Raw genomic sequence first — 72,089 nt, 5'->3', positions numbered from 1 at the left:
CCGTACCCACGATGCTGCGATGACTTGCATTGCAGAGTGCCTTTGTATGTGGTTTGGAAAATATTGTGTCTTTGCTCATCTCAAAGTGGACCTTGAGTTTCAGTCTCTTTGTTTTTAACCTCTTCACATGCTTTGTCCTGAAAATGGAAAGAACAATTATAAATATGGCATTATTTTAACATTGTAAAAGATGAAACAAGAATAACACGATCCAACGCATGAATAACCCCAGCTGATGATGTAGCATGTCGAATGCACATCATTGAATAACTATAGAATATCAAAAGTCAGTGTACTCACATAAACATCATGTGACTCTGTGTTAGACCATGTTCCATTCTTTGTGTGGGTGAGTTCCCACAGAGTAATACAATCTGGCTCTTCTCCAGTTTCCGGGTTTCTCTGCAAGTGATATAACAATGAGAAGATTGAAACATGAAACCATGTTTAGCAACGAGGTATAAATAATTAGTTAGACTCATACCTTCTCAAAACTTACTTGCGAGTAAGATTTTGATCCAATTCTGTGTTTTGTCTTCTGTTTCTTACGGTTATCGATGTTCTTTTGGCTGCGTTCCTATCAATTCATGAAAACCAAATATAACGAGTCAAACAAGCAATTTCATCTTAACACATAGTAGACAAATTGTGTTCTTAGAGATAACCTGGAATTTTAAATCAGTGCCAAAGTACTCAATCATCCATTCCCATTCTTCTGGTTGCAAATCTTCCGGTAGATTAGCCAATCTAGCTGCATCTGTTTTGTATGCCTTGTAAGTGGAGCTTAGAGTTGATCGCCAGCCTTTGTACCGCTCTTTCGCAATTGTGAGTACCTTTTCTTCTGTGTCAGGTGTATCTTCCAGATCCCATCTATCATGTAAAGCATACAACAAATGAACATACATAAGCACTACATTATAGATAGTAAAGTAAGATAACACATGTGAAAAAGATTGTACGCACTATCATATCTTCAACAACGAGTCGATGTTTGGTAGGGTGAATGTCCGACCACCTCCTTCCTCCAATGAGTGGTAACTTTCTTTTCATTATGACTACCACGTCATCCTTGAATGAACGATAGTTCATTCCTACTGTACCACCCAATTTTTCATAGAATGCGATATTTAGCTTTGCAGATCCATTGGCAAAACGCTTCTTAGATGCTTTAAAACCTTTTAGAACACCTCGCCCTTTCTTCTTCTGTCCACCAGCTTCTACATCCCACATCATACAAGAAGTATTGTATTACTGGGTAGTAGATTGTAAGAAATGATGACACAAATATAAACTAAAGTAAGTACCATCCTGTAGTTGCGCACGGTTGCGGCGAGCATGGGATGGCCATTCGTCTAGTGCACACATGTCCTTAGCAGACACTGGAGTGTCAGATTGGTCTTGAGTTCCTGTATAATGTTTAATATTTTTCAAGATTAAGCAATCCAGGATTTTCTGCATTGTAGCAAATGTTACAGATAGCTTAAATGCCATAAACTTTTTTACCGGATTTCCGCTGTCCATGTTGGTTTTTATAAGTTGTTCTACTTTCCATCCTTGTTAGCAAAACAGATCCTTTTTTCATTGAACACAAAAAAAGGACTTAGCATCAATGTGCACCATTCAGATAAGTGATTAAGAATTAAAGATGCCGCGTACCTTGCAGAAAGGAGTCATGTGCATCATCTCTTTCCTCTGAAGTGTGAACATTACCTGACGCATCCCTTACTGCATGTTAATCCAAAATGTTAATTACCTACTCTGATATGGCATAAATTGAAGTGAATATAAATGTTATTACCAAGTTGTCGTTGTATTGTACTCGATCTCCTATCAGCAGGATCTTGTGTTGAATTCATCATTGTGTCATTCTGTAAGCAATATCATAATTTAAAAAAATATCGAAAGAAACACAATACTTAAAGTAGGCATAAAAAATGACCAAAAAATATCTATGATTGTCTTCTTTTGATCCTAGATGCTAGCTTGCGTAATCTACAAAGCAATCCACATTGACGCTACGTTCGCCTGATTAAGATGTACTACAAACAATCCTTTTGTTTCGTGTATATAAATATCTATACTTCTAGAGTCTACACTAGTCGATGCCTTTTCCGCTATCTTCCAGAACAATCCTGGCATTGTGCCTGTGCCAAATGGTCTCCCAGAGCAGTGCAGCCGCATGCTACTTTTAGTCAGCAAGATGCGGCTTCGTGTACGTAAAAATTTCTGCTGGTTTTGTCATTGTAATAAGTTTTCTTTAATAACTAAGGATCATGTTTTTTAAAAGCTGAGCACGGAGCATATCATGAGTTAGCAAATTGAGTACATTCTCACATGCGAAGGATGTACCATTTGCTAGTATATAAATAGGTTCATCGACGTGCTGCTGCAGCTGGGAAACAAATATAAATAGGTTCATCGATTTGCTAGTAATTAAAGCATGAAGCACCACAATCCTGCTATTGCTATATTGTAGATAGTCTATAACAAATCCCGTCAGGGATATTCATCAAAGAACCAAGTCACCAGAAATGGAGAGGAAAGCAACTGAAAGCACAGGAAAAAACAGAAGAAAGCATCAGAACGCCTCTGTCAACAGGTCCAAGTAGTCATCGCCCTCAACACCACGCACCAGAACATCCATTCTCAAGCTGCGTGCTCACCATCTCTCCCGTGACTGCCGACCACTGGATTCAGCGGTTGACGAGGGCCGCGACGGCTGGAGCTAGGAAGGTGGCCGCCCACGTGCAGCCTAGAAGGAAACTTCGCCGGCACCGACACCAGACTCCATCGCTGCCGCCGGCAGCATGGACGAGGACACGGCACGAGCACACGACACGAGCACCGAGACGCAGCCACACAAAAACCGCGACCGAGCTAGCCGAACCTCCGCTCCAACTCCAAGCCCAAGCCGCCGCTGTTGCTTCCGGTTCGCCACCACTCGCTCGGTCGCTCCGCGTGCCGCACCTGCACTGCATCTCCCCTCCTTCCCCATGGCCGCCTCGCCCTCCCTTTAGGCCCCCGCCTCCTCCCGCTCCTGCCGAACCCCGCCCGGAGCCTTGCCGGGCCCCGGCGCTGGCCGCGGAGGCGCCTCGCGACGGCGAAGGCGCAGGCGGTGCCGCCGTCGCGGAACGGCAGCTCGGCGGGGACGGATTGGTGCCCCGTGCCCCCGGAGCAGCGGCCCGTGAATGATTACGAGGCGCTGGCCGCGTCACTGCCCTTCTCCTGGGCGGCGCGGGACCTGGTGCTATACTGCTCCCACCTCGCCTTCACGGAGGCCGCCTTCGCGCTCTTCGTCGGCCTCCCCGTCGCGGTCTTCGGCGGCCGCGGGGGCGCCGGCGGCGACACCCTGCACCTCGCGCTCGGGGCCACTGGCTCCGGCATCCTCGCCGTCACGCTCGCCGTCGTGCGGATGTACCTCGGCTGGGCCTACATCGGGAACCGCACGCGCTGGCTGTCGCTGGTGGTGGAGGCGGAGACAGAGGTGATTGGATTCTTCCTCGTCGACGGCAACCGCACGCGCTGGCTGTCGCTGGGCGACGCACAATAGATTTTTGTTCTAGAATGGGAAGAGATCGGGTGAAAGAACAACCTGAGAGTTTACGACGGTGATCCAGTTTGTGGCAATACACGATTTCTATTGCAACAAAACAGAGTACCTAGAGCGACAAAACTGAAAAGTGGCAATATGTAGGGCATATTACCACGAACTGAAAGTTTGTGGTAATATAGCATTTTATTGCCACGAAAGATTGTTGTAAAAATAAATTTTGTTGCAATAGACCGCATTCCTTGTAGTGTAAGCCTCTAGTTGACTAACCAGTTGATCTAGGATGGTTAAGGTTTTCTGACCATACGCAAGTGTTGTCACTTGATAAATGGATCACATCATTAGAAGAATGATGTGATGAACAAGACCCAAACTATGAACATAGCATGTGATCGTGTCATTTTGTTGCTATTGTTTTCTGCGTGTCAATTATTCATTCCTATGACCATGACATCATGTAACTCACTGACACCGGAGGAATACCTTGTGTGTATCAAACGTCGCAACATTACTGGGTGACTATAAAGGTGCTCTACAGGTATCTCCGAAGGTGTCCGTTGAGTTAGCATGGATCAAGACTGGGATTTGTCACTCCATGTGACGGAGAGGTATCTCGGGGCCCACTCGGTAATACAACATCACATATAAGCCTTGCAAGCAATGTGCCTAAAGTGTTAGTCACGGGATCTTGTATTACAGAACGAGTAAAGAGACTTTCCGGTAACGAGATTGAAATAGGTATAGAGATACCGACGATCAAATCTCGGGCAAGTAACATACCGAAGGACAAAGGGAATGGTATACGGGATTATATGAATCCTTGGCACACAGGTTCAACCGATAAGATCTTCGTAGAATATGTAGGATCCAATATGGACATCCAGGTCCCGCTATTGGATATTGGCCGGGGAGTGTCTCAGGTCATGTCTAAATAGTACTCGAACCCGCAGGGTCTGCACACTTAAGGTTCGGTGACGTTTCGGTATAGTTGAGTTATAGGTGTTGGTGACCGAAGGTTGTTCGGAGTCCCGGATGAGATCACGGACATCATGAGGTTTTCCGAAATGGTCCTGAAACGAATATTGATATATAGGATGGTTTAATTTTGTCACTGAAAAGATTTCGGGCATTACCGATAGTGTACCAGGAGTGACGAATGGGTTCCGGGTTTTCACCGGGAGGGGCCCACCCACCCGGGAGTGAGCCCAATAGTCCTAGGGTGGCGCACCAGCCCTTAGTGGGCTGGTGAGGCCAGCCCAAGTGGGCTATGGCGCCAAAAGAAGAAAACCAAAGAAAAGAAAAAAAAGAGGGAGGTGGGAAGGAAGAGGAGGACTCCTCCTTCCCAAACCGAATTGGAGTTGGAGTCCTCCTCCTCCTTTTGGTCGGCGCCCTTGGGGCTCTCTTGAGCCCCAAGGATAACCCCTCCCCTCCTCCTATATATACTAGAGGTTTTAGGGCTTTTGAGACATAACTTTGCCACGTGCAACTCAAACCTATACCTCGTAGTTCTACCTCTAGATTGAATTTCTGCGGAACTCGGATGGAGCCCTGCAGGAATAGATCATCACCATAATCGGTGCACACCGTCACGCTGTCGGAGAACTCATCTACTTCCACGTCTCTCTTGTTGGACCAAGAAGGTGGAGATCGTCATCGAGCTATACGTGTGCTCAACGCGGAGGTGCCATCCGTTCGGTACTAGATTGGGACGGATTGTGGGACGGATCGTGGGACGACTGTGATTTGAATCACGAAGATGTACCACTACATCAACCGCGTTTCTTAACGCTTCCCGCTGAGCGATCTACAAGGGTATGTGGATCCGATCTCCCTCTCGTAGATGAACATCACCATGATAGGTCTTCGTGTGCGTAGGAATTTTTTTGTTTCCCATGCAACGTTCCCCTACAGCCGTAACTCCCCTTGGATGGAACCAAAGGTCTTGCCACCCCAACGCTGCAAGCAGCCGGCTACTGTAGATAGTTTGGACGCCAAATCATCCATGGTCTGAACTCGACGTGCCGATCTCCATGCATCCTGGATCACGTCACCGAAGCGGGGGTCCCTCTCCCACATGCATTCGTACCTGAAGGGTTGCTGGCTCGATGATACGTCTCCATCGTATCTACTTTTCCAAACTCTTTTGCCCTTGTTTTGGACTCTAATTTGCATGATTTGAATGGAACTAACCCGGACTAACGTTGTTTTCAGCAGAATTGCCGTGGTGTTGTTTTTGCGCAGAAATAAAAGTTCTCGGAATGACCTGGAAATTTACAAGGATTTTTTGTGGAATATATAAAAAATACTGGCGCGAGAATTACCTGGAGGGACGGAGCGAGGAGCCCACAAACCCAGGAGGCGCCCCCTGGCCGCGCCTGGCAGGCTTGTGAGGCCCTCGTGGCTCCGCGGCCTCCAACTCCAGCTCTATATAGTCTGTGTCGCCCAGAAAAATTAAGAGAGAAGAGTTCATCGTGTTTTACGACACGGAGCCGCCCCCACCACCTGTTCTTCCTCTGGAGGGCGGAACTGGAGTCCGTTCTGGGCTCCGTAGAGGGGAGATCGACACCGTGTTTGATACGTCTCAAACGTATCTATAACTTTTGATGGTTTCATGCTGTTATCTTGTCAACTTTGGATGTTTTATATACCTTTTATATCTTTTTTGGGACTAACTTATTTATTCAGTGCCAAGTGCCAATTCCTGTTTTTTCCTGTGTTTTTGACTCTTTTCAGATCTGATTTTGGAATGGAGTCCAAACGGAATAAAATCCCCGAAATAATTTTTTCCAGAACAGAAGAAGATCGGGGGACTTGAGGGCCAAGGCAGGAGGCCCACAGGGAGCCCACAAGCCGTGACGCCGCGGCCAGGGGGGCCCACGGCGACCAGGCTTGTGGCCTCCCTGGCGCTCCCCTGCCCTAGCTCTTTCGCCTATATATTCCCTAAAATCCTAGAAAAAATAAGGGCATCCACGAAACCACTTTTTCGCCGCCGCAAGCTTCCGTTTCTGCGAGATCTCATTTGGAGACCCTTCCCGGTGCCCTGCCGGAGGGGACATTGGAGCTGGAGGGCTTCTACACCAACATCAACAATAGAAAGATCCACAATCAAATTACTCAGTATGGATCCAAAGTGGGAATGGTTTTGAAAAATTGAAGGGAGAAGGAACCTATAGTTAATGATTCCTCTAGAATTGGCTAACTAGAAGATGTCATAACCAACTTGGGTTCCGCTTTTGCCGCTGTGCAAAATACTGCAAATCTCACTCTCAAAAAGACCACCAAGTATGTTTTTGTTCCTAAAGCTAGTGGGGAGTCATGCAATAAAGATGAAGATCTTAAGATGATAAATGATCACACTACTTATGGTTTGAGCACCAAAGATGAGTATACGTGATTCCATCACCTTATGCCTAGCTAAGGGCATTAAATAATAGCGCTTGTTGGGAGGCAACCCAACGAATCTATCCTTTTTCTTTTTGTTTTGTGTTTTCCACACTTTCGTAATTCTGTTATGATTGTGTTTTTTGTGTTTATTTTGCGTTTGTGCCAAGCAAAATCGTTATAATTAGTCTTGGGGATGATCGTTTGGTCATGCTGGAAAAGACAGAAACTTTCTGCTCACGAAAAGAATTTTCATGTTTTTTCTGTAAGAGCTTTTGAGTTGATTTTTTTCTACTGATTGCTACGCAAATTCTTCAGACAGTCGTAATTGTTCATAAGTTTTGAAGTACCATAAGTATACGAAGTATACAGATTGCTACACACTGGTCTGCTGTTAACAGATTCTGTTTTTGTTGAGTTGGTTGCTTATTTTGATGAAACTATGGATAGTATCGGGTAGTATTAGCCATGGAAGATTGAAAATACGGTAACCCAACATCAACATAAGTATAATTTAAGTTTTCTATAGTACCTAAGGAAGTGGTGGTTTGCTTTCTTATACTAATATTTTCACGAGTTTCTGTTTATGTTTCGTGTTGTGAAGTTTTCAAGTTTTGGGTGAAGTTCTTATGGACAAAGAGATAAAGAGTGGCAAGAGCTCAAGCTTGGGGATGCCCAAGGCACCCCAAGTTGTTTCAAGGATGCCGAAAAATCCTAAGCTTGGGGATGCCCCGGGAAGGCATCCCCTCTTTCATCTTCAATCCATCGGTAACGTTACTTGGGGCTATATTTTTATTCACCACATGTTATGTGTTTTGCTTGGAGCGTCTTGTATCGTAGGAGTCTTTTATTTTTGTTGTGTCACAATCTTCCTCGCTGCACACCTAGAGAGAGAGAGAGAGACATGCACTCACCGTGATTTTGTCGAGCTTCACTTATATCCTTTGGTTAGACAATTCAGCTCACATGTGTTTCACTTATATCTTTAGAGCTAGTTGATTTTTTCTCTATGTGCTTCACTTATATCTTTTAGAGCACAGCGGTGCGTGGCTTGGTAGTTGGCTTATTCTATGAAAGTAGTCTCAAAAGGGGTAGTTATCCAAAGGGATATGAAAACTTCCACCTTCATGTGCATTGAGTAGTTAGAGAAGTTTGATTCATCTCAATTAGTTTTGAGTTGTGGTAATATTGGAGTTATATTAGTAAGGTGTTGTGGATCTAGAAATACTTGTGTTGAAGTTAGTGATTCCCGTAGCATGCACGTATGGTGAACCGCTATGTGATGAAGTCTGAGCATGATTAGTTTATTGATTGTCATCCTTTGTGTAGCGACCGGGATCGCGCGATGGTTTATACCTACCAACCCTTCCCCTAGGATTATGCGTTGAATGCTTTGTTTCGATTACTACTAAAACTTTTGCAACAAGTATATGAGTTCTTCATGACTAATGTTGAGTCCATGGTTTAGATGCACTTTTACCTTCCACCATCACTATCTTCGTTAGTGCCGTGCAACTTTCGCCGGTGCATAAAACCCACCATTAGCCTCCCTCAAAACAGCCACCATACCTACCTACTATGGCTTTTTCAAAGCCATTCCAAGATATATTGCCATGCAACTACCACCATGACATGTTCCACCACTTCTACATTGCCATTGCATGATCATAAGATAGTTAGCATGATGTTTCCATTGATGTCTATGCCATGCTAGATCATTGTCACGGTACACTTCCGAAGACATTCCATATAGAGCATCATTGCTCTAAGTTTTGAGTTGTAAGTGTGATGATAATCATTGATGGAGCATTGTCCCATGTGAGGAAATAAAAGAGGCCAAAGATGCCCACCAAAAATAAAATAAAATAAAAATAAAAAAAGAGGCCAAAGAGCCCACCAAAAAAATGAGAGAAAAAGAGAGAAGGGACAGTGCTACTATCTTTCCACACTTGTGCTTATTAAGCACCATGATCTTCATGATTGAGAGTCTCTCGTTTTGTCACCACCATATAGCTAGTGGGAAATTTTCATTATATAACTTGGCTTGTATATTCCAATGATAGGCTTCCTCAAAATTGCCTTAGATCTTCGGGAGCAAGCAAGTTGGATGCACACCCACTAGTTTTCTTTAAGAGCTTTAACATACTCTTAGCTCTAGTGCATCATTTGTATGGCAGTCCCTACTCATTCACGTTGGTATCTATTGATGAGCATCTCCATAGCTCGTTGATATGCCTAGTCAATGTGACCATCTTCTCCTTGTTTGCCTTGCAACCTCCACCACACTCCATTCCACTTATAGTGCTAAAACCATGGCTCACGCTCATGTATTGCGTGAGAGTTGAAAAGGTTTGGGAAAGTAAAGGTGTGAAAACAATTACTTGGCCAATATCGAGGTTGTGCATGATTTAAATTCGTTGTGTAAGGATGATAGAGCATAGCCAGACTATATGATTTTTTAGGGATAACTTTATTTTGGCCTTGTTATTTTGAAAGTTCATGATTACCTTGCTAGTTAGCTTGAAGTATTATTGTCTCCACGTCAATAGCAGACTATTGTTTTGAATCTAATGGATCTGAACATTCACGTCACTTGAGAGGAGTTACAAAGGACATCTATGCTAGGTAGCATGAAAGCATAAAAAATTCATTCTTTATCACTTCCCTACTCGAGGACGAGCAGGAGTTAAGCTTGGGGATGCTTGATACGTCTCAAACGTATCTATAATTTTTGATGGTTTCATGGTGTTATCTTGTCAACTTTGGATGTTTTATATACCTTTTATATCTTTTTTGGGACTAACTTATTAATTCAGTGCCAAGTGCCAGTTCCTGTTTTTTCTGTGTTTTTGACTCTTTTCAGATATGATTTTGGAATGGAGTCCAAACGGAATAAAATCCCCGAAATAAATTTTTCCAGAATAGAAGAAGATCGGGGGACTTGAGGGCCAAGGCAGGGGCCCCACAGGGGGCCCACAAGCCCTAACACCGCGGCCAAGGGGGGGGGAGGCGACCAGGCTTGTGGCCTCCCTGGCGCCCCCTGCCCTAGCTCATTCGCCTATATATTCCCTAAAATCCCAAAAAAAAGGGCGTCCACGAAACCACTTTTCCGCCGCCGCAAGCTTCCGTTTCCGCGAGATAACATCTGGAGACCCTTCCCGGTGCCCTGCCGGAGGGGACTTTGGAGCTGGAGGGCTTCTACATCAACATCATCGCCTCTCCAATGACTCGTGAGTAGTCCACTTTAGACCTACGGGTCCGTAGTTAGTAGCTAGATGGCTTCTTCTCTCTCTTGGATCTTCAATACAAAGTTCTCCATGATCTTCATAGAGATCTATCCGATGTAATCCTCTTTGGCGGTGTGTTTGTCGAGATCCGATGAATTGTGGATTTGTGATCAGATTATCTATGATTTATATTTGAGTCTTTGCTGATTTCTTATATGCATGATTTGATATCCTTGTAAGTCTCTCCACGTCTTGGGTTTTGTTTGGCCAACTAGATCTATGATTCTTGCAATGGGAGAAGTGCTTGGTTTTGGGTTCATACCGTGCGGTGACCTTTCCCAGTGACAGAAGGGGCAGCAAGGCACGCATCATGTTGTTGCAATCAAGGGTAACAAGATGGGCTTTCATCATAGATTTGAGATTGTCCATCTACATCAAGTCATCTTGCTTAAGGCATTACTCTGTTCTTATGAACTCAATACACTAGATGCATGCTGGATAGCGGTCGACGTGTGAAGTAATAGTAGTAGATGCAGAAAGTATCGGTCTACTTGTTTTGGACGTGATGCCTATAGATATGATCATTGCCATAGATAGTGTCATGACTTTGCGCAGTTCTATCAATTGCCCGACAGTAATTCGTTCACCCACCGTCTACTTGCTTTCATGAGAGAAGCCACCAGTGAACACTACGGCCCCGGGTCTATTCACAACTATCATCTCAGCTTTCACTTTTACTTTGCTTTGTTTACTTTTTGCTTTCAGTTCTCACTTTGCAAACAATCTATAAGGGATTGACAACCCCTTCATAACGTTGGGTGCAAGTTCTTTGTGTTTGTGCAGGTACTTGTGACTTGACGCGATCCTCCTACTGGATTGATACCTTGGTTCTCAAACTGAGGGAAATATTTACCGCCGCTATGCTACATCACCCTTTCCTCTTCAAGGGAACACCAACGCAAGGCTCCAAGGCTGCGGGGGAATCCTTTGCATATTTGCCAAGGAAGTCCCTATAGGCGTAGCCCGTAGCAGAAGGATTCCTGGCGCCGTTGCCAGGGAAGGTCTTTTGTTGCCGTAGCAGTCGTCATCATCAACCATCCTTCATCGCCAATTCCATGATGCTCTTCACCGTTCGTGAGTAATCTCATCGTAGGCTTGCTGGACGGTGATGGGTTGGATGAGATCTACCATGTAATCGAGTTAGTTTTGATGGGGTTTGATCCCTAGTATCCAGTATGTTATGAGATTGATGTTGCTACTACTTTGCTATGCTTAATGCTTGTCCCTAGGGCCTGAGTGCCATGATTTCAGATCTGAACCTATTATGTTTTCATCAATATATGTGTGTTCTTGATCCTATCTTGCAAGTTGTAGTCACCTACTATGTGTTATGACCCGGCAACCCCGGAGTGACAATAGCTGGAACCACTCCCGGAGATGATCAAAGTATGAGGAGTTCATGTATTCACTAAGTGCTAATGCTTTGTTCCGGTTCTCTATTAAAAGGAGACCTTAATATCTCTTAGTTTCCATTAGGACCCCGCTGCCACGGGAGGGATGGACAATAGATGTCATGCAAGTTCTTTTCCATAAGCACGTATGACTATATACGGAATACATGCCTACATTACATTGACGAACGGGAGCTAGTTACATATCACCGATCCAATGCCTACGAGTCTTTTACTACTGGTCCTTGCTACGTTACTTTACCGCTACTGCTGTCACTGCTTCTAGTGTTACCGGTACTGCTCTCACTGCTGCTACTGTTACCGCTACTGCTGTCACTGCTGCTACTGTTACCATTGCTACCATTGCTATCACACTACTTTGCTACTGAAACTTTGCTGCAGATACTAAGTCTTTCAGGTGTGGTTGAATTGACAACTCAACTACTAATACTCGAGAATATTCTTTGGCTTCCCCTTGTGTCGAATCAACAAATTTGGGTTGAATACTCTACCCTCGAAAACTGTTGCGATCCCCTATACTTGTGGGTTATCAATACTATTTTCTAGCGCCGTTGCCGGGGAGGCCTAACTCTATTCTCCGAGTCACTTGGGATTTAGGTCTGTTGATCACTATGAGGAATCCGAGAGATCCAAAAACTAAAGTCTTGCCCTCAACAGCGAGGATAGGTAAGGAACTGCCATCTATCTCTGCACTTGATTCACGTTTAGTTATGAGTAAGTTTGCGACATCACCACCTACTAGAAATTCTGATGTGTTGCCTGTGTTTGATGAGGCTACTTCTGCTATCCATGATGCTTATGATGATGCTTTGCTTGATACTGCTTTGCCACTAGGTGCATTCCTTGATGCACAAATTGCTAGAGTTGCTGCTGAATGTGATGATACTTCTGAAACTGTTGAAATTATTGAAGTAGAACCTCCTGTTTCACCTATTAGAACTAGCTCCCCTAGATATGAATTACCTGATATACCTGAGGGTTATGTTATGGAGGGAGAGGTAGCTGAGGACTTTCTTGCTTGTAAGGATAGCTATGATCTTGAGAATTTATTGCGCAAGTGGAAGGAAAAATCTCTGAATGCTAGAATGAAATACGATCCTAAGTTTGCTACTTCACGCATCTTTGTGACCGATAGGATTATGAATTCTCTGTCGATCCTGACTTAATCACTTTGGTTGAATCTGATCCTTTTCATGGTTATGAGTCTGAAACGGTTGTAGCACATCTTACTAAGCTGCACGATATAGCCACCCTATTCACGAGTGAGGAAAAGATCTGCCACTACTATATCCTTAAGGCCCTGTTCGGCTCTGGTGTTTTCTCACACCAAATACGCTTGGGGATTGGAGGGGATTTGGTGATCCCCTCCCCTCCACCAAATCCCCTCAATTCCCCAATAATCCCCACCCCAGACCTTGTTTGGTACTAGAGTTTTCAGATAACTGCTGATAAGGTTTAAAACTAATATATCTAACCAGAAGGTGCATCATCAAAAAAATAAAATAGCAGACACCAAATGACATAACTTAGCAGACATCAAGGGGCATAAAATAACTGCTGATATGGTTTGGAACAGACACCAAATGACATAAAATAGCAGACATCAAGGGGCATCATCAAAGATCCGAGGTCGACAATTTATTGAAAATCATGTCATCATCAATAGCAAACTAACTCCTCGGAGAAATGAAACATTCCATTTGTGCAACAAGTAGGCATTGAAAATAGAAAGCGACTCCCAAATAAGGTCAACCTAGTTTGCTTTATTTTACATGACATAAGATCAGCAGAAGGCTCAAAACGAGTGCTGGTAAAATGCCAGTTTATGAGATGAACCACTTTCTGGCAGATCTAAGGGGCTAACAACGACTGCGCTTTTCTTCATTGGGTGCTTGTTGCCAGTGCAACGATCTCATAGCTGCAGGCTGCGGAACAAAACAAAACAAACAACAGTCAGTGTAACTGTCAAGTAGATCACCCATAATCAGAAAGTAAAAGCATCAACTGTTTTTGTACTAATTTTTGTACCACCACCACTGCTCCTGTACTACCACCACTACTGTTGTTTTTCACAATGAACCTAATTTTTGTACTACCACCACTGCTCCTGTAGATTTGACCACGTCGAGGTGGTCAGGTACAGATTTTACATGAGGTATATTACATATTTTTATTAAATGATACGGTCAGGTACAAATTTTTACAAACTGTAACTTATAGTTGCAGCAATAAAAGCATCATCGTTTGCAAGTTACCAAACTTTACTTATATTTTTATTATACAGTAGTACTTTCCGATACATCGTTTGCAAGTTACAAACTGTACTTATATTTTTATTATACAGTAGTACTTTCCGATACATTGTCAAAGCCTTTAGATAAGTGTTGCTTTTAGATAAGTAAAAGTAAAAAAGATTTACTAGCTTGTGATTCAACAGAAATTGCAAGTGGCATGGTTGAAACAGTTGGAAAAGAAACCAAAACTTATTCTGGATGCAACTTTATTCTCTGTGCTATTATTTAGATATAAATATAATTATGTATTTTCTAATTACACATATAGGCCTTCATGCAATCAAGTGGTGGGGCGAAACCCCCTGGAATGTGGAAGACTATGCTAGGCGTACTTTCATCGAGGCAAAGCATCAGCCACCCTGAAAATTGTATGTCTAGTATACTGTCTGTTGGCCTGTAACTAATGAATCAGTCAAATCATTGCATGACTTCAACACAACAATTTTCCATACCAGCTACATTATTCTCAAAAATTATATATGACAGAATTATATAACAAGGAAGTTATGTCTGCAAGTTTTATCAACTATCACAGAATTATAACAAGGAAGAGATGTAATATACCATCAACTATCACAGAATTATAACAAGGAAGAGATGTAATATTACCATCAACTATCACATAATTATATAACAAAGAAGTTATGTCTGCTACCTGTCTTGAACATACCTCATGGGGACATTTGGCTCTGAAGCCACATAACAGCAGTATCTTTATCATCATCAGCGGCATTGATGAAAATCTCACGGTTTGCAGCATCCTTGAAGACGTTGAATGCTTTGATCTTCTCGATGCGGGTCACATCCTTCATTTTTTTCAACACATCCATGCATTTGGTGATAGAGAATTCATGTAATTTTGTTGCATCTGCCTTTTCATTGGCCAAATATGTAGCTTCATCATCTACTTGCCTTTTCTTCAACTCTATATACTTCTCTAATGGTCCAGCAATCACATCACCACTGTTCTTGCGCTTCTCCTTCTTGGGTTTCTTTTGGGGCATCTTTCCTGAACCAGCCATTGTACGACCCACTTCTTCACTTGGATTGACATCCTCCTTCCTATGTGCAACATCCATTTGATCCAGAATTCGCAAGTCATCTTCATCATGTTGCACTTGATTCATCATCTCCAAGTCATCACTTTCTTTTACTTCCTCAACCTCTATTTCATCTTCAAAGTCTTCGTCAATTTGTGATGGTTGTGCAATTGATGTGAAACTGTAGGTACCCTCAGCTGTATGCCCTGCAAAATGCATGTAAGTAACCAAACAAAGCATGTCGAAGATTGTCCCAAAGTTAAGAGTAACCAAACTTACCATCATAGAGTTCTCCTAGCGAGTCAAAGAGAGGAAAAGATTTCTTCTTGAATTTCCCGATACTTGGATATGACTACAAAGAACCAGAGTAATAGATGAGTATTAGCATGGTATAAATTTGTAACCATATCGAAGGGTGGAATTAAAGAACTTACAATCGTCAGATTGTCCCAAAGGTCGGTGTCAGCTTCGATCATACATCTTTTGTCATCCCAGCCAACACCGCTTTGCTTCCGAGCTTCTTTTAACATCCTATATTCTCTTTTGAGCTCCTTCTCCTTATCTTGAATTTGAGACTTCGTGAACTTCACATGTTTGTGTTTTGCATGGAATTTTGTCACCATCAAGTTCCAAGTTTCCTTGCTCCATCCATTTTGCCCTCGGTGGTAAGGAGTATCGTGCTCCATAAGTATCTCCACCAGACCTTTTTCAAGTCCCAAACTCCATTGTGCTCTTTGTTTCACAACTACACAAGCCAATTAAAGCACAAGGTCTATTGGCTAAGTGTCTTCAATTAAAATACTATTGGTCTTGTAGTGACAAAAAAAGAATACCATTTGGAGAACTCTTTTTGTTAACCTTTGGTGAATCCATTTTAACACCAAGAAGTCCTTTCTTTCTTAATAACGCAGCAGCCTGCGCCAAGTTGAATTTGGGAGATCCTTTTGCGTACATATCTGTTGAGATAAAACAAATTAACACACAAACTAAAGACACTTAATCATTTGAATTAGAAAAAGACAATTACATCCACAAACTTACAAAGAGTTAGTTATGTGGGAAATCATTCCACATTTGCATTGCAATTTCATCTCGCAAAGCATTGCCTTGGGTGTTACTCCATTGGTAGTTATCATTATCATTGGGTAAATTGACAAAATCAGCCAGAGGTATGTTATCTGGTTGGTTTTCAAGCCATTCCTCATCACCAGCATGCAATTTGATGATGTTATGAAATATTGCGGTAGCTGCTGAATCCTCGCTTGGTTCCTAATTGAATGTAATGTCCCGACATTGAGAATCGGGAATCGCTTCTTCAGAACTCCTAGGGTCCTTTCTACATGATTTCGCAACAAAGCATGTCGAAGATTGTATAATTCTCTATGGTTTTGTGGACGATGGTGGCCATGCCCAAATTCATTCAAGTGATATCTCACACCCCGATACGGTGCAAGGAAGGATGTGGTGTTTGCGTAACCACCATCGACGAGGTAAAAATTTCCATCGGGTACTTTAAATCCAGAGTTCATTGCAGATCGAAGAACCCTAGCATCTGTTGCAGACCCCTCCCATCCACATGATATAAATGTGATCTTCAAGTCAAAATCACATGCAATCATTACGTTTTGGCTCAGGGTGCGCTTTCTATTCCGAAATGGTGCAGCACTCTCAGGCGCAATGGTAATAGGAACATGGGATCCATCGGTAGCACCTATACAATTCTGTAAAAAAAACAGATTTGCTAATTAACTTTTGAGATTTTAATGGAGAAAGGTAAGGAATTTTTTAAGTGTCAAGACAAGAACCTTGAAGTATGGATAGAATCGTTCATCGGTAGCAATTACTGGATGTGGTTCGTCAATGCGTGGAGGCTCCACAAAGCGAGTACATAGGGCAGGGATGATATCAAAGAACTCGTTGATGTACTCATGAAAGGTGGATCCACTATGCCTGAATTCCAGTTGCATATCTTCATATGATGAATTATGTGACAACATGTACAGGAAGAATGCTAACTTCTCCTCCACCTTGAGTCTTGTGTCTTTTATCAATTCTTTCCTTCTAAGATATGATGCTAAAGACTTAAAGATGTATGGTTCCATCCTAAAAGCTACCAAGCAATTCTTCACATGTCCTTCAAGAAGTTCGTCAACACGCTGCTTGCCGTAAAGGATCGAGCTATGCCTTTGTTTTTTTTCACCCCGTCCTCTACTGTCCATTAAGTACGAGTGCAATAATGGAAGGACGAAAAGGACCATCTCATCATCATCTTCCTCTCTTCTCTTCCTAATATGTTCTAGACCCCGTGACTTCATTTAAAAACTAATACCGAAGCAATCAAGAAACAATGACAAGAATTAGAAAGCTAACAAGAAGTAGAGAGCTAACAAGCCCTAGTAAATACAAGGCATACCAAACTTTGGCGTCTTAACGGGATCCCACAAAGGTGGTGGCTCGTCCACTCCCACTATAAACCAAGGCTCGGGTACCTATAAAGAAACAAAACTGTTGGTCTAAGGTATAAAAAAACAAAACAGCAACATAATTGAGAAAGCATGTGTCGACATGTAAATATATAGCATCTTCTCCGATTAAAAGAACAAATTCACAGAACAAATTCCAACTAGCAACACGATCCATATAATTATAACAGCATTAGCACTTCACGATATCTACAGAGCAAGAGGTACAGAACCACCTTCCACTTTAACTAGAAGCTGGTTAATGAACTAGAATCTTAAAAATGCGTGTCCTGATTTGGTTTCAGGCATCGAGGGCGCTGGAGAGGGTGAGATTATGGGGAGGGCAGCACGAGAAGCTTCCCACAACAGACACGGAAGACACTAGCCAGCTAGCTAGCTGATTAAATTCAGAAACTGTGTAGTAGTAGAGCTTAGTTTCAGTTTTCTTTTACACATAGTGTGTAACATCAGTTCATTAATCAGACAGGTTCTAACTAGAATCAATTAATCAGTTTTCTTTTACAGAACCACCTTCCACTTCAACCCTCTGAATCTTAACTAGAATCTTACCATTCTGCTTTGCCCCTTTACATACAGACCTCTGAATCTGCACCCCAACCTGCTGCATCCCTGTACCCACAACCCGCTGCATCCCTGTACCCAAAACTTCTACTACTAACCGAAGGCAAAACCTGATTTAAATGCAAGAACCTGATTTAAATGAAACCAGAGCATCTGCCGGCTGTCAAAGAATCATAGGAGCACCGAGGGGAGGGGAGGGGTGAGGTGAAACCAGTCCATACCGGCGAAAATGACACGTTTTCGGAAGGATCTGCCGTCGGAGCGCGGACGACAGCGGCAACGGAGGCCAAGAACCAAGAGGCCTCGGCGCGGACGGCAGCGGCAGCGGCAACGACGATGTCAAGAGCCAAGAGGCCTCGGGATCTGAGGCAGCATCTGGCTCGGCTTGGATCCCGACGGCGAACTACGGGAGGGAGGAGGGCGGAGGAGGCGGCGCCGTCATAGCCGGGGGAGAAATTTCATGAGGGTTAGGTCGCGTCTCCTCTCACACGAATACTGGAGGGTTTGGGGTGTAATTTTCGGGATGGGCCGGTCCAATACCGTGGTACCGAATGGGCCTGCTGAGAATTTTCGGGATTCCTACACCGACCGGTAAAATACCCGTTGAAGCCTGCGAATACACCAGAGCCGAACGAGGCCTAAGTTGTTTCCTTTCTCGCTAAAGGGTGATGCTAAGACTTGGTTTACTTCTCTTGCTCCTGGTTGTGTGTGTAGTCCCCAGGATATGATCTACTACTTCTTTGAGATATATTTTCCTGCCCATAAGAAACAAGCTGCCTTGCAGGACATATATAACTTTGTGCAAGTTGAAGAAGAGAGTCTCCCACAAGCTTGGGGGAGGCTTGACTAGCTACTTAATGCCTTGCCTGATCACCCTCTTGAGAAAAATGAAATACTTGATATCTTTTATAATGGACTAACCGGTGCTTCTAGGGACCACCTAGATAGTTGTGCTGGTTGTGTTTTCAGGGAACGAACTGTGGAACAAGCTGAGATTCTATTGAATAATATCTTGAGCGATGATAATGCTTGGACTATTCCCGAACCTCCGAAGCCAACTCCGAAGAAAAGAGGCATTCTATTCCTCAGTCCTGAAGATATGCAAGAAGCCAAGAAATCTATGCAACAGAAAGGTATTAAATCTGAAGATGTTAAGAATCTACCACCTATCGAATAAATACATGGTCTTGATAACCCGACACCGGTAGTAGAGGTAAATTCTCTTCGTAGATTCAATGAGAGTGATATTCCTTTTGATAAGCCTGCTAGCTTATGCTTAGATGAATTTGATAACTTTGTTGCCAAACAACAAAGTTTCAATGATTATGTTAGCAGACAATTGAGGAAAAATGCTCGTATGATTGATCATATAAGTGCTTGTGTGGATAGAAATGTCAATGATCTTAAGGTTTTGAGTGAACATGCCTCTATGGTCACTACTGAAGTAGAACAAGTACTTAAGGCTCAAAATGACTTGCTCAATGAGTTGAATGAAAAGTCTGTTAGAGTTATCACTAGAGGTGGTAGAATGACCTAGGAACCTTTGTATCCTGAGGGTCATCCTAAGAGAATTGAACAAGATTCTCAAGGAATTAGCACTGAGGCACCTAGTCATCCTAGTAATAGGAAGAAAAAAAATTTGATAGGAACTTGCATGCTAGCAAACCTGCTGCCGTTACACCTGAGAATCCAAATGATATCTCTGTTTCTGATGCCGAAACACAATCTGGTGATGATCATGAGCCTAGTGATAATATCAATAGTCGTGTTCATGATGATGCTCAACCTAGTAATGATAAGGATGTGGATATTGAACATGTCGATCTTGATAACCCACAACCTAAGAATAGGAGATATGATAAGAACGACTTCATTGCTAGGAAGCATGGTGAAGAAAGAGAATTATGGGTTCAGAAACCCATGCCCTTTCCTCCCAAACCATCCAAGAAAAAAGATGATGAGGATTTTGAGCGCTTTGTTGAAATGATTAGACTTGTCTTTCTGCAAATGCGTTTGACAGATATGATCAAAATGTCTCCTTATGCTAAGTACATGAAAGATATTGTGACTAATAAAAGGAGGATACCTGAGGTTGAGATTTCCACCATGCTCGGTAATTACACCTTCAAGGGTGGAACACGTAAGAAACTAGGTGATCTCGGAGTGCCCACTATACCTTGCTCCATTAAAGGAAACTACGTTAGAACTGCTTTATGAGATCTTGGAGCAGGTGTTAGTGTTATGCCTCTCTCTCTCTCTTTACCATAGACTTGAATTGGATAAGTTGACACCCATTGAAATGTATTTGCAAATGGCCGACAAATCAACCACTTTTCCTATCGGCATTTGCGAGGATGTGCCTGTTGTGGTTGCTAACGTTACTATCTTAATGGACTTTGTTATTCTAGATATTTCCGAGGATGATGCCATGGTGGTCATCCTTGGAAGACCCTTTTTAAACACTGCAGGGGCTGTTATTGATTGCAACAAAGGCAATGTCACTTTCCATGTCAATGGTAATGAGCATACGGTGCATTTTCCGAAGAAACAATATCGGGTACATTGCATCAATGCTATTGAAAAAACTTCATCAATTCTTATTGGGAGCTTTGAATGCCCTATACCAACTGTCAAGATGAAGTATGATTTACTTGTTGGGGATATGCACATCCCCATTGAGGTAACCTAGTGATTATTAGAAAATTCTCTGGTTTTATGTGATTCGAAAAAAGTTTGTCAAGGAGACTTGATCAACCTCATTGACGGATTTCTTTTGATGACCATGACATGGATGAATCTAGGAGTCACAACCTTTTGTTCTGAGCTTTTATTTTTTGTTGTTTAGAAGAAAAATGATAAATTTAGCTTTAGTTTTTCCTGTTTTCTGCCTTTTGCGTCCCTTAGCAAAGTGTCCCGAAAATAAAAGTTCTTCAAATGCCGTGAAAATCAAGTATGATTTTTTCTAGAATTTTTGAAAAATTCTGAGATAGAGAGCTAGTCAGGGGGATGCACCAGTGGGCCACAAGCCCAGGAGGCACGTCCCCCTGGCCGCACCTGCCAGGCTTGTGGGCCCCACGTGTCCCCCTCCACTTATTCCAGCTCCCATCTCCTTCTTCTACCTCCAAAAAAATCATTCCACAGCTCAAACCCGTGTTCTTGCTCTTCTTGCTGCGTTTTTCGATCTCCTTATGCAAAGCCCCATTCACCAAACTATTTTAGGGGAATTGTTCCTTGGTATGTGACTCCTCCATTGGTCCAATTAGTTTTTGCTCTAGTGTTTTATTTTTGTGTATTATTGCTGCCTTGGTGACCCTGTTCTTGAGCTTTGCCTGTTAATTTTAGTTGTTCCCAAGTAGTTTTGATGCATGATATGGCCTCTAGGCACTTGTAGGAGTAGTTGCTATGAGTTTCGTTGAGCCTTGTTCACTTTTCCTTTGACTCACTAAAAATTTCAGAAATTTTCAGAGATAGAAAAAGGAAAAGATGAGGAGCTTCCTAAGAGGCTCTTCAAGCCGTGACCCCAAGGAAGATGAAAATGAGAAGAAGAAACCCAAGTATCCGGTCCCCCAGTTGCAGAAGTCCGAGCGTGCGAGTGGCCAAGCGATGTGTTCTTACATGCCGGCGGTCTTTATGAGGATTTTTATTACTTGGTGGAGAACGCAGGCCTTACCGCATTTGTTGAAGATAAGTGTCCACAATACCTCCTCCTCACTAATATTTTCGTGCAAAGCTTTAATTTCTATCCAAGGAAGAGTCCTCCTATGGTTGAGTTCAAGTTATATGATATCCCCCAGCGCATGTCACTTCAGGATTTTTGCAATGTTTGCAAATTACCTTATGTTGGGGATATTCATGAACCTCGTCCATGGGACTTGGAGGCTTTCATTGATACTATTGTTGTAGGAGAGGAGAGAGGAGTGTCTTGCGCTAGAGTTGCTATTGTACATTTTCCCGTGCTTCGATATCTCTCATTATTTGTGGGAAAATGTTTGATTGGCCGTGGGAAAGCTGGGGCTCTTAGCTCCCCAGATCTTGTGGTTTTGCGCGAAGCTCTTTATAATGATAAAACTTATAGCTTGGGCGCTATAGTGGCTCAACCGGTTGAACACGAACCATACTAAAGGCGTTGTTTATGGAGGTATCTATGCTACCTCTCTTGCTAAACATTTTGAGATACCTATTAGACTGTACGAGGAAGAAGAGATGCTTCTTCCTGAAAGATATCTAGATTATGATAGCATGGTTCGCCATGATTTTCTTAATAAAGATATTAATAAGAGGATGATTTATAACTTGGTATTTAGTCAGGGTACTCGTGAGACTATTACTTTGCCTGCTCCTTCTTTGTTCAATCTTCAACTAGGCAGGTACATTATTATGCCCTCGGACATCTACGCATATTGGGGCATAGCGCCACCACAGGCGCCCGTGCCCAAGCTACCAGCCGAGTACCAGACGCCAGTTTATCAGTGGGAGCCAGAGGAGCTCACCCAACAGTGGCACCCTCAGTACACTCCGGAGTACCCCAGAGACGGTTATTTCCCCCCATGGGTTTATACCAACTTAGGCCAAAAGCCTAACCTTGGGGGAGTACGTGTTTCTCACCGACTTTATATTCATGCTCACACTTTCACTTTGATAGGCGGTGTTCACACTTTGCCACTGTATCATCCATGCTAGTTTATTTCTTTTTCTCGCTTTCTTCTCGTGTGTTTGTTTAGACTGAGAAAAACAAAAAAAATTAGTTGTAAGTTAATTTCCAGCTTGCTTAGTGGTGTTTAAAAAGAAAACCCAAAAAGATTTCTCGTTCTTCTTTTGGTTGTTGGGAACTTTCCCGTGTAAACAGTTTTCTTTTTCTTTGGGTCAAGGTAGAAGACCATGGTTACAATGTTTAGTGGCTCTCGTATGCATTATTGTTTATCTGTCAAAGAGCCATATTACTTTGTCTTCTTCTCTGAGTTTGCTTGCAGATTTCAGCTTAGTCCAATGCACGAACACTCTCATTATTATTCACATCATTCGGTCATGCAAGTGAAAGGAAATAATGACGATATATGATGAAGTGAATGAGCATGGAAAAGATGGTATGAACTCGATCTATTTTGTTTTTGTAAATATGACTAGCTCATCGTTCCTAATTCAACATTATTATGAGAGAAACATGTTTGCAATGACAGTTAGAGATCATAGTTTCTGATGCCATGCTTAATTAGCTAGGAGCTTATAATGGTTTGTCTTGGATGCCAACATGAATTTCAAGATGATTATGATGTAGTATGATAGGATGTTATCCTCCTTTGAATGATTCAAGTGGCTTGACTTGGCACATGTTCACGCATGTAGTTGAAACAAAATCAACATAGCCTCTATAATATTCATGTTCATGGTGATTTATGTCCTACACATGCTTGCACTCAATGTTGGTTAATTTGAATGCATATTGATGACTATTGTCGCTCTCTAGTTGGTCGCTTCCCAGTCTTTTGCTAGCCTTCACTTGTACTAAGCGGGAATACTGCTTGTGCATCCACTTCCATAAACCCAAAGTTGTTCCATATGCGTCCACCATACCTACCTATATGCGGTATCTACCTGCCGTTCCAAGTAAATTTGCACGTGCCACTCTCTAAATCTTCAAGAAATAATATGTTTTGTATGCCCGAACTGCTCATGTGGTGACAAGGGGCGGTCAGTATCTTCCATGCTAGGCGTTTTATCCTCGATACGTGTTTATTCACTATCACTCATGAGAAAGGGGCCGGTAATTGGAATGCCTAGTTCCATGCTCAAATCGAAAATATAATTGCAAACAAAACTACCCCTGGATTATTGTTGGTATGGACGGCACCTGAGTATTCGGCTAGTCGTGGGTGTGATTGATCGGTGGTGGGGGAGTCAAAACTTTAATTTTTTGTTTGGGAACCGCCTATAATTTGTGTAGCATGGAAGATGGCGAAAACTCTTGGTCATCGCGTTGACAATGAAAGCATGCCACCCAAAATTATTTATCTCTGTCTTCAAAGCTTGAGCTCTGGCACCTCTGCAAACCAATGCTTCCCTCTGCAAAGGGCCTATCTATTTATGTTTCTGTTGAGTCATCCTATCCTTATAAAGGCACCAGTTAGAGAGCACCTCCGTCATTTTTATGCTTTGCTATTAATTTTTATTGAGTATGACTGTGACTGGATCTTCTTTGTCATGAATTACAATGTTCAGTCAGCCCTTTGTCTTTGAAGGTGCTCTGCATTTATGTTTTGCGGTCTCAGAAAGAGCTAGCGAGACACCATCTGTTCATATTGCTTCATGATTGTTTTGACTGAAGTGTTGACGTTTGAAACTTATTATTATTGCTCGCTAGTTGATTTTGCCATTGATATAAGTTTACCATGAGACCTAAATGTCATTGCTTATGTGGTTAGCTTATGATCTTGCTGAAAATCTGAATATGAGTTAGCCATAATTACAACAACAAGATGAAATAGAGTTCGTAAAAGTTTTTCTTTTGTCTCTTTCAGTTTGTCAACTGAATTGCTTGAGGACAAGCAAGGCTTTAAGCTTGGGGGAGTTGATACGTCTCCATCGTATCTACTTTTCCAAACTCTTTTGCCCTTGTTTTGGACTCTAATTTGCATGATTTGAATGGAACTAACCCGGACTGACGTTGTTTTCAGCATAATTGCCATGGTATTGTTTTTGTGCAAAAATAAAAGTTCTCGGAATGACCTGGAAATTTGCGAGGATTTTTTGTGGAATATATAAAAAATACTGGCACAAGAATTACCTGGAGGGACGGAACGAGGAGCCCACAAACCCAGGAGGCGCGGCTCCCCCTGGCCGTGTCTGGCACGCTTGTGAGGCCCTTGTGGATCCGCCGGCTCCAACTCCAGCTCTATATAGTCTCTCTCGCCAAAAAAAAATTAAGAGAGAAGAGTTCGTCGCGTTTTACGACACACAGCCGCTGCCACCACCTGTTCTTCCTCTGGAGGGCAGATCTGGAGTCCGTTCTGGGCTCCGGAGAGGGGAGATCGACGCCGTCGTCATCATCAACCATCCTTCATCGCCAATTCCATGATCCTCTTCACCGTTCATGAGTAATCTCATCGTAGGCTTGTGATACGTCTCGAACGTATCTATAATTTTTTATGGTTTCATGCTATTATCTTGTCAAACTTTGGATGTTTTGTATGCCTTTTATATATTTTTTGGGACTAACTTATTAACTCAGTGCCAAGTGCCAGTTCCTGTTTTTTCCATGTTTTTGACCCCTTTCAGAGGAGATTTTGAAACGGAGTCCAAACGGAAGAAAGTCCCCGAAAAGATTTTTTTTGGAACGGCAGAAGATCGGGAAGCTTGGGAGCAATGGCAGGGGAGCCTCAGGGGCCCCACAAGCCCCCACCCCACGGCCAGGGGGGAGGCGGCACCATCCAGGCTTGTGGGCCCCCTGGACGCCCTTTGCCCTAGGTCTTTCGCCTATATATTCCCATAAACTCCAGAAAAAATCAGGAGATCATCGAAAGTACTTTTCCATCGCCGCAAGCTTCTGTCTCTGCAACATCCCATCTGGGGCACGTTCTGGTGCCCTGCCGGAGGGGGGATTCGGACACGGAGGGCTTCTTCATCAACACCAAGACCTCTCCGATGATGCGTGAGTAGTTCACCATAAACCTACGGGTCCAGAGCTAGTAACTAGATGCTTCTTCTCTCTCTTGGATCTTCAATACAAAGTTCTCCATGATCTTCATGGAGATCTATCCAATGTAATCTTCTTTTGTGGTGTGTTTGTCGAGATCCGATGAATTGTGGATTTATGATCAGATTATCTATGAATCTTATTTGAGTTTCTTCTGATCTCTCTTATGCATGATTTCATATCCTTGTAATTCTCTTCGAGTTGTGGGTTTTGTCTGGCCAACTAGATCTATGAGTCTTGCAATGGGAGAAGTGCTTGGTTTTGGGTTCATACCGTGCGGTGACCTCACCCAGTGACCAAAGGGGTAGCGAGGCACGCATTGTGTTGTTGCTATCAAGGGTAAAAAGATGGGTTTGTCATCATTGGTTTGAGATTATCCCTCTACATCATGTCATCTTGCTTAAAGCGTTACTCTGCTCGTCATGAACTCAATACACTAGATGCATGCTGGATAGCGGTCGATGTGTGGAGTAATAGTAGTAGATGCAGAAAGTATCGGTCTAATTGTCTCGGACGTGATGCCTATATGTATGATCATTGCCTTAGATATCATCATGACTTTGCGCGGTTCTATCAATTGCTCGACAGTAATTTGTTCATCCACCGTAATACTTGCTATTTTGAGAGAAGCCTCTAGTGAACACTATGGCCCCCAGGGTCTACTCCACACCATATTTTCAGCCTTACACTTTTTACTTCATTGCACTTTCCACCTTCAGTATCACTTTGCAAACAATCTTGAAGGCATTGACAACCCCTTTCAAGCGTTGGGTGCAAGCTTGTTTGTGTTTGCGCATGTACTCTGGACTTGACAAGACCCTCCTTCTGGATTGATACCTTGGTTCTCAAACTGAGGGAAATACTTACTGCTCCTGTGCTCCATCACCCTTTCTTCTTCAAGGGAAAAACCAACGCAAGCTCAGCCTCCGTCAACGTGTCAATTTCTGGCGCTGTTGTTTGTGGGATAGCAGAAGAATTTCTGGCACCGTTGCTGGGGAGGATCAAGTCAAGAACTCATCCAAGTAAGTGTCGCAAACTCATCTTTTGCATTTACTTTGTTTGCCAGTTGCCTCTCGTTTTCCTCTCCCCCACTTCACCTATTTGCCTCTTTTTTCGTTTGCTTTTTTCGTTCGCCCTTTTCTCTCGCTTGCTTTCTGTTCGCTTGTGTGCCATGTGCCTTCAATATGCTTGCATCTTCGTTTGCTGAAAATCTAGTGATATGGATACTCATCCACTTGCTAATCTCTTTAAGAGATCCAATTATGTTGATCCAATTGCTAGTGAGTTGAGTGCACTTGACTATCTTTATGGAGTCTTTCTTGAGATGCGTGAATCTGAAATTGTGAAATTTATGAAGTGATTCACGAGGGCTCCTTGGATGAAAAGCATGATTGCAATGGTTTCACTATAAATTCTATTAGTGACAATCATGCTAAAAATATGCAAAACCCTAAGCTTGGGGATGCTAGTTTTGCTATGTCCACTACTTGTTGCAATGATCATGAGCGAGGCGATGATTTTTCTTATGATCTTGAAAATTTGTTTCAGCCTCATGATGAATATGATATTTGCAATATTATTGAAAGTGGGTTTGGAGAAGTCATGACTTTAGTTGATGATAATCCCACTATTTTTGAAGAGCATCAACTTTGCATGCATGTGGATCATGAAAAGAATATCCGATGTGATAGTTACATTGTTGAATTCGAATATGATCCCACATGTAATTATTATGAGAGAGGAAAATATGGTGGTAGAAACTTTCATATCACTAAATCACCTCTCATTATGTTAAGATTGCTATTGTCTCTTTCTTCTTTCTTGCATATGGTAACTATTGGTTGTCTTGACAATCTGTTTTCCTATAAAATGCCTATGCATAGGAAGTGTGTCAGACTTCGATATGTTTTTCACATGCTTTATGATGCTCTCGTTGTGCTTCAATTGCTATCTTTTATGTGAGCATCGTTGAATTATCAATGCCTAGCTAAGGGCGTTAAACAATAGCGCTTGTTGGGAGGCAACCCAATGAATTTATCTTTTTTTCTGTTTTGTTGTGTCCACACTTTCATAATTCTGTTGTGATTGTGTTTTTTGTGTTTCTTTTTGTGTTAGAGCCAAGCAAAACCTTTATGACTAGTCTTGGTAATGGTTGTTTGATCCTGCTGGAAAAAGACAGAAACTTTTCGCTCACGAGATGATTTTTCATTTTTATTCAAAAAGAGCTTTTGAGTTGCTTATTTTTGCTGCTGGTAGATATGCTTTTTTCCCAGGCCGTCATAATTTTTCAGATGTTTTGAGGTACCAGAAGTATACGAAGTATACAGATTGCTACAGACTGGTCTGTTTTTGACAGATTATGTTTTTGTTTAGTTGGTTCCTTGTTTTGATGAAACTATGGTTAGTATCGGGGGGTACTAGCCATGGAAAAGTGAGAATACAGTAGCCCAACATCAATATAGATAGAATTCAAGTTTTCTATGGTACCAAAAGAAGTGGTAGTTTGTTTTCTTGTGCTAATGTTATCACGAGTTTCTGTTTATGTTTTTTGTTGTGAAGTTTTCAAGTTTTGGGTGATGTTCTCATGGACGACGAGATAAGGAGTGGAAAGAGCTCAAGCTTGGTGATGCCCAAGGCATCCCAAGCCAAATTCAAGGACACCAAAAAGCCTAAGCTTGGGGATGCCTCGGGAAGGCATCCCCTCTTTCGTCTTCAATCCGTTGGTAACATTACTTGGAGCTATATTTTTATTCACCACATGATATGTGTTTTTCTTGGAGCGTCTTGTATCTTAGGAGTCTTTTCTTTTTGTTGTGTCACAATCATCCTTTCTGCACACCTTTTTGAGAGAGAGACATGCACTCATCATGATTTTGCTAGAATGCTCATAGTGCTTCACTTATATCTTTTGAGCTAGATACTTTTGCTCTTGTGCTTCACTTATATCTTTTGAGCTAGACACTATTGCTCTTGTGCTTCACTTATATCTTTAGAGCACGGCGGTGCGTGATTTGGTAGTTGGATTATGCTATGAAAGTAGTCCCAAATGTGATAGGTACCCAAAGAGGATACAAAAACCTCCATCTTCATGTGCATTGAATAGAAAGAAAAGTTTTGATTCCTCTCAATTAGTTTTGAGACGTGGATTCGGTAATACTAAGAGCTACGTTAGGAGGGTGTTGTGAATCTAGAAATACTTGTGTTGAAGTTAGTGATTCCCGTAGCATGCACGTATGGTGAACCACTATGTTTGGAAGTCGGAGCATAATTGATCTATTGATTGTCATCCTTTGTGTTGAGGTCGGGATCGCGCGTTGGTTAACACCTACCAACCCTTCCCCTCGGAGTATGCGTTTAGCACTTTGTTTTGATTACTAATAAAAACTTTCACAACAAGTATGTGAGTTCTTCATGACTAATGTGAGTCCATGGTATAGATGCACTTTCACCTTCCACCATTGCTAGCCTCTCTAGTGCTGCGCAATTCTCGCTAGTGCACAAACCCACCAAATTCCTTCCTCAAAACAGCCACCATAGCTACCTACTATGGCATTTTCATAGCCATTCCAAGATATATTGCCATGCAACTCCCACCGTTCCGTCTCATGACTTGTGCCGTCACTCTCATATTTCCATTGCATGATCGTAAGATAGCTAGCGAGATGTTTCAATGTCATACGCCATGCTAGATCGTTGCACATCCCGGTACACTGTCGGAGGCATTTCCTATAGAGTCATCATCATTTTGAGCTGTGAGTAAATAAAAGTGTGATGATCATCATTATTAGAGCATTGTCCCATGTGAGGAAATAAAAAAAAGAGGCCAAAGAGCCCACAAACAAAGAAAAAAAAGGGGATAAAAGAAAATAAAAGAAAAAAGAGGCCTAAGAGCCCAAAAAAAGAGAGAAAAGAGAGAAGGGACAATGTTACTATCTTTTCCACACTTGTGCTTCATGATAGCACCATGTTCTTCATGATTGAGAGCTTCTTGCTTTGTCACTACCATATGCTAGTGGGAATCTTCATTATATAACTTGGTGTCGTGGGTATAAGTCTGACAGTAGATGTGTAGGGTACGAAAGGATGGGCAGAGCCTTAGCTACGGCGAGGTTGTATGAGTTCAGGCCCCTCTACGGTGGAGGTAAAAGCCCTACGTCTCAGTGCTCTTGGGATCTTGATGTCGAGTGGAATATGGATTACAGTGTATTGCTAACCCCTGCACCAGTGGGGAAGGGCGACTTATATAGAGTGCGCTGCCCTTCACAACGGTTCGGTGCACAGGGGTGGAGTAGTGGCGATTAAATGTCTACGTTACAGGCAACGTATGCCTTAAATGCTAATAAAGGTACATGAAAACGTATGACCGTTGCCCTCTAGGGGGGGTTACGATGTACATAGTGGAATCCAGTCGGTAAGTTTGATACGCTCCGAATGCTCATCTCCGACTGGATGATGGAGGAATCATCACCGACTGGATGATGGGAAGTCCTTAATTCAGTCGGAACTGACTAAGGGCCTTGTCCCTTATGAAGGGTAGTCCTTGGGTAGGACCTATAGGGCAGGCCTATGACCCTACCCTAGGACTATAACCCCATCACTTGGCTTGTATATTCCAATGATGGGCTTCCTCAAAATTGCCCTAGGTCTTCGTGAGCAAGCAAGTTGGATGCACACCCACTAGTTCTACGTTTGAGCTTTCACATACTTATAGCTCTAGTGCATCTCTTGTATGGCAATCCCTACCCATTCACATTGATATCTATTAATAGGCATCTCCATAGCCTTTTTGATACGCCTAGTCAATCTGACCATCTCGTGCCTTTTTGTCTCACAACCACCACCACACTCTATTCCACCTATAGTGCTATATCCATGGCTCGCGTTCATGTATTGCGTGATAGTTATAAAAAGTTTGAGAAAGTAAGAGTATGAAAACAATTACTTGGCCAATACCGGGGTTGTGCATGATTTACATTAGTTGTGTGAGGATGATGGAGCATAGCCAGACTATATGATTTTGTAGGGATAACTTTATTTGGCCTTGTTATTTTGAAAGTTCATGATTACCTTGCTAGTTTGCTTGAAGTATTATTGTTTTCATGTCAATAGCAAACTATTGTTTCGAATCTTACGGATCTGAACATTCATGCCACGTGAAAGAATTTGCAAAGGACAACTATGCTAGGTAGCATTCCACATCAAAAATTCATTCTTTATCACTTCCCTACTCGAGGACGAGCAGGAGTTAAGCTTGGGGATGCTTGATAAGTCTCCAACGTATCTATAATTTTTGATGGTTTCATGCTATTATCTTGTCAAACTTTGGATGTTTTGTATGCCTTATATATATATTTTTGGGACTAACTTATTAACTCAGTGCCAAGTGCCAGTTCCTGTTTTTTCCATGTTTTTGACCCCTTTTAGAGGAGATTTTGAAACGGAGTCCAAACGGAAGAAAATCCCCGAAAAGATTTTTTTGGAACGGAAGAAGATCAGGAAGCTTGGGAGCCAAGGTAGGGGAGCCTCAGGGGCCGCACAAGCCCCCACCCCGCGGCCAGGGGGGAGGCCGCGCCATCCAGGCTTCTAGGCCCCCTAGATGCCCTTTTCCCTAGGTCTTTTGTCTATATATTCCCATAAATTCTAGAAAAAATCAGGAGATCATCGAAAGTACTTTTCTGCCGCCGCAAGCTTCTGTCTCCTCAAGATCCCATCTGGGGCACGTCCTGGTGCCCTGCCGGAGGGGGGATTCGGACACGCAGGGCTTCTTCATCAACACCATGACCTCTCCGATGATTCGTGAGTAGTTCACCATAGACCTACGGGTCCATAGCTACTAACTAGATGACTTCTTCTCTCTCTTGCATCTTCAATACAAAGTTCTCCATGATCTTCATGGAGATCTATTCGATGTAACCTTGTTTTGCGGTGTGTTTGTCGAGATCCGATGAATTGTGGATTTATGATCAGATTATCTATGAATCTTATTTGAGTTTCTTCTGATCTCTCTTATGCTTGTTTTCATATCCTTGTAATTCTCTTCGAGTTGTGGGTTTTGTCTGACCAACTAGATCTATGATTCTTGCAATGGGAGAAGTGCTTGGTTTTGGGTTTATACCGTGCGGTGACCTCACCCAGTGACATAAGGGGTAGCGAGGCACGCATCGTGTTGTTTCCATCAAGGGTAAAAAGATGGGGTTTTCATCATTGGTTTGAGATTATCCCTCTACATCATGTCATCTTGCTTAAAGCGTTACTCTATTCCTCATGAACTCAATACACTAGATGCATGCTGGATAGCGGTCGATGTGTGGAGTAATACTAGTAGATGCAGAAAGTATCGGTCTACTTGTCTCGGCCGTGATGCCTATATGTATGATCATTGCCTTAGACATCGTCATGACTTTGCGCGGTTCTATCAATTGCTCTACAGTAATTTGTTCACCCACCAAAATACTTGCTATTTTTAGAGAAGCCTCTAGTGAACACTATGGCCCCCAGGGTCTACTCCACACCATATTTTCAGCCTTACACTTTTTACTTCATTGCACTTTCTGCCTTCAGATCTCACTTTGCAAATAATCTTGAAGGGATTGACAACCCCTTTGAAGCGTTGGGTGCAAGCTTGTTTGTGTTTGCGGAGGTACTCTAGAATTGACGAGACCCTCCTTCTGGATCTATACCTTGGTTCTCAAACTGAGGGAAATACTTATTGCTTCTGTGCTGCATCACCCTTTCCTCTTCAAGGGAAAAACCAACGCAAGCCCAGCCTCCGTCAATGTGTCAATTTCTGGCGCTGTTGTCTGTGGGATAGAACTTGCTGGACGGTGATGGGTAGGATGAGATCTATGATGTAATCGAGTTAGTTTAGATGGGGTTTGATCCCTAGTATCCACTATGTTCTGAGATTGATGTTGCTACTACTTTGCTATGCTTAATGCTTGTCACTAGGGCCCGAGTGCCATGATTTCAGATATGAACCTATTATGTTTTCATCAATATATGTGTGTTCTTGATCCTATCTTGCAAGTTGTAGTCACCTACTATGTGTTATGACCCGGCAACCCCGGAGTGACAATAGCCGGAACCACTCCCGGAGATGACCATAGTATGAGGAGTTCATGTATTCACTAAGTGCTAATGCTTTGTTCCGGTTCTCTATTAAAAGGAGACCTTAATATCCCTTAGTTTCCATTAGGACCCCGCTGCCATGGGAGGGATGGACAATATATGCCATGGAAGTTCTTTTCCATAAGCACGTATGACTATGTACGTAATACATGTCTACATTACATTGAAGAACTGGAGCTAGTTACAAATCACCCTATGTTATAACTGATACATGATGAATGTCATCCGACAAAATTATCCATCACCGATCCAATGCCTACGAGTCTTTTCCTACTAGTCCTTGATACGTCTCCATCGTATCTATAATTTTAGATTGTTTCATGCCAATATTCTACAACTTTCATATACTTTTGGCAACTTTTTATACTAGTTTTGGGACTAACATATTGATCCACTGCCTAGTGACAGTTCCTGTTTGTTGCATGTTTTTTTTTGTTTCACAGATTATCCATACCAAACGAAGTCCAAACGCAACAAAAAAACCTATGGGGATTTTTTTGGAATATTTATGATTTTTGGGAAGAAGAATCTACGCGAAACGATGCCCGAGGAGGTCACAAGCCCAAGAGGCGCCCCCTAGGACGCGACTGGGAGGCTTGTGACCAATCCCTAAAGCGGTTGGAGCCCTTCTTTCGCCGCCATAAAGATAATATCCGGAAGAAAATCGTGTTAAAATTTCAGGCCAATCGGTGTTACAGATCTCTGGGAATTTAAGAAATGGTGAAAGCCAGAATCTGGGAGCGCAGAAACAAAAGGACACAGAGAGAGAGATCCAATCTCGGAGGGGCTCTCGCCCCTCCGCCGCCGTGGAGACCATGGACCAGAGGGGAAACCCTTCTCCTATCTAGGGAGGAGGTCAAGGAAGAAGAATAAGAAGAAGGGGGTCTGTTTCCCCCTCTCTCCCGGCGGCGCCGGAACGCCGCCCGGGACATCATCGTGTGACGGCGATCTACACCAACACCGCCGTCATCTTCACCAACACCTCCATCACCTTCCCCCTTCTATATTCAGCGGTCCACTCTCCCGCAACCCACTCTACCCTCTACTTGAACATGGTGCTTTATGCTTCATATTATTATCCAATGATGTGTTTCCATCCTATGATGTCTGAGTAGATTTTCGTTGTCCTATCGGTGATTGATGAATTGCAATGATTGGTTTAATTTGCTTGTGGTTATGTTGTTGTCCTTTGGTGCCCATCATATGAGCGCGCTCGTGGATCACACCATAGGGTTAGTAGTATGTTAATAGGACTATGTCTTGGAGGGCAAGGGTGACAGAAGCTTCAGCCTAGCATAGAAATTGATGCATACGGGATTGAAGGGGGGTCAATATATCTTATTGCTATGGTTGGGTTTTACCTTAATGAAGGTTAGTAGTTGCGGATGCTTGCTAATAGTTCCAATCATAAGTGCATAGAATTCCAATTAAGGGATGACATGCTAGGAGTGGCCTCTCCCACATAAAACTTGCTATCGGTCTAGTAACGTAGTCAATTGGTTAGGGACAATTCCGCAACTCCTACCACCACTTTTCCACACTCTTCAAACTAACATAATTATTTCTAACCAACCCCTAGTTTTTATTTACGTGTTCTTTCTTTTCTTGCAAACCTATCCTATGACTCCTACAAAGTAGTTCTAGTTTAATACTTGTTCTAGGTAAAGCGAACGTAAAGTGTGCGTAGAGTTGTATCGGTGGTCGATAGAACTTGAGGGAATATTAATCCTACCTTTAGCTCCTCGTTGGGTTCGACACTCTTACTTATCGGAAAAGGCTACACTTGATCCCCTATACTTGTGGGTTATCAGTCCTTGCTACGTTACTTTACCGCTACTGATGTCACTGCTTCTACTGTTACCGCTACTCCTGTCACTGATGCTACTGTTACCGCTACTGCTGTCACTGCTGCTACTATTACCGCTACTGCTATCACTCCTGCTACTGTTACCATTGCTACCATTGCTATCACACTACTTTGCTACTGAAACTTTGTTGCAGATACTAAGTCTTTCAGGTGTGGTTGAATTGACAACTCAACTGCTAATACTCGAGAATATTCTTTGGCTTCCCCTTGTGCCAAATCAACAAATTTGGGTTGAATACTCTACCCTCGAAAACTGTTCCGATCCCCTATACTTGCGGGTTATCACTCGACCGAAGAGAAACCGCAGTGCGCTGTTTCCGATAGTATTGGGCAGTGATCCGACTTGACAGCCGTAAGTTGCTCAACCGATGCAAAAGGAAAGACTGTTGACCACCATGCCGTAGCCAAAGCTCTGTCCAGGCGGACCCGACAGAAATTACCCCCTGGGACCTTCTTTTCCCATGTCTAATCCAGGCCCCGATAGCCTAAGTCCGCCAATTCACAAATATCAACAGCGTCCCGAAAAGCCTCAAGCTGGGAGCTATCGTGCTCGTTTGGGCCAATTTGTTCTTCTTTTCTGAGAAACTCGTTAAAATCTCTGATGCACATCCATGGAAGGGTACTCCCCCCTCAATCTCTTCATGGTGTCCCAGGTTTTGTGTCTGAGGCTTCGGTTGGCCTCCCATTGAAGCACATCATACGCCGTTGGGCGCTGCCAGCCTCAGATACCCACAAATCGACATGGTACTGCGAAAGGTTCTTTATAGTAACATCAACTGAATTCTTCCTGAAAATACACAAGCCGCCACTGCGGCCAGTGCTCCCTACTCCAAAACTAGAATCATAACCAAGCCAAAAACGAAGATCTTCAACACGATTCTTTGCTAATTGGGTTTCAAGTAAGCATAGAACCGGTGGCGCACTTAACTCCACAAGGTCGTGAAGTTCTCGAGCTGTCGCTGGATCGCCAATCCCACATCAGTTCCAGCATAGTATTTTCATTGGGCTCGGTGGCGCTCACTACCGGAGCCCGCCATTGTTGCTAGATCTTGTTTGCCCGGGGATGACCCCTTTCGTGCCTTCTTGAGACCTCTAGGAGAAACATACCCGGGGGGGGGGGGGGGGGGGGTAATGGTGGGGTGCTCCCTTCGGGGACACTACCTGACATGGTAACTAGGGCATGGCTACCAGAGCTAGGTGATTCCGTTGAGAGTACCAAGGCCAGACTCCGACGTGCTTCAGGTTCTCCGTCAGGGCGAAGCACTTCTTCCAGGTCGGGCTTCAAAGGGCTTTTCACGGTTTCACCCTTCTCCTCACCTACATCCAACTCAGCATCCTGGGAAGATGTTTTGCACGGCGCTGGTTCATCCCTACCAGGCCTTTCCCGTGCTGCGCTTCTGCCTCCTCTCATTGGCTGGCTCCCCCTTGTGGCATCAGAGGTACTTCTTTGCGTTAGTGAGCATCCATGATCCAAACTGCTTGTGTTTTTGTTCCTAGACTCCATCACCATACTCCTCATGCTAGTTTCATCATGTTCATATGATACGCGTTCGTTACTTTGATAGTTTGATATGTGGGTGGACCGGCGCTTGGGTACTGCCGTTACTTGGACAAGCATCCCAATTATGATTAACCCCTCTCGCAAGCATCCGCAACTACGAAAGAAGAATTAAGACAAAGTCTAACCATAGGATTAAATTAGTGGATCCAAATCAGCCCCTTACGAAGTAACGCATAAACTAGGGTTTAAGCTTATGTCACTCTAGCAACCCATCATCTACTTACTACTTCCCAATGCCTTCCTCTAGGCCCAAATAATGGTGAAGTTTTATTTAGTCGACGTTCACATAACACCACTAGAGGAAAAACAACATACAACATATCAAAATACCGAACGAATAGCAAATTCGCATGACTACTATTAGCATGACTTATCCCATGTCCTCAGGAACAAAAGTAACTACTCACAGAGCATAATCATATTCATCATCAGAGAGGTAATGAGTAGCATCAAGGATCTGAACATAAACTCTTCCACCAAATAATCCAACTAGCATCAACTACAAAGAGTAATCAACACTACTAGCAACCTTACCAGTACCAATCGGAGTCGTTAGACGGAGATTGGTTACAAGTGATGAACTAGGGTTTGGAGATGAGATGGTGCTGATGAAGATGTTGATGGTGACGAGTCCCCTCCGCTGAGAGGAGTGTTGGTGATGATGATGGCGATAATTTCCCCCTCAGGGAGGGAAGTTTCCCCAGCAGGATCGTCCTGCCGGAGCTCTAGATTGGTTCTGCTCAAGTTCCTCCTCGTGACGGCGGCGAAACCACGAAAAAGCTCCTCTCTGATTTTTTTTCCTGGATGAAACCCTCCATATAGCAAAATAGGGGGGCCAGTGGGATGCCCACAAGCCCCCATGGCACGGCCTGGGGGGTGGCCGCGCCGTGCAGGCTTGTGGGCACCCCCTGGTGCCCCTTTGGCACTTCTTTGGCCCAGTATTTTTGATAAATTGGGAAAAAAATCCCCGTTTATTTTCACGGTGTTTGGAGTTGCGCAGAATAGGTATCTCAACTTTGCTCCACTTTCAGGCCAGAATTCCAGTTGTCGGTATTCTCCCTCTTCATGTAAACCTTGCAAAATAAGAGAGAAAAGGCATAAGAATAGTACCGTGAAGTGAAAGAACAGCCAAAGAAGCGATAAATATCAACATGAAAACATGATGCAAAATGGACGTATCAACTCCCCCAAGCTTAGACCTCGCTTGTCCTCAAGCGAAAGCCGAGCTCAATAAATATGTCCACATGTTTAGGGAGAGAGGTGTCGACAAAACAAGATACGAACATGCATGCATCATGATCAAGATCAGAACAACAATACCAACATATAATCTCTCATACTAAAGTGATAATTCCTTCACAAAGTAAAGCATGGGTCAAGAACCTTACCGAGAAGTAACCACTGATAGACTTTAGTCATTGAAGCAATTGCAATTTATCACAACAACAGAAAGAGTCAAATAAGAGCTTGTAAAGAAAATGCACATACTCAATCATTCTTTCGTTCTCTACAATTGCTACAACTCACGTGGTACTCATGAGATCAAAGTTTCAGCTGGACATAGAGAAAGATAGGGGCTTAGAGTTTTGCCTCCCAACTACTTATCTCAAGGATAATTTCAACAATAATAATTCATGAATACTTACCTCCAAGTTGACATATGAATATAGATCTTTCCCAAGCTTATGACGTTAGCCAAGATAAAGGCGAAATAAGGAATTGGTGAAGATCACCATGACTCTTTCAAGGGCAAAAAGTAAAGGTACAAGATAGGCCCTTCGCAGAGGGAAGCAGAGGTAGTCATGCGCTTTTGAGGTTTGGATGCGTGTCCTCTTAGTGCAGAGGAACGTCACTTTATATTGCCTCCTGTGATAAAGAACTTTATTATGCAGTCTGTCGCTTTTATGTCTTCCTCATCACAGGTTTGTATTAACCTTATTTTCCACACACTAATAGGTCATACATATTAGAGAGCAATTTTTATTGCTTGCACCGATGGCAACTTACTTGAGGGATCTTATTCAATCCATATGTAGGTATGGTGGACACTCATGGCAAAACTGGGTTGAAGGTTTATGGATGCACAAGTAGTATCTCTACTTGGTGCGGGAGTTTTTGGCTAATATGAGGTGGAAGCAATCGTCACATGCTAAGGGATCTCTAATCATATAACATTGTTTAGAGCCAAGCAAACACAATTCATTATGTTGTCTTCCTTGTCCAACATCTACTTCTAGGCATGCAACAGTTTGGTGAGTGTTCACAATCATAGATGGTGTCAGAGATGATATATTTATATGTGAACCTCTCCTTCTTTATCACTTCCTATTAATTGCAACAATGACCAAGGTCTACGTTTTTCCACCCTCAACAAGTTTCAATCCTCATTCTTTTTATATGTGAATCCATCACTTCCCATAAGATCATTACATGATCTTTCATGCTTTTGTTCTATTCTCACTCTTTTGATCATGGCAAGAGGCAAAGCCCTTCAACTAAGACACTCTTTATTATATGGCTCACGAGAATGAATACATCGGGGGTGACACGAAGCAAAACTCAATACTAAAACACTAAGACTTTTAAACTACTAGAAAAAAGAGAAAACTGAAAAGGAAAACTAAAATAAAGGTAACGGCAAAAGATGTGATGGTGATACGATACCGGGGCAACTCCCCCAAGATTGGCAAAAGCCAAGGGGATTGCCCATACCAATGCTCAGTTGTCTTCCTTTGGTGGTGATGGTGGTGGAGTTGTTGAAGAGGTCTTGAGCATGTTTATTTCTACTTGAGCATAAAATTCTGCTCCCTCATATCATCATTTTCCTCTTCAAGCTTCAACACCCTTTGGCATAATTCCTGCTTACTCTCTTGCAAGAAACGAGAAGGGATAAACAAGGTCTTAGGCTTCTTCCTTGAGTCAGGGAAGCTCGACTTCTTGAACTCCACATGCGTGCGTCTAGGTTGAGGAAGAGGAGCCTCCTCTTCATCGGAACTTGTTTGTTCCTTCCCCTTGGGATCATTGTCTTCTTCCTCATTAGTGGTCCAGCCATATGGATCAAAGTTCCCATAGACCTTGGGGTTAGCAAGGTAGTCAACCAGATAGCTCTCCCCCTCTGAATCCTGAGAAGACATCTTGACCTAGATCTGCGGCAGAAAACACGCTCGAAACGAAAAACAAAGGAAATCTGCGTGATGCAGGGTCAGACCAAACGGAAGTATATATAATGATTTTTTCCAGACCAGAAGGAGTACCCTGCACGAAAACGGAGTCCGGGAGGCACACGAGGTGGCCACAAGCCCTCACGGCGCGGCCAGGGGGTGGCCCCGCGCCGTCCAGGCTTGTCGCCTCCTCGCGCACTTTCCGGACTACTTCCAATTTTTGTATTTTTTCAAATATTCCAAAATGGAGACAATTTCCTATTTGGAAAGTTTTGGACTCTGTTTTCTTACCGAATCACATATCTCTTCGTTTTCGGAGTCTGAAACAGGCTGATAAATATCCCTTAGGTATTCTTTCGGAGTTATGGTATTGATGATATTGCTTTCAACATTTATGGGAGTACCTGAGATATAATGCTTGATTCTCTGCCCATTTACCACTCTCGGACAATTACCTTCCGTGTTGTTGATCTTGATAGCACCGGAACGATATACTTCCTCAACAACATAGGGACCTTCCCATTTTGAGAGAAACTTGCCTGCAAAGAATCTTAAATGAGAGTTATATAGCAAGACATAATCACCTACATTGAACTCACGCTTTTGTATCCTCTTATCATGTCACCTCTTAACCTTCTCTTTTAACAGCTTGGCATTCTCATATGCCTGAGTTCTCCACTCATCAAGCGAGCTAATATCAAATAACCTCTTCTCACCGGCAAGTTTGAAATCAAAGTTGAGCTCTTTGATTGCCCAATAAGCTTTATGCTCAAGCTCAAGAGGTAAGTGACATGCTTTCCCATACACCATTTTGTACGGAGACATGCCCATGGGATTCTTATAGGCAGTTCTATAAGCCCTTTGTGCATCATCGAGCTTCTTAGACCAATTCTTTCTAGACCTGTTGACAGTCTTTTGCAGAATCAGTTTATTCTCTCTATTACTTAGATCTACTTGACCACTGGACTGAGGGTGATAGGGAGACGCAATTCTATGGTTGACATCTACTTAGCAAGCGTTTTACGGAAAGCACCATGAATGAAGTGTGAACCACCGTCGGTCATTAGATATCTAGGGACTCCAAATTAGGGAAGATAACTTCTTTCAGCATCTTGATAGAGGTGTTGTGATCAACACTACTAGTGGGGATAGCTTCTACCCACTTAGTGATGTAATCAACAGCAACTAAGATGTGAGTATACCCATTGGATTTTGGAAAAGGTCCCATATAATCAAAGCCCCAGACGTCAAATGGTTCAATGAAAAGTGAATAGTTCATAGGCATTTCCTGACTTTTGCTAATATTACCTATTCTTTGACATTTGTCACAAGACAAGACAAACTTACGGGCATCCTTGAAGAGAGTGGGCCAATAGAAACCTGATTGCAATACCTTGTGTGCAGTTCTATCTTCCGCATGGTGTCCTCCGTAGGCCTCGGAGTGACACTTCTGTAGGATCTGTCCCTGTTCATGTTCAGGTACACAACATCTAATACCACCATCTACTCCTTCCTTATAAAGATGAGGGTCATGCCAAAAGTAATGTCTCAAGTCAAAGAAGAATTTCTTCTTTTGCTGGTATGTGAAACTAGGTGGTATGTATTTGGCAACGATATAGTTCGCATAATCAGCATACCACAGTGCACTACGTGAAGTATTGATGACATTCAGTTGCTCATCGGGAAAGCTATCATCAATAGGTTGTGGGTCATCAAGAACGTTCTCCAACCTAGACAAGTTATCTAGTACTGGGTTATCAGCACCCTTACCGTCGACAATGTGCAAATCAAATTCTTGTAGCAAGAAAACCCATCTGATAAGTCTAGGTTTAGCGTCCTTCTTCTCTATGAGGTACTTAATAGCAGCATGATCATTGTGAATATTGACTTTGGAGTCAACTATGTAAGACCTGAAGTTTTCACATGCAAACACGAGTGCTAAAAATTCCTTCTCCGTAGTGGCATAGTTTCTCTGGGCACTGTCTAGAGTTTTACTAGCGTAGTGAATAACATTCAACTTTTTGTCAACTCTTTGCCCTAGAACAACACCAACAGCATAATCGCTAGCATCACACATGATTTCAAATGGTAAGTTCCAATCAGGTGGTTGAACAATTGGTGCAGTCTTCAAAGCCCTCTTAAGTATTTCGAAGGCTTCCTCACAATCCTCGTGAAAGAAAAAAGGAATATCCTTTTGCAAGAGGTTGGTAAGAGGCCTAGAAATCTTAGAGAAGTCTTTAATGAACCTTCTATAGAAACCGGCGTGACCAAGGAAACTTCTTATACCTTTGATATCTGTGGGGTATGGCATTTTCTCGATTGCATCAACCTTAGCCTTATCGACTTCAATACCTCTTTCTGAAATTTTATGTCCTAAGACGATGCCTTCATTAACCATAAAGTGGCACTTCTCCCAATTCAAGACAAGATTGGCGTCTTTACATCTCTGTAAGACTCGATCAAGGTTGCTGAGGCAATCATCAAAGGAAGACCCATAAACGGAGAAGTCATCCATGAAAACCTCGACAATCTTTTCACAAAAGTCAGAGAATATAGCCATCATACATCTTGGAAAGGTGGAAGGTGCATTACATAAGACAAAAGGCATACGTCTATAAGCAAAGGTACCGAAAGGGCAGGTGAAAGTGGTTTTCTCCTGATCAGATTGTGCAACTGGTATTTGGGAGACACCAGAATAACCGTCTAGAAAGCAGAAGTGTGTGTGTTTAGACATCCTTTCTAGCATTTGGTCGATAAAAGGCAAAGGGTAATGATCTTTCCTAGTGGCTTTATTCAATTTCCTAAAATCGATCACCATCCTATAGCCAGTAATAATCCTCTGTGGGATCAATTCATCCTTATCATTAGGGACAACGGTAATGCCTACCTTTTTAGGGACGCAATGCACCGGACTAACCCAATCGCTATGAGCAACAGGGTAAATGATACCTGCTTCCAGGAGCTCTAGTATTTCTTTTCTCACTACTTCTTTCATCTTAGGATTTAATCTCCTTTGATGATCAGCAGCTGCTTTGAAATCAGGATCAGTTTTAATCTTGTGCCGACATAGAGTAGGACTGATGCCCTTAAGATCATCAAGAGTATATCCAATAGCAGCACGGTGCTTCCTTAGAGTTTTTAGTAACTTCTTTTCTTCATGCTCTGAGAGGCTAGCACTAGTTATAACATGATATATCTCCTTTTCATCAAGATAGGCATACTTAAGAGTATCAGGCAACTGTTTAAGCTCGAACACAGGATCACCCTTTGGTGGGGGTGGATCCCCAAGCAGTTTAACAGACAAGTTATTCTTAAGGATAGGATATTGTTCTAAGACAACTCTATCTATCTCATCCCTTTCATCCATATGCATATCATTTTCATGCTCAAGCAAGTATTGCTCCAAGGGATCAGTAGGAGGCACGGCAATAGAGGCTAAGGCAATAGTTTCATCCCTATTAGTCAACTCCTTTTCATGAGGTTGTCTACCAAACTTAGAGAAATTGAACTCATGTGACACACCTTCAAAGCCAAAAGTGACAGTTTGCTTCTCACAATCAATATGAGCATTGACGGTATTGAGAAAAGGTCTACCAAATATGATGGGACAAAAGCTATCTTGTGCGGTAGCAAGAACGAGGAAATCAGCAGGATACTTCGTTTTACCACACAAGACTTCAACATCCCTAACAATCCCCACAGGGCAGATAGTATCTCTATTGGCAAGCTGAATAGTGACATCAATAGGCTCTATCTCAACAGGTGCAATCTCATCTTTGATTTCATCGTATAAGGATTGAGGTATTGCACAAACACTAGCACCCACGTCACATAAGCCATGATAACAATGATCTCCTATCTTAACAGAAACCACATGCATGCCAACAAGAGGCCTATGTTTGTCTCTAGCGCGAGGTTTAGCAATTCTAGCAGCATCTTCACAGAAGTGAATATTACGTCCCTCAACTTCTTTAGACAGAAGATCTTTGATAATAGCAATGCTAGGTTCAACTCTTATTTGCTCCGGGGGTGTAGGTGTTCTAATATAGCCTCTACGTATCACAGTTGAAGCTTTAGAATGATGCTTTATCCTAACAGGGAAAGGTGGTTTCTCAATGAAAGCACTCGGAACAACATGATCATTATGGGCAATGACTTTCTCTTCAACTGGAGTGGGTTTAACTACATTCACTTCTAAAGGAGGATGATATTTACACCACTTCTCTTTGCGGAGATCAATATGGGCAGCAAAGGATTCACACAATGAAGCTACTATCTCAGAGTGAAGTCCATACTTAGCGCTAAAATCACTAAAGGTATATGTCTCAACAAAGGATTTAACGCAATCAAACGTGAAATTCATACCTGACTCCTTACCTTCTTCAAGATCGCAATCTTCAGAGTTGTGTTTAATTCTCTCCAATAAATTCCATTTGAAGTCAATATCTCTCTTCAGAAAAGAACCGGTACAAGAAGTGTCAAGCATGGTGCGATCATCATGAGAAAGCCGAGCATAGAAGTTCTGAATGATAATTTCTCTCGAGAGCTCATGATTGGGGCATGAATATAGCATTGATTTAAGCCTCCCCCAAGCTTGAGCGATGCTTTCTGTATCACGAGGCCAAAAATTGTAAATATAATTTTGATCACGATGTACTAAATGCATAGGATAAAACTTTTGATGAAATTCCAATTTCAACCGATTGTAGTCCCATGATCCAGTATCATCACATAGCCTATACCATGTCAACGCCGTATTCTTCAAAGATAAAGGAAAGACCTTCTTCTTGACGTCATCCTCGGGCACACCTGCAAGCTTAAATAAACCACAAACTTCATCTACATAGATTAGATGCAAGTCTGGATGTGATGTTCCATCTCCTGTAAAAGCATTAGCCAGCAGTTTCTCAAGCATACCCGAAGGAAATTCAAAGCAAATATTTTCAGTAGGTGCATAAGGTTGAGGAGCAACCATTCGTGCTTCCGTTCGAGGTGAAGATACCCCGAACAAGCCCCTCAAAGGATTAGTATCCATAGTGACAAGTGACAATACATTTCAGCACACTATATAAATGTTTCCTTACCAAGTTCCACTTACCAAAGGCGCTTCACTCCCCGGCAACGGCGCCACAAAAGAGTCTTGATGACCCACGAGGATAGGGGATCAATCGTAGTCCTTTGGATAAGTAAGAGTGTCGAACCCAACGAGGAGCAAAAGGATCTGACAAGTGGTCTTCAACAAGGAAATATGTGCAAGCACTGAAATTGTCGGTAACAAATGATTATGTGGTGAGATGATTCATAGCAAGCAACAAGTAACAAAAGTAGCAACGGTGCAGCAAAGTGGCCCAATCCCTTTTGTAGCAAGGGACAAGCCTGGACAAAGTCTTATAGGAGGAAAAAACGCTCCCGAGGACATACGGGAATTTCTGTCATGCTACTTTCATCATGTTCATATGATTCGCGTTCGTTACTTTGATAGTTTGATATGTGGGTGGACCGGCGCTTGGGTACTGCCCTTACTTGCACAAACATCCCACTATTGATTAAACCCTCTCGCAAGCATCCGCAACTACGGAAGAAGAATTAAGACAAAGTCTAACCATAGCATTAAACTAGTGGATCCAAATCAGCCCCTTACGAAGTAACGCATAAACTAGGTTTTAAGCTTCTGTCACTCTAGCAACCCATCATCTACTTACTACTTCCCAATGCCTTCCTCTAGGCCCAAATAATGGTGAAATGTTATGTAGTTGACGTTCACATAACACCACTAGAGGAAAAACAACATACAACATATCAAAATACTGAACGAATAGCAAATTCACATGACTAGTATTAGCATGACTTATCCCATGTCCTCAGGAACAAAAGTAACTACTCACAAAGCATAATCATATTCATGATCAGAGAGGTAATGAGTAGCATCAAGGATCTGAACATAAACTCTTCCACCAAATAATCCAACTAGCATCAACTACAAAGAGTAATCAACACTACTAGCAACCTTACAAGTACCAATCGGAGTCGCGAGACGGAGGTTGGTTACAAGTGATGAACTAGGGTTTGGAGATGAGATGGTGCTGATGAAGATGTTGATGGTGACGAGTCCCCTCCGATGAGAGGAGTGTTGGTGATGACGATGGCAATGATTTCCCCCTCAGGGAGGGAAGTTTCCCCGGCAGGATCGTCCTGCCGGAGCTCTAGATTGGTTTTGCTCAAGTTATGCCTCATGGCGGGGGCAAAACCACGAAAAAGCTCCTCTTTGATTTTTTCCTGGACGAAACCCTCCATATAGCAAAAGAGGGGGGCCAGTGGGCCAGTGGGCTGCCCACAAGCCCCCATGGCGTGACCTGGGGGTGGCCGCGCCGTGCAGGCTTGTGGGCACCCCCTGGTGCCCCTCTGGCACTTCTTCGGCCCAGTATTTTTGATAAATTGGGAAAAAATCCCCATTGATTTTCACGGTGTTTGGAGTTGCGCAGAATAGGTATCTCAACTTTGCTCCACTTTCAGGCTAGAATTTTAGTTGTCGGTATTCTCCCTCTTCGTGTAAACCTTGCAAAATAAGAGAGAAAAGGCATAAGAATAGTACCGTGAAGTGAAATAACAGCCAAAGAAGCGATAAATATCAACATGAAAAGATGATGCAAAATGGACGTATCAGTCCCCAACAATCACATCATCCAATTCATCATCCTTTAGATCCAGGAATTCCATCATCTCCTCTAGATTCTTGCCGCTCCACCCCGACGATGACCCTGATCCAGCCGGCGTCTCCATCAGGAACCTGAAGTTCCAGGCTCCTCCCTCGTGCGCCAAGACCCTCCAGCCCGCTGGGGGCCTTGTGGTCACCTTACGATGGCAGGGGAGGGGAGGAAAAGTAGTGATCTGCACGTTGGCGATTAGATCGTCGACGGAGGCCTTAAACCCTAAACAAGAGGGTCCTTCCTTCACCTTGTAGATGTGACTAAGAAGGCAATGACGGTGGCAACAACGTCCAAAGCCCTGGCCCTATGACCTTGGGCTGACCAGAGGCGATTGGAAGAGGCTCGCCGAAGAGCCGAACAACAAGTAGTAAGTTTTTGGTTAGTTACTCTAAACTTTGGTAAAGTTTAGTTAAATTTTGGTTAACTTCATCTAAATGTCAATGTAAATATTATGATTCGACACCTAATTTTATTTAGTAGGTTTTATGTATTTTTCTGACCCGAATTTGTGTTTGTGTGCACCAAATTTGTGCTTGTGCCATTCACTTTTTCTTTACTCGGTTGAATATTGCAGATCTCCTAGAAACAACCATCAATACTATAAATTTTAGGAATCGGCTAGAGTTGCTCTTAACAATTACAATACAAATTCTCAAACAAAAAACAATTACAATACAATTCTTTGTGAAATAAAACAAGAGAATGTTTGCTGAATAGAATTACCGGACCGCCATAGCCAGCGAACGTTCCATAGGGAGCATGGCATTTGCACAAGGTTCTTGTGGCAATTTCTTCAAACACGCATTACAATTTCTTCAAACTACACGGCAACATGTCTTATTGCTTGAAACAATGTATGCAACCCCAAAATTTATGGTGATCAAGGCATAAGAAATTTGCTTCTCCAAAACAACTCCTTACTCATGAAATTGCCTTTAAATTACTTCAAAAATTGGACCTATCTTGGGTTAACTGGTTTTTTCAATAGTACCCTCTTAACTTCGCAAACAAACCTCAACCCTCCAATTCCTGTGAAAAATTGTAAACGAACAATACACCCCCTTCACAAAATCTCCTTTGTCCTTCTAAACAGCGACTTCTCTACTTTTTTGGCTTCACTCCTGGCTACTTCCAACCTCATTGTCAGAAACCTACCATCATATTTTCTTCCACTCCACTTCCCCATCAATCTTGGTATCACAAGTCATGCATAATAGTTCACTCGCTACCTTGCGGAACCGTGTAACAAATGTTTCTTCATCAAGGTGGCGTCTGTTTTGTCTTTGTTGCAGGATGTTCCCACCATCGACACGCCTGACAAAAGGTTCCGCATCCATGGCTCCATGTTCTCCTCAAGGTGTGCCTACTCTCTACTCTCCTTCAACCCCGAGATATACATTGGCTTTTGTGTCATGAAAGGTTGAGCATGAAGGCTAGCTAACTTATCACGCGTGTCGTGGTTTTGTCACAGAAGATGTCCTCGTACAAGGACTTAGGTGTGAGGCCATCGCAACCATGTGGCGGCTTGAGACGGGTTGCTCGGAATCGAGAGACGCGAGTTTACCCAGGTTCGGCCCCTCCGATGGAGGTAAAAGCCTATGTCCTGCTTGTGTTTCATTGATGAAGATGATGATCTCGATTACAAGGGTGCATACTCGGCACCTCTAATCTCGTGGGTGTCTAATCTGTCTATCTCATGATTTGTCTTCTCTAGACATAAGTTGTCAATCTGTCCCTCTTGCGGCGCCTTACCCCTCCTTATATAGGTGGAAGGGGTAGGTTTACATGTAGAGTCCTACTAGGAATAGGAATAGGACTAGTCTCTCTTGAGTCCTAATCCGGGTCTTGTTTCCTTTGTGAGGGAGTCTTTCCTCTTCTTGGGCCTTCTCTTGAGAGCCGGCTCTCCTGTCCTCTCTATGAGTCGCCTTATGCCAGGGTGTACGTCGAGCCTTGGGACTTCATCATTCATCTGAGTCGCCTTATGGGGTCAAATATGAGTCGCCCACTAGGTCACTGCTGAGTCGCCGGTGAGTCGCCAAGTCCTTGGCGGGTCAAACTTCCAGTCGGGTTACACCGTGGGGTATATCCCCAACATTAGCCCCCAGGTTAACAATTGAGTGTTGTAGCCCCCAAGTGCCGGGTTGTCCTGCCTGCACCAACCTGGGACTTTAGAAATTTTTATCTGAATAGTGTAGCCCCCAAGTGCCGGGTTGATTGCTTGCGGCAACTCGGAACTTCCACGTTCTTCCCTTGAATAATGATCGACATGTAGCCCTCCGGGGCCGGCTTATCTCCTTGAGGTAGCCGGGCATGTTGATGATGTGATGATTTGAAAAGTGGATTGCATTAGCCCCCAAGTGTCATGGTGCATGCTTGCAGCGACATGGGACTTCATACTTTGATGCAATATTTTTTTGAATAATGTAGCCACCAAGTGCCGGGTTGTGTGCCTGCAGCAACTCGGGACTATTCCTTCCATTGTAGAATAAAATCATATCCACTCTATGAGCAGATGATGCCTTTGTGATAAAAGAAATCCTTGACCGTGGTTTGTGCTACGGTAACAAAAGTCCTTCCTTGGCGCTAGGAATTCTTCTTGCTACTTCTCTGGTTTGCGACAGTTTTTCCCTTGAAGAGGAAAGGGTGATGCAGCACAGGAGCAGTAAGTATTTCCCTCAGTTTGAGAACCAAGGTATCGATCCAGAAGGAGGGTCTCGTCAAGTCCAGAGTACCTGCGCAAACACAAACAAGCTTGCACCCAACGCTTCAAAGGGGTTGTCAATCCCTTCAAGATTGTTTGCAAAGTGAGATCTGAAGGCAGAAAGTGCAACGAAGTAAAAAGTGTAAGGCTGAAAATATGGTACGGAGTAGACCCGGGGGCCATAGTGTTCACTAGAGGCTTCTATCAAAATAGCAAATAGCACCGTGGGTGAACAAATTACTGTTGAGCAATTGATAGAACCGCGCAAAGTCATGACGATATCTAAGGCAATGATCATACATATACGCATCACGTCCGGGACAAGTAGACCGATACTTTCTGCATCTACTACTATTACTCCACACATCCACCGCTATCCAGCATGCATCTAGTGTATTGAGTTCATGACGAACAGAGTAACGCCTTAAGAAAGGTGACATGATGTAGAGGGATAATCTCAAACCAATGATGAAAACCCCATCTTTTTACCCTTGATGGCAACAACAGATGCATGCCTCGCTACCCCTTTTGTCACTGGGTGAGGTCACTGCATGGTATGAACCCAAAACCAAGCACTTCTCCCAATGCAAGAATCATAGATCTAGTTGGCCAGACAAAACCCACAACTCGAAGAGAATTACAAGGATATGAAATCATGCATAAGAGAGATCAAAAGAAACTCAAATAATATCCATAGATAATCTGATCATAAATCCACAATTCATCGGATCTCGACAAACACACCGCAAAAGAAGATTACATCGGATAGATCTCCATGAAAATCATGGAGAACTTTTTATTGAAGATCCAAGAGAGAGAAGAAGCCATCTAGCTACTAGCTATGGACTCGTAGGTCTATGGTGAACTACTCACGAATCATCGGAGAGGTCATGGTGTTGATGAAGAAGCCCTCCGTGTCCGAATCCCCCCCTCCGGCAGGGCACCAGAACGTGCCCCAGATGGGATCTTGCGGAGACAGAAGCTTGCGGCGGCGAAAAAGTACTTTCGATGATCTCCTGATTTTTTTGGGATTTTTAGGGAATATATAGGCGCAACCCCTAGGGCAGAGGGCGTCCAGGGGGCCCACAAGCCTGTGTGCTGCGGCCTACCCCCTGGCCGCGGGTTGGCGGCTTGTGGGGCCCCTCAGGCTCCCCTGCCTCGGCTCTCAAGCTTCCTGATCTTCTTTCGTTACAGAAAAAATCTTTTCGGGGATTTTCTTCCGTTTGGACTCTGTTTCAAAATCTCCTTTGAAAGGGGTCAAAAACATGGAAAAACAGGAACTGGCACTTGGCACTGAGTTAATAAGTTAGTCCCAAAAAATATATAAACGGCATGCAAAACATCCAAAGTTTGACAAGATAATAGCATGAAACCATCAAAAATTATAGATACGTTGGAGACATATCAGTTTGCAATGTAACCCGGCAAATATATCCTTGAGAAATCCATATGTTTGAAAAATCCATAAGTGTTGTAGTTTACTATAGAGCACAAGTTGAAGAAATCCAAGGGCCGGTCAATTAGATGACTCGGCATTATACGTGATAGGGCGGCTCTTCGACGGTAGTCAATTCTTCTGAGATGGCTTAAAAACCCCAATTATTTAACACTGGTTATGATAAACCATGATGAAAATCCAGCCAAATTGGCTATTCAAAGATTTATTTGTACCTGCAAGAATTTATGCTTTGACTCGGTTTGAAGACCGGCATGATATGTAAGTAGGATGCATGATGCAATGCAAGATGATGCATATATATGACAGAATAGTGTTGGTTACACCATAGCCGGCTCAGTGAGTCTCGGCGGGTAAGACGAGCTCTCAAGGCTCTAGTGGTACCCAAAAGAGGTTAAGCCGACTTAGTGAGTGACGGCGGGTTATAAAACTTTTATGAAACCTTGTGGCAATGCCACAAAGATAGTCATAAAATTCGTCAGCTCGATGAGTTGCGACAGGATAGGACGAGTTTGCAAAACTCTATTGCTACCCCAAGAAGGCTTTTGCAATAGACCAAGTTATTTAGACCGGCTGATCAGCCGCGAGTCAGGCTTCAGTGAAGCAGGTTCAGTGAATCAATGGTTTGTCTATTTTCCATGCGTTGGCTCTTGCCACTACCGTTCATGTTTTAACCAAGGCAAGTTCAGGGTCCAAAAGCATATTGACTCGCCAAGAGTACATGGGACCATAGGACGATTTGTCCAACACACAGTCCAGTATAACCATTTGTAATGCGTTAATTTTTCGCTAGCCAATAGGGTATTCAGGCTGAACTCAGTGAGTGGAAGCACCCAACTGACCTATGATTAGGGAAAAGCCAGACATAGGATTGTAGAAGCGTATACGCTCTTACTCCAAAACAACTTGGGAGCTAGTAGCCCCCAAGTAAGTCGGCTTAATCCTCAAAACCACGACAGTTGACGCCCACCATGGGCCGGATCACACGGTGGAATTGTGTTCTTGAAGGGATCTCTTTTAGGGATTGAGAAGCTTGCGATTTGCCGGGTGAATAAAGTGTGGGCATCAAAGGATCTGCAACGTCTTCATGACAATCAGTCGGAACGCTTGGTTGATTTCCACTGCACCACCACCGTGTACTCTCGATATGTCAATCCAGTTGGACCCTGAACTATCTAGGTTAAAACATCGATTTGTCGTGAGTGCCGGCTTACAGAAAGCGAGGATATTCCATGGGCTATTAAGCCGCCTTCTTTGGAACTTGGTTAAACCTGCCTGTCTACATGATGCTACTCCGAACCCCGTGTACTCTCGATAAGTCATCCATTTGGCCCTGACTTCCAAGTTAAAACATCGATTGGTCGTGAGTGTTGGCTTACAGAGAGCGAGGATAAACCAGTGGCTATCAAGCTAGTTTCATTGAAGTAAGATTCAAGTCTCATAAACCAGTACTATTTTGTCATATACATGCATCATCTTGCATTGCATCATGCATCATGCATACATATCATGCTGGTCTTCAAACCGGGTCAAAGCATAAATTCTTGCAGGTGCAAATAAATCTTTGAATAGCCAATTTGGCTGGATTTTCATCATGGTTCACCATAATCAGTGTTAAATGATAGGGGTTTTTGAGCCAGCTCGGAAGAATTGACTATTGTCAAAGAGCCGCCCTATCACATATAATGCCGAGTCATCTAATTGACCGGCCATTGGATTTGTTCAACTTGTGCTCTGTAGTAAACTACAACACTTATGGATTTCTCAAACTTATGGATTTCTCAAGGATATATTTGTCGGGTTACATTGCAAACCACGGTCAAGGATTTCTTTTATCACAAAGGCATCATCAGCTCACAGAGTGGATATGATTTTATTCTACAATGGAAGGAATAGTCCTGAGTCACTGCAGGCACACAACCCGGCACTTGTGGGCTACATTATTCAAATCAAGATTACATCAAAGTATGAAAGTCCCATGTCGCTGCAAGAATGCACCATGACACTTGGGGGCTAATGCAAACCGCTCTTTCAAATCATCACATCATCAACAGACCCGGCTACCTCAAGGAGATAAGCCGGCCCTAGAGGGCTACAGGTCGCTTTTTATTCAAGTATGGAATAAAGGAAGAATCGGTTAATCATTTTTATAATGACCCGGCCCTTGGGGGCTATACATTGCTGCTCAAGGTTACATCATCAGATTTACAAAGTCCCTGCTCATTATTGCATAATATCCAACCCTTGGGGGCTACATCATATGATGTTTTATTTTCAAAGGAGAAGAACGTGGAAGTCCCGACTCACCACAAGAAATCAACCCATCACTTGGGGGCTACACTATTCACATAATAATTTCTATAGTCCCAAGTTGCTGCAGGAAGACAACCCGGCATTTGGGGGCTACAACACTCAGTTGTTTCACAGATCATGAGGTCCAAATTTAAGACTCGGCCCATCACACACTGATGAGCTGGCCTTTGGAGGCTACACCAGCTAAAGCTTTATCAGTATAAGATGATTACAAGTCCCAGGCTGCTGCAGGCAAGACAACCTGGCACTTGGGTGCAACATGGTCCAATATATTATTGCAAATCTCTAAGTCATCATGAGCTGCTAAACTTGGAGCTTGGGGGCTACAGGTAAGATGGATATATCAAAAAATTAAGGAGCACTTTCAAGATGTCAATTATGAGCAAGACCGGCTCAACATATTTTTATCTAGTTGAAGCATTGAAAGACCGGTTCAGCATTACATGGATTTCTTTATCCCCAATAGTTTGATCAAGTCAATTGGAGTTCAGTTGTTTGACGGGGCGTTACCAACAATCATGACCCGCCATTATCAATCATAACCCGCCAAAGCAAGAGAAGCCGATTCAACATTATGTGGATTTCTTATTCCCCAAATTTACATCAAGACAAAGCTTTGGAGGCCGACTCAATGGCATATATATTTTATTGCAAAGGACACATAACTACGAAATGAATGTAAGTGGCTCATTTATATGCAGAAGAAACCCGGATTTTTTAAGGAACTACTTCAATAAATCATGCCGGCCAGTGGAGCAAGATGACCCCTTAACATATTTATTATTATGATTTCAGGAGCGTCAGGTGACAGCACGTGAAAGTGATCGTTGCGAGGCTTGTGAGAGAGTACTCCTCGACTAGTTGCTCTCCTCAAAAAGCTATAACGGGGCTATAACTGGGTTATAGCCAGCTGGCTATTTAAAACTTTGAAAAAATACTCATCCCTGATCCACTGGCCCAGCCGTTTCCACTACAACACGTACATTAATAGGAGGCACTTTAAAATGCCTCAGAAAGCCCATATAATGCCAGCTTAGAGAAAAGAAGGCATTTTCAAAATATGCTAGAGATGGTCACGAAGGAAAAGGTTTTTTAAGGCATTTTTCTAGAATGCCTTCAAAGATCAACACACAGGCATGTTTAAAATGCCAACAAGCTCAATTTAAGGCATCTTTTTAAAACGCCTCAAAAGATCAACACACAGGCACTTTTTTAGAAACCAACAAGTTCAATTAAAGGCATTTTTTCAGAATGCCTCCAAAGACTATTTGTAGCATTTCTCATACTGCCTCTACAAATTATGCATGGCATCTCTCATACTGCCTTCAAACATTTTTGTGGCATTTCTAAATAATGCCTCTAAACCATTATGTGGCATCTTCTGTATTGCCTCTAAAATGTTTCTGTGGCATAATAAAAATATGATAAAACACTATTACAACAAGCTCAAAAATTTGCATCTGGATCTGGCAACACTATTACAGCAAGCTCCAAACACACATACAACACAATTACAGCAAGCTCCAAACACACATACACCACACAAGAGCAAGATCAAGTGTTCACAACAGACAAGAGCAAGAGCAAGAGTAAAACAAGATTGAGAGGCTACAGACAAGAGCAAGTGTTCACTAATAATATGCACGCGAATAATATCCAACAGTAAAACATCTGGATCTGGCATCATCTAGAAGTATCATCATGCACGCGAATAATGTAAAGCATGACCATCAGAACATCTTCACAAATTCTGAAACAATATCAAAGTATCAATCACAAACAGAAATGTACACTGCCTACTGTTGTGACAACAATATGAAGAAGTGTTCCAGCTTGATGCAATCAATCATAGACGGATGCAGACAAGAGCAAGCCAATCAGCGGTGTGTCACCTTCAACTTCAACCTTCAGGAGTGTACCGGCATTTCTAGGCATCTACAAGAGCAAAGAATGTTCTCAGCAATGTAACAAGGTTACACAGACATGCATGCAAGAATGTATAGTTATACATAAGTATGTTGTTTCCGGTTGTAGGACAGATTGCTTGAATACCTTTTTTCATTTTTGTCGTCTCAAAAACTTTCTTTCTCTTCAGGGTATTCCTCACTACACCTTCTAAAGTACCGCAATCAGTCTGATGCTTGGTCACCTGAGTTCCAGTAGTTATTTTGTCGGGATCCACATTCTCGCTATTGTTGACTGACATCTGACTACAAACACTAGAAACCTGCAATTAGGTAAAAATAAAAATCATGTATAGTTATACATAATATGAGCACAAAACAACAACTATGAGCTATGATAGTACCTTAGAGTGTAGCGAGGTAGTATCATCTGTTTGCATAATCAGCATAAAAAAGAGTTCAGAATAGTTGCATATACAAGAACACGGCAAATGAGTTAGCAAAGTGTCATGTATCATACATTTTTGCGTGGCCATGGAATACACCTAGCTTGGGCATTTCCTAGCTTGTTTATTTTTCCTTGTGCACGAGGCAGCTCAGTTGTTTCTTTGAGCACGATGTTGACAAGAACTTCAACACAATCAGCTAGTGGTTGGCCATCAGTAGCTTTAGCTTTTCTATCAGTTTTTTGAATGGTTCCAATTGCCACCACACTTGTACTATTTGGTGACGTCAAACTTGATTTGCTACCAGAGTATGCACCACATGCCGAAGCTCCACGTTCTCTTGTTTAGCAGCATGTAGTTCAGCTTCAACTTGAGCAAGGCGCTCCGAAGCCACTCCGCCTACTAATAGACCAAGGCCACTTGGCCTTCCTTTCTTTTCTTTTGGGAAAATTGATGAATAAAGATCACCATCACGAGCCTCCTCACCAATCAAAGAAGGATCTGCCCGAATCCTTTTTTTAATGTCATCCTGGAAGGTTCATATAACAGTAGGATTGCAAACATGAATTTTATTAAGCAATGAATAAAGCAGTATCAAATGAAAGATACCTAGGAATATAATAGGACAGAGCACTATCAAGTGAACTACATACCATTTTTACTCCACTTTGTTGGTTGACTGGATATCCATCGTTTTTCGTATGTGTAACCACGTAAAGCTCGGCACGCCCAATTTCCCTACCCTCTACCATCTCCTGAAACAGAGATGAAATGTTGAGATGGTAGTTACACGATTTAATAATACACTAGTTAACACGCCTAGGTATTACCATTTGATCAAGGACAACTGCAAAACTTATATGGGTCCCGTTGCATCCCTCGATTTGCGATGCCCGAGTGGCCTTGTTTCTCTCAGATTTTTCCTGGACACACAAATATGGTGAAGAAACGCATAACAAGCTTATATGTAGAATAAATATTCAGCATAGGATACAAAACTACAACATTGAGTACTCACCTTAGCTTTGTCTGTTCTCCAGTGTTTTACTAGCCACTCCCACTGTCCAATTGGGATTCTATTATCGCAACCATTAAGAATATTGCGTGCCCATGACAAATCAGCTTTGTAGTATTTCCTCTTTAAAACAACCTTGAAGTCTTTCCATTTCTTACTTGCTGATCTCAACACCCATCTTTTGTATGACTCGTCAATGTTGAAAAAAGCCTATTATAAAAGATAGTTGTGGCAATATGTAGAACTTGCTCATTGAAGAAGAAAATGACTTCTTTGTTGAAGATGCAAATATGTATGTTAGATTGCATTGACATACCTGGACAGAATCCCACAACTTTTCTTTCTCTAACTTTGGTACTTTGCTCCAGTTTTGAGCAGCTAAGGATATTTCTTTTCCTTTCACTAGGGTTCCAATAAAATTTGACAGCTTGCATGTCTTCAAACCACATGGCTGACCAAATCTGTTAAACTTCAAATTAATCTTGTTATCAACATCGTGTTCTTTCCAGAAACGCCTCATGTGAGTAGGTCCTCTTCTAGTCTTCTCTACAATTTCTGGTATACGAACAGATAGCAACTACCATTATTCCCATGCATAACAAGCACATGTAAATTCTTTTATACCCTCAGAACTAACCATGAGTTTGCTGATGTTCGTGTCTAACTTCCTCTTCTTGTTCATGTTCATCTTCTTCTCCATCTTCTGATTCAGTTTCATCACCCTGTTCAGTGTCATCTTCTCCATCTTCTGATCCAGTTTCATCACCACTTCCCTCATGGCTCCTTAAGTCATCAGGTTCTTCGGCTCTAGAATTCTTCAAAATCAATAAAAACAAGTGTTCACAGTTATCAAGACCATCAGAAGTAATAAAAACAAGAAGTCACCAAGCATTTAAAGAGCTTACCATAGTGAAGTGTTTTAATTTATCCCTATTTGAAGCTTCTGTTTTAATTTGTTTGATAACATTGATGCATTCCATTTGTGGTAGATTAACTTCTCTGACTCTATAATTCAGCTCATTCAATCTTCGTTCATGGTTAGATACATGGGACTCATTGAATGCATCAGATATTGACCCCGAAGTCATCATATTTCCTGGCATGTACAATTCGAAACTCAGTTAGAAAATACATATTTCAGTGATTAGAAACTAAAATAGCAACTTTTCATTCGACATTTAGTTCAAAAACAAAAAATAACTCTCACGTGGTCCTAGCCTAATATTCATCATTCCCATCACTTCTAGCATCCATATCAAAGAAGTCTCTTGTAGGTGGATGAACCACGGCGTACCAATCCTTCTCTATAGAATCTTGTACATAATAGACTTGGGTGGCTTGAGTTGCGAGGATAAATGGCTCGTCAAATATATCACTACCGCTGCTTAGCAAGTGGTTAAAATTCACTTCAATTATTCCATATGGGTCCTTTCGAACCCCAGCATCAGGGCGAACACTATCGACCCAATCGCACTTGAATAAAACCACGTTGCCTTTGTTAGAATAATTCAGCTCAACTATTTCAGTGATTTGTCCATAATAAGCAACATCTCCTAAAGCTGGATTCTTATCTTTAGCACTTGAGAAACTAGATGTCTTTGCAAACATAGATACTCCATCGCACTATGTTTCTTTGCCATCACAATATCCCCTTGTGTGGAAAGTGCATCCATTTATAGAGTAAGCATTATACTTCTTCACCATCCGATATGGCTTTTGTGCTAAGACTTTAGCTTCTTCAGGGATCTTAACATTATTGGAAATCAATGATTGAACCTAAATACATAACATAGTCAGTGCAATATCGCCAGATGAAGTGCTTTAAGAATTTTAGTGTGTGATCACAGAACTTACATGGTTAGCAAACCAAGTGTGGAAACTATTGTGATGGGCACGTTCTACATCACGTATTTTTGTGCGTTGACCCACTGATAGAACCAAGTTGTACACTCCTTCTGGGAGTACAGCTAGCTTATTGTGCAAGTGCCAGTAATTAGTGTATCTATATATCACCAATCTACAACATAGTCAAACTGCACAATGTCAAACCAAAATGATTGTTCAGGAGAATTATCTCAAACGATGTAGAAAAGGAAAGTAGCTGGGAGAGTTTCATCTAGCACATACATATAGTCAATCTACATGTATTAAACGATGTAGAACATCTAGCACAAACACAAAAGGAAAGTAAAACGATGTAGAAAAGTTCAGGAGAATTATCTCAAACACCTTGTGTGCACCTGGGCGTTGGATCAACAGCAGAACGTGAGCGAGCTTGATCCGTGCACAGCAACAGAACTTCAGGAGATCGGGAAGAGGGCCACCTTCCTCCTCCTCCGTTGCCTCCTCGGCCTAGCCAGCACGAGTAGGGGGATCGGGAAGAGGGTCGAACTGGGCGGCTGGATGCGGCCGATTTGGTCCGGAAGCCGCCGGATCAGACCTTCCCCCGAAGTTAAACCAGCGGCGCGGCCACGAGCATTGCGCGAGTGGAGCGGCGGGGAGGGCTACTGGCGGCGGCGGCTACCGGCTGCGGCTGCACACAAGGTGTCCACCGTGATGTGCAGAGAGAGTTTTCTTTTTTCTTTTTTCTTTTTTCTGTGTTGTCCACCGATGTGCAGAGAGAGGTGAGAGGGTTGTTTCGTAAATAGTCAAACATCAAGGGTCAAATTGTATAATAAAATTAGTATTAGAGGCGCTCTCGGCCGGAATGCCAGTAACAATTGGAGGCACTTTTTCAAACTTCCATTAGTACATGATTTTAAGGCATTTTAGGAAATCGCCGTTAATGAAATGCCTCCTAATGACGTACGTGTTGTAGTGTTCGTTGAAACCCTAAGTTTTCCATATTGTATATGTATTCTAGGACCAGGCGGCGGCGTGATTTAGCCATCTCATATTTTGTCAACCTAAAAAAACAGAGAGCCACGGCCGGAGGCAAGGAGATGGGAGATGGATTCCGGCAAGGAGCCAGAGATCAAAACTGAGTCCTGGATGGGGATCGAGAAGATGGCGAATGACTTGGGTGATTTTCTTTCTCGCCACCTTGGGATACCTAGGAGGGAGATCTCGTTCCTGAGCACAGAAGCCAGGCTCAGGTCCCGGGATTCAACTGGTACTGGAGAAAAGGCTTGTCAAAAGCAACAAATCCTAAACGTGAATTTTCTTTACCGAGGTAATGGATTTCCTGCTGGTCGAGACGCATCATCTACTCTACCGCTTCAACTCTCTTGTATCCATCCTACAAAAATTCAGAATCCTCATCTCATCCGACAAGATTGAAAACTTGCTTCTCATATCCAATGCACTTGTGGGCATCTCGGAGCTTATCAAGAGCCACAAATCGTCTGCTCTCAAGCAAGGTGATGAAGATCCTTTGGACCGTGCCGGCTGGGAGGCTACGTGGGGAAGCTCGACGGGAAGACACGGTGGCGTTGACGACATAAGTAAGCAAAAACAAATATATACTATCATATAGCAATCCTTTTTTCCACCCTTTATTAATTAATTGTGCCTCGGTCAATCCAATGCAATTTTCCTTCTTGTAGATCACCTCACCGCAGAATAGGACTCTTCTTGCATATGCATAGATTTTAATCTGATAACTTCAGTAGCTCAATTTCTAACAGTACATAATCTCTTTATTTTGTGCTGCAGCAACATTGAGTACAGTTCACGGCTTCCATGCCTGGAATCTTCCCATTCTCGTTCGTGGCTGGCCCTGCCTTGGACATCTACTCAATCAGGCTCGTTAATCTGAATCCTAATCTGAGTTGGCCTATCGATGTCTATGGTGTGTTCGCTGCACGGGATTATTTTGACCACAACCACAACATTCTCTTCCACCGCTCAAGTGCAGACTCTCAAAGAATTAACAAAGAGGTTTGTATAATGTCTATCTTCTCGTCTAATTGTTACAAAGGATCATGTGGAGAGAATTTGTTGTGTGACAAAGGATTAAGTTTTAATTGTTGCGTGATTTAAACTGATTAGTTTGGTTACCAATCTACCTTGGGATTGTTTTGTGTAACCAGATTCGTTTAGGTTTCAATTCAAACTAGTCAATATCAGCTTTAGGCAAGTTTTGCAGCGATAACGACGACCTGCTTGGTATGGACTTGGCCGACATCATCTCCCTCGACAAACTTGATTTCTCCGACAATGGCCCCTGTAGCAATAGTACATGCTCCGTAAGATATCTTCTCGGTTAACACACTCTCCCCCTGTAACAAAAAGCTAAATAAGCACCTTGGAGATTATTTATTTTTGGACAACCCTCATTTTAACATATTTTGATCTGAACATTTACACACTTATGCATTATGCCTTATGTATATGTGTAATTTTTTCCAGAATTTTTTGACTAAAAAAATATGAAATTTCTTGAATTTTGTTTTTTCAATTTAGAGGCCACCATGGAGGCCGAGCACCAAAAGAAATTTCCGGTATAACGACTGCTACGCCCTCTGTACCATAATACTTGTTGCTGGGAAAACTAGTCTAGTTCTTCAAAACAACGAATATTTAGCAACCGAGGGAGTCCAAAAGAGGGAGCTTTGTTTATTTTTCCAGCTGTGTGGTGCGTTCTACAAGTTGAAGTAGTACAAACATTGCAAACAAGTAAAGTAGATGTTGTCTGTTTTAATTATACAATACTTGTATATACATCTCTTATGATACACTTTTTTAGTTGATGAGACAACAACGTTCTGACTATAATCTGTAGTATCCAATAATTGTCCTTTTAAGATAAAGCTAAAACAGGGTTATGTCACCGACCTCAATATTGCTGGAAATGAATCACTAAAGGACACATCGCAGGGAGTATATATATATATATATATATGTGTGCATGAAGCAATGAAAATACACATCACATCACTCAGAATTTTATTTGGTTCGATTTTCTACTTTTCTTTTTTCTTACAAGGTGGACAATACTGTCTCTGAAGATAATGTCGTCGGCGTTGACAGTGCCGCCATCTCAGACCACGACGGTAAATGGTGCAATGTAATTTTTCTTTTCTTTCCCTACTATAACCATGCATGTTGGTTACATTGTATGTTTGAAAATCATGAGAATTATTATTATTTGATTTTGCTTTTTCTTCTTTATAAGGTTGATGATGTTGTTGTTACCCCCTCCAACGATGAGGAGTCTACTGCCGACAACAGTGTTGCGGACTCCAACAGTGGCAAAAATGCAATAAGCAAGACGAAGCGGCGGTCGAGGAAGCCGTATAACTACAGGCACCCTAGCGATGAGTTTTGGATAAATGAAGCCGATGGCATGATACAAAAGAAAAAGAAATACGAAGACAGGGACTTATCAATGTCGACCCTCCTACGGGAACTAGAAAATGGCCCGGTACCCGTCATCTACCGTGGCGAACTTAGTGAGTCCAAGGTCCGCCGGAAGTGGAAACATTTGATGGATAACTTCAAATGTTTCCACTTCCGGCGGACCTTGGACTCACTAAGTTCGTTACGGTAGATGATGGGTACCGAGCCATTTTTCAGTTCTCCTAGGAGTGTCGACAGCGGTACGTCCCTGCCTTTGTATTTCTTTTTCTTTCGGAGCATCCCAAACTCATCGCTAGGGTGCCAGTAATTATACGGCTTCCTCGACCGCTGCTTCGTCTTGCTTATTGCATTTTTGCCACTGTTGGAGTCCGCAGCGCTGTCATCGGTATCACACTCCTCATCGTCCGAGGGGATAACAACAGCATCATCAGCCTTGTAAAAAAAACGAAAAATCAAATAATAGTAATTCTCATAATTTCTCAAATATACGATGTAACCAAGATATATGGTTACAGTAGGGAAAGAAAAGAAAAAACTACATTGCATCTTTTGCCGCCGTGGTCTGAGATGGCGGCATTGTCAACATCGATGACATTATCTTCAGAGAAGGTATTGTCCACCTTGTAAGAAAAAGAAAGTATAAAACCGAATCAAATGAAATTCTGAATGACGTGATGTGTATTTTCACACACACACACACACACACACACACACACACACACACACACACATATATATATATATATATAGACACACACACCCTTAGGAGTACATACACCCTGTGATGTGTCGTTCAGTGATTGGTTTCCACCAATATTAAGGTAAGTGACATAACTCTGATTTAGCTTTATCTAATAAGGACAATTATTGGATAATACCAATTATAGTCAGGACGTTGGTGTCTCATCAACTAAAGAAGTGTATCATAAGAGATGTATATACAAGTATTGTATAATCAGAACAGACGACATGTACTTTACTCGGTTGTAATGTTTGTACTACTTCAACTTGTAGCATGCATGCACCACACAGGTGGGAAAAAAATCAAGCTTCCTATTTTGTACTTCCTTCACAATGCTCTTTACTAAACAGAATATTGGGAAAAATATTGAGGGAAACTGCCTAATTAAATGATCTAAAATTTGGTGGAGTGAGGTTATATGGTCAGTTTCATTCCGTGGTAATTTTAATCAACTATACAACAATATAAAATGTAGTTGCTTCACAAACTCAAAATATTACCAGAAAGAAATATTGGATGATGAGCTCTGATACGTCCATTTTGCATCATGCTTTCATGTTGATATTTATCATTTTTTGGGCTGTTATTACACTTCACGGTACAATACTTATGCCTTTTCTCTCTTATTTTGCAAGGTTTACATGAAGAGGGAGAATGGCGGCATCTGGAATTCTGGCCTGAAAAAGGAGCAAGTTTGAGATACTTATTCTGCGCAACTCCAAAAGCCGTGAAAATCAACGAGGATTTATTTTGGAATTTATAAAAAATACTAGGCCGAAGAAGTACCAGAGGGGAGCCAACAGGAGGCCACAAGTCTGCTAGGCGCGGCCTACCCCCCTCGCCACGCCTAGGGGCTTGTGGGCTCTCTGTTGGCCCTCTGCCCCCCCCTTTTGCTATAAGGAGGGTTTCGTTCCATAAAAAATCAGGAGGAGGCTTTCGGGAGGAATCGCCACCGTCACGAGGTGGAACTTGAGCAGAACCAATCTAGAGCCCCGGGAGGGTCGTCCTGCCGGGGAAACTTCCCTCACGGAGGGGGAAATCGTCGCCATCGTCATCACCAACACTCCTCTCATCCAAGGAGACTCATCACCATCCACATCTTCATCAGCACCATCTCATCTCCAAACCCTAGTTCATCTCTTGTAACCAATCTTCGTCTCGCGACTCCGATTGGTACTTGTAAGGTTACTAGTAGTGTTAATTACTCTTTGTAGTTTATGCTAGTTGGTTACTTGGTGGAAGATTATATGTTCATATCTTTGATGCTATTCAATACCTCTCTGGTCATGAACATAATTATGCTTTGTGAGTAGTCACTTTTGTTCCTGAGGACATGGGATAAGTCATGCTATAAGTAGTCATGTGAATTTGGTATTCGTTCGATATTTTGATGCGTTGTATGTTGTTTTTCCTCTAGTGATGTTATGTGAACGTCGACTACATAACACTTCACCATTATTTGGGCCTAGAGGAAGGCATTGGAAGTAAGTAGATGATGGGTTGCTAGAGTGACAGAAGCTTAAACCCTAGTTTATGCGTTGCTTCGTAAGAGGCTGATTTGAATCCACTAGTTTAATGCTATGGTTAGACTTTGTCTTAATTCTTCTTTCATAGTTTCCGATGCTTGCGAGAGGGGTTAATCATAAGTGGTAGGTTTGTACAATTAAGGGCAGCACCCAAGCACCGGTCCACCCACATATCAAACTATCAAAGTAGCGAACGTGAATCATATGAACATGATGAAAACTAGCTTGACAGAAATCCTCATGTGTCCTCGGGAGCGCTTTACCTCCTATAAGAGTTTGTCCAGGCTTTTCCCTTGCTACAGAAGGGATTGGGCCACTTTGCTGCACCGTTGTTACTATTGTTACTTGCTACTTGCTACGAATCATCTTACCACACAACTATCTGTTACCGACAATTTCAGTACTTGCAGAGAATACCTTGTTGAACACCACTTGTCAGATCCTTCTGCTCCTCGTTGGGTTCGACACTCTTACTTATTGAAAGGACTACGATAGATCCCCTACACTTGTGACTATGGAAACTAATCCTTTGAGGAGCTTGTTCGGGGTATCTTCACCTCGAACGGAAGCACAAAGAGTTGCTCCTCAACTTGCTGCACCTACTGAAAATATTTGCTATGAATTTCCTTCGGGTATGCTTGAGAAACTGTTGGCTAATCCTTTTATAGGAGATGGAACATCACATCACGACTTGCATCTAATCTATGTAGATGAAGTTTGTGGTTTATTTAAGCTTGCAGGTTTGCTTGAGGATGAGGTCAAGAAGAAGGTCTTTCCCTTATCTTTGAGGGATAAAGCATTGACATGGTATAGGCTATGTGATGATACTAGATCATGCAACTACAATCGGTTGAAATTGGAATTTCATCAAAAGTTTTATCATATGCATCTAGTACATCGTGATCGGAATTATATTTATAATTTTTGGCCTCGTGACAGAGAAAGCATCGCTCAAGCTTGGGGGAGGCTTAAATCAATTTATATTCATGCCCCAACCATGAGCTCTCGAGAGAAATTATCATTCAGAACTTCTATGCTCGGCTTTCTCATGATGATCGCACCATGCTTGACACTTCTTGTACCAGTTCTTTTATGAAGAAAGATATTGACTTCAAATGTAATTTATTAGAAAGAATTAAACGCAACTCTGAAAATTGGGAGTTTGATGAAGGTAAGGAGTCAGGTATGAATTTCAAGTTTGATTGCGTTAAATCCTTTGTTGAAACAGATACTTTTTGTGATTTTAGCGCTAAATATGGACTTGACTCTGAGATAGTAGCTTCATTATGTGAATCATTTGCTGATCATATTGATCTCCCTAAATAGAAGTGGTTTAAATATCATCCTCCCATAGAAGTCAATGTAGTTAAAAGCCAATCCAGTTGAAGAGAAACTCATTGCTTATAATGATCCTATTGTTCCTAGTGCTTACATTGAGAAACCACCTTTCCCTGTTGGGATAAAGGATCATTCTAAAGTTTCAACTGTGATACGTAGGGGCCACATTAGAACACCTACACCCCCTGAGAAAATTAGAGTTGAACCTAGCATTGCTATTGTCAAAGATCTCCTGTCTAACAATGTTGATGGGCATGATATTCACTTCTGTGAAGATGCTGCTAGAATTGCTAAACCCCATGCTAGAGACAAACATAGGCCTGTTGTTGGCACACCTGTTGTTTCTCTTAAGATAGGAGATCATTGTGATCATGGGTTATGTGATGTGGGTGCTAGTGTTAGTGCAATACCTCACTCTTTATATGATGAAATTAAAGACGAGATTGCACCTATTGAGATAGAACCTATTGATGTCACTATCCAGCTTGCCAATACAGATACTATCTGCCCTATGGAATTGTTAGAGATGTTGAAGTCTTGTGTGGTAAAACGAAGTATCGTGCTGATTGTCTCGTTCTTGCCACCACACAAGATAGCTTTTGTCCCATCATATTTGGCAAACCTTTCCTCAATATTGTCAATGCTCATATTGACTGTGAGTAGCAAACTCTCACTGTTGGCTTTGAAGGTGTGTCACATGAGTTCCATTTCTCCAAGTTTGGTAGACAACCTCATGAAAAAGAGTTGCCTAGTAAGGATGAAATCATTGCCCTAGCTTCTATTGTCGTGCCTCCTATTGATCCTTTAGAGCAATACTTGCTTGAGCATGAAAATGATATGCATCTCGATGAAAGGGATGAGATAGATAGAGTTATCTTTGAACAATATCCTATCCTTAAGAATAATTTGCGTGTTGAGCTGCTTGGAGAACCACCCCCACCAAAGGGTGATCCTGTGTTCGAGCTTAAATAGTTGCCTGATACTCTTAAGTATGCTTATCTCAATGAAAAAGAGATATTTCATGTTATTATTAGTGCTAGCCTCTCAGACCATGAAGAAAAGAAGTTACTAAAAACTGTGAGGAAGCACCGTGCTGCTATTTGATACACTCTTGATGATCTTAAGGGCATTAGTCCCACTCTATGCCAGCACAAGATTAAAACCGATCCTGATTCCAAACCAGTTGTTGATCATCAAAGGAGATTAAATCCTAAGATGAAAGAGGTAGTAAGAAAAGAAATACTAAAGCTCCTCGAAGCAGGTATTATCTATCATGTTGCTCATAGTGATTGGGTAAGTCCGGTGCATTGCGTCCCTAAGAAGGGAGGTATTTTTGTTGTCCCTAATGATAAGGATGAATTGATCCCACACAGGATTATTACTGGCTATAGGATGGTGATCGATTTTAGGAAATTGAATAAAGCCACTAGGAAATATCATTACCCATTGCCTTTTATCGACCAAATGCTAGAAAGACTGTCTAAACACACACACTTCTGCTTTCTAGATGGTTATTCTGGTTTCTCCCAAATACCTGTTGCACAATCTGATCAGGAGAAAACCACTTTCACCTGCCCTTTCGGTACCTTTGCTTATAGACGTATTCCTTTTGTCTTATGTAATGCACCTACCACCTTTCAAAGATGTATGATGGCTATATTTTCGGACTTTTGTGAAAAGATTGTTGAGGTTTTCATGGATGACTCCTCCGTTTACGGGTCTTCTTTTGATGATTGCCTCAGCAACCTTGATCGAGTTTTGCAGAGATGTAAAGATACCAATCTTGCCTTGAATTGGGAGAAGTGCTACTTTATGGTTAATGAAGGCATCGTCTTAGGACATAAAATTTCTGAAAGAGGTATTGAAGTCGATAAGGCTAAGGTTGATGCGATCGAATAATGACATGCCCTACAGATATCAAAGGTATAAGAAGTTTCCTTGGTCATGCTGGTTTCTATAGAAGGTTCATTAAGGACTTTTCTAAGATTTCTAGGCCTCTTACCAATCTCTTGCAGAAGGATATTCCTTTTGTTTTTTACGATGATTGTGAGGAAGCCTTCGAAATACTTAAGAGGGCCTTGATAACTGCGCCTATTGTTCAACCACCTGATTGGAACTTACCTTTTGAAATCATGTGTGATGTTAGTGATTATGTTGTTGGCGTTGTTCTAGGACAAAGAGTTGATAATAAGTTGAATGTTATTCACTATGCTAGTAAAACTCTAGACAGTGCCCAAAGAAACTATGCTACTACTGAAAAGGAATTTTTAGCAGTCGTGTTTGCATGTGAAATGTTCAGATCTTACATAGTTGATTCCAAAGTCACTATTCACACTGATCACGCTGCTATTAAGTACCTCATGGAAAATAAAGACGCTAAACCTAGACTTATCAGATGGGTTCTCTTGCTACAAGAATTTGATTTGCATGTTGTCGACAGGAAGGGTGCTGATGCGTAGCACATAACTTGTCTAGGTTGGAGAATGTTCTTGATGACCCATAACCTATTGATGATAGCTTTCCTGAAGAGCAATTGAATGTCATCAATACTTCACGTAGTACACCGTGGTATGCTGATTATGCAAATTATATCGTTGCCAAATATATACCACCTAGTTTCACATACTAGCAAAAGAAGAAATTCTTCTTTGATTTGAGACATTACTTTTGGGATGATCCTCACCTTTATAAGGAAGGAGTAGATGGTGTTATTTGACGTTGTGTACCTGAACATGAATAGGGACAGATCCTACAGAAGTGTCACTCCGAGGCCTACGGAGTACACCATGCGGGAGATAGAACTGCACACAAGGTATTGCAATTAGCTTTCTATTTTCCCACTCTCTTCATGGATGCCCGTAAGTTTGTCTTGTCTTGTGACGAATGTCAAAGAATAGGTAATATCGGTAAACATCAGGAAATTCCTATGAATTATTCACTTGTCATTGAACCATTTGATGTTTGGGGCTTTGATTATATGGGATCTTTTCCAAAATCCAACGGGTATACTAATATCCTAGTTGTTGTTGATTATGTTACTAAGTGGGTAGAAGCTATCCCAACTAGTAGTGCTGATCACAACACTTTTATCGGGATGCTTAAATAAGTTATTTTCCCTAGATCTGGAGTCCCTAGATATCTGATGACTAATGGTGGTTCACATTTCATTCCTGGTGCTTTCCGTAAAACGCTTTCTAAGTACAATGACAATCATAGAATTGCATCTCCCTACCACCCTCAGTCCAGTGGTCAAGTAGAGCTAAGCAATAGAGAGATTAAACTAATTCTGCAAAAGATTGTCAATAGGTCTAGAAAGAATTGGTCTAAGAAGCTCGATGATGCACCGTGGGCTTATAGAACTGCTTATAAGAATCCCATGGGCATGTCTCCGAACAAAATTGTTTATGGTAAAGCATGTCATTTACCTCTTGAGCTAGAGCATAAGGCTTATTGCGCAATCAAAGAGCTCAACTTTGATTTCAAACTTGCTGGTGAGAAGAGGTTATTTGATATTAGCTCGCTTGACGAATGGAGAGCTCAGGAATATGAAAATGCCAAGTTGTTCAAAGAAAAGGTTAAGAGATGGCATGATAAAAGGATACAGAAACGTGAGTTCAATGTAGGTGATTATGTCTTGCTATATAATTCTCGTTAATGATTTTTTGCAGGCAAGCTTCTCTCTAAATGGGAAGGTCCTTATATTGTTGAGGAAGTATATCGTTCCGGTGCCAGCAAGATCAACAACGCGGAAGGTAATTTTCCGAGAGTGGTAAATGGACAAAGAATCAAGCATTATATCTCAGGTACTCCCATAATTGTTGAAAGCAATATTATCAATACCATAACTTTGGAGGAGTACATAAGGGATATTTATCAGCCTGTTTCACACTCCGAAAACGAAGAGGTATGTGATTCGGTAAGTAAACCAACTCCAAAACTTTTCCAGTAGGAATTTTTCTCTGTTTTGGAATTTTAAGAAAAATAGAAAAAATTAAAGTAGTCCGGAAAGCGCACGAGGAGGCGACAAGCCTGCGAGGCGCTGGCCACCCCCTGGCCGCGCCTGGGGGGCTTATGACCACCTCGTGTGCCTCCCGGACTCCGTTTTCTTGCGGAGTACTCCTTCTGGTCGGAAAAAAATCATTATATATTCTCCCGAAAGGTCTCACCCTCGTATCACGCAAATTTCCTCTGTTTTCATTTTGAGCCTGTTTCTATTGCAGATCTAGATCGCTATGGTGTCCCCAAAAGCTCCGAAGGACAAGATCTTCGAGAAGGTCATCAATCCCTACCTCGCGGGAGTGCTGCAACACCCTCAATCTATCGATATGCGTGAGGGGATGCTGCACATCCGTGACGTTGAGGGGGGCAAGAAGACCGGAAGCATGGAGGCGAGGCTCGAAGCAATGGAGCAACAAGTATTCAAGTGCCAAGGGATGGTGGAGCGTGGACTCAACGCCAACCACATGATGATCACGGAGTTCACCAACAAGCACAAGATCGATGCCAATGAAACCGGAAAACACCTCTCCAGGCTCTATGATAGAATTTATCTCCTCCAAGCCTAGATTTATGACCTGCAGAACCAAAACTGTGAGTATGAGTATAGAGTTAAATCAATACGGTTGGCTGTAGATTTGAGGATTCCGGAGACTCGATCATCTTTCCATGATGGAGCACCTATGCCTTGGAAGACAGAGGATCAAACCTAGGTTGCAAAAACTCCACCACCATCACCTCCAAAGGAAGACAAGTAAGCATGGGTATGGGCAATCCCCTTGGCTTGTGCCAAGCTTGGGGGAGTTGCCCCGATATCGTATCACCATCACATCTTCTGCCTTTACCTTTTCTTAGTTCGATCATTTTTGGTTTTATCTTTCTCTAGTAGAATAAACTTTTAGTGTTTTAGGCTTAAGTTTTTCTTTGTGTCACCCCCGATGTATTCGAGTTCGTGAGTCATATGATAAAGAGTGTCTTAGTTAAGGGCCTTGCTTCATGCCATGATCTGAAAGAAAAGAATGATAAAAGAACAAAAGTATGAAAGATCATGTAATGATCTTATGGAAAGTGATGGCTTCACATATAAAAAGAATGTTGATCGAAACTTGTTGAGGTTAGACAAACGTAGACCTTGGTCATTGTTGCAATTTATAGGAAGTGATAAAGAAGGAGAGGTTCACATATAAATATATCATCTTTGACACCATCTATGATTGCGAACACTCACTAAACTATTACATGCTTAGAAGTAGATGTTGGAAAAGGAAGACAACATAATGAATTATGTTTGCTTGGTTCCGAACAATGATTATATGACTAGAGATTCCTTAGCATGTGACGATTGCTTCCACCTCATATCAGCCAAAACTTCCACACTAAGTAGAGATACTACTTGTGCATCGACAAACCTTCAACCCCAGTTTTGCCATGAGAGTCCACCATACCTACCTATGGATTGAAGAAGATCCCTCAAGTAAGTTGTCATCGGTGCAAGTGCTGCGGCAACAAAAGTCCTTCCCTGACGCTTAGGAATTCTTCTTGTTACTTCTCTCGTTTGCGTCGGTTTTTCCCTTGAAGAGGAAAGGGAGATGCAGTAGAGGAGCAGTAAGTATTTCCCTCAGTTTGAGAACCAAGGTATCGATCCAGAAGGAGGGCCTCGTCAAGTCCAAAGTACCTGCGCAAACACAAACAAACTTGCACCCAACGCTTCAAAGGGGTTGTCAATCCCTTCAAGATTGTTTGCAAAGTGAGATCTGAAGGCGGAAAGTGCAACGAAGTAAAAAGTGTAAGGCTAAAAATATGGTGTGGAGTAGACCCTGGGGGCCATAGTGTTCACTAGAGGCTTCTCTCATAATAGCAAATATCACGGTGGGTGAACCAATTACTGTCGAGCAATTGATAGAACCGCACAAAGTCCTGACGATATCTAAGGCAATGATCTAGCATATAGGCATCACGTCCGAGACAAGTAGACCTATACTTTCTGCATCTACTACTATTACTCCACACATCGACCGCTATCCAGCATGCATCTAGTGTATTGAGTTCATGACGAACAGAGTAACGCTTTAAGCAAGATGACATGATGTAGAGGGATAATCTCAAACCAATGATGAAAACCCCATCCTTTTACCCTTGAGGGCAACAACACGATACGTGCCTTGCTACCCCTTCTGTCACTGGGTGAGGTCACCGCATGGTATGAACCCAAAACCAAGCACTTCTCCCACTGCAAGAATCATAGATCTAGTTGGCTAGACAAAACCCACAACTCGAAGAGAATTACAAGGATATGAAATCATGCATAAGAGAGATCAGAAGAAACTCAAATAAGATTCATAGATAATCTGATCATAAATCCACAATTTATCGGATCTCGACAAACATACCGCAAAAGAAGATTACATCGGATAGATCTCCATGAAGATCATGGAGAACTTTGTATTGAAGATCCAAGAGAGAGAGAAGGAGCCATCTAGTTACTAGCTATGGACCCGTAGGTCGATGGTGAACTACTCACGTATCACCGGAGAGGTCATGGTGTTGATGAAGAAACCCTCCATATCTGAATCCCCCCTCCGACAGGGCACCAGGACGTGCCCCAGATGGGATCTTGCGGAGACAGAAGCTTGCGGCGGCGGAAAAGTAATTGCGATCGTCTCTTGATTTTTTGGGAATATATAGGCACAAGATCTAGGTCAGGGGACCTCCAGGGGGGGCACAAGCCTGGATTGCGCCCCCCCACTGGCCCCGGGGTGGGCGCTTGTGGGGCCCCTGGGCCTCTTCTGGCTTGGCTCCCAAGTTCTTTGATCTTCTTCCGTTCCAAAAAAATCTTTTTGGGGATTTTCTTCCGTTTGGACTCCGTTTCAAAATCTCCTCTGAAAGGGGTCAAAAACATGGAAAAAACAGGAACTGGCACTTGGCACTGAGTTAATAAGTTAGTCCCGAAAATAAATAAAAGGCATGCAAAACATCCAAAGTTTGACAAGATAATAGCATGAAACCATCAAAAATTATAGATACGTTGGAGACGTATCTGTTGGGGAACGTCGCATGGGAAACAAAAATTTTCCTACGCGCACGAAGACCTATCATGGTGATGTCCATCTACGAGAGGGGATGAGTGATCTACGTACCCTTGTAGATCGTACAGCAGAAGCGTTAGAGAACGCGGTTGATGTAGTGGAACGTCCTCACGTCCCTCGATCCGCCCCGCGAACAATCCCAC

The 72,089-nt window shown here is 42.4% G+C and overlaps 2 protein-coding genes and 3 long non-coding RNA genes across 6 annotated transcripts; 1 reads left to right on the top strand and 4 right to left on the bottom strand.

The window, feature by feature from the left end:
• Positions 1 to 310: 310 nt before the first annotated feature.
• On the bottom strand, positions 311 to 697 carry LOC123429454. Its single transcript, XR_006622676.1, has 3 exons — positions 666 to 697; positions 500 to 577; positions 311 to 402 (listed from the first exon to the last, which is right to left on the bottom strand). It is a non-coding gene; the product is annotated as an uncharacterized LOC123429454 (long non-coding RNA).
• Positions 698 to 2,807: 2,110 nt separating this feature from the next.
• On the top strand, positions 2,808 to 3,550 carry LOC123425270 (protein CONSERVED IN THE GREEN LINEAGE AND DIATOMS 27, chloroplastic-like). The gene is made up of 2 exons (XM_045108947.1): positions 2,808 to 2,822; positions 2,906 to 3,550. Exons 1-2 carry the CDS (start codon positions 2,808 to 2,810, stop codon positions 3,548 to 3,550), a joined length of 660 nt encoding a protein of 219 aa, XP_044964882.1.
• A 9,779-nt stretch (positions 3,551 to 13,329) lies between these two features.
• LOC123429453 lies at positions 13,330 to 14,915 on the bottom strand. The gene is made up of 2 exons (XR_006622675.1): positions 14,595 to 14,915; positions 13,330 to 13,555 (listed from the first exon to the last, which is right to left on the bottom strand). It is a non-coding gene; the product is annotated as an uncharacterized LOC123429453 (long non-coding RNA).
• A 654-nt stretch (positions 14,916 to 15,569) lies between these two features.
• Positions 15,570 to 15,913, bottom strand: LOC123429452. The gene is made up of 2 exons (XR_006622674.1): positions 15,823 to 15,913; positions 15,570 to 15,709 (listed from the first exon to the last, which is right to left on the bottom strand). It is a non-coding gene; the product is annotated as an uncharacterized LOC123429452 (long non-coding RNA).
• A 38,311-nt stretch (positions 15,914 to 54,224) lies between these two features.
• On the bottom strand, positions 54,225 to 58,504 carry LOC123429451. Of its 2 annotated transcripts, none has more exons than XM_045113488.1 (11): positions 58,187 to 58,504; positions 56,863 to 57,053; positions 56,595 to 56,772; positions 56,274 to 56,503; positions 55,961 to 56,167; positions 55,773 to 55,865; positions 55,596 to 55,697; positions 55,017 to 55,471; positions 54,901 to 54,926; positions 54,645 to 54,819; positions 54,225 to 54,527 (listed from the first exon to the last, which is right to left on the bottom strand). In XM_045113488.1, exons 2-8 carry the CDS (start codon positions 57,046 to 57,048, stop codon positions 55,229 to 55,231), a joined length of 1,239 nt encoding a protein of 412 aa, XP_044969423.1. In that variant the 5' UTR covers positions 57,049 to 57,053; positions 58,187 to 58,504; the 3' UTR covers positions 54,225 to 54,527; positions 54,645 to 54,819; positions 54,901 to 54,926; positions 55,017 to 55,228. The 2 variants fall into 2 exon arrangements, with proteins under 2 accessions (XP_044969423.1, XP_044969422.1); XM_045113487.1 differs by having other exon boundaries at positions 56,274 to 56,512; positions 58,187 to 58,503.
• Between the last annotated feature and the right edge of the window lie 13,585 nt (positions 58,505 to 72,089).

Source organism: Hordeum vulgare, chromosome 2H, assembly GCF_904849725.1.
Source record: "Hordeum vulgare subsp. vulgare chromosome 2H, MorexV3_pseudomolecules_assembly, whole genome shotgun sequence".
NCBI classification, from domain to species: Eukaryota; Viridiplantae; Streptophyta; class Magnoliopsida; order Poales; family Poaceae; genus Hordeum; species Hordeum vulgare.
Note: the sequence above shows the minus strand (reverse complement) of the source record. Positions and strands in the feature narration are given on the sequence as shown.

Bases quoted from the DNA above. Each gene is read 5' to 3' on its own strand.
- LOC123429451 (XM_045113487.1), bottom strand. From the start codon at position 57,048: ATGATGACTTCGGGGTCAATATCTGATGCATTCAATGAGTCCCATGTA. The intron at 55,866-55,960 runs GTGAGTACTCAA...TTGTGTGTCCAG, and splicing joins GGAGAACAGACAAAGCTAAG to GAAAAATCTGAGAGAAACAA. The intron at 55,472-55,595 runs GTATGTAGTTCA...TGAACCTTCCAG, and splicing joins AACAAAGTGGAGTAAAAATG to GATGACATTAAAAAAAGGAT.